General features: G+C 44.5%; 2 long non-coding RNA genes and 1 other non-coding gene across 3 annotated transcripts; 1 reads left to right on the top strand and 2 right to left on the bottom strand.

Annotated features, from left to right (window-relative positions):
• The first annotated feature begins 35,724 nt into the window (after positions 1–35,724).
• On the top strand, positions 35,725–41,976 carry LOC125156168 (uncharacterized). Its single transcript, XR_007148500.1, has 3 exons — positions 35,725–35,791; positions 37,431–37,589; positions 41,904–41,976. It is a non-coding gene; the product is annotated as an uncharacterized LOC125156168 (long non-coding RNA).
• Positions 41,977–47,728: 5,752 nt separating this feature from the next.
• On the bottom strand, positions 47,729–60,914 carry LOC125156067 (uncharacterized). The gene is made up of 4 exons (XR_007148461.1): positions 60,650–60,914; positions 55,500–55,741; positions 53,593–53,723; positions 47,729–48,729 (listed from the first exon to the last, which is right to left on the bottom strand). It is a non-coding gene; the product is annotated as an uncharacterized LOC125156067 (long non-coding RNA).
• A 2,329-nt stretch (positions 60,915–63,243) lies between these two features.
• On the bottom strand, positions 63,244–63,348 carry LOC125156811 (U6 spliceosomal RNA). Its single transcript, XR_007148789.1, has one exon. It is a non-coding gene; the product is annotated as a U6 spliceosomal RNA (small nuclear RNA).
• Positions 63,349–72,089: the final 8,741 nt, after the last annotated feature.

Here is a 72,089-nt window from a genome sequence, read left to right as displayed (position 1 = left end):
GCAAATGGCAAGATTTCATTCTTTTTGATTGCCGAGTAATACTCCAGAGTGTGTGTATATATATATATATATATATATATATATATATATATACCACATTTTCTTTATCCATTCATCCATCGATGGACATTTGGGCTCTTTCCATACTTTGGCTATTGTGGATAGTGGTGCCATAGACATGGGGGTGCATGCGCATGTGTCCCTTTGAAACAGCACACCTGTATCCCGTGGATAAATGCCTAGTAGTGCAATTGCTGGGTCGTAGGGTAGTTCTATTTTTAGTTTTTTGAGGGACCTCCATACTGTTTTCCAGAGTGGCTGCACCAGCTTGCATTCCCAGGTTTTATTCTTGAGTAGTATTCTTTGATATGAATGCGTTTCAGTTTATTTAACTATTTACATGTTGAAGGACATCTGGGTCTTTTCTAGTTTCTGGCTATTATGAATAAAGATGCTATAAACATTTGTATACAGGTTTTGGTATAAACCTAAGACTTCATTCATCTGGGATAAATGCCCAGGAGTGAGATTGGTGGGTCATATGATCAGTGCACTTTTAGTTTAGCTTTTTAAAGAATATTTAATTTATTTATTGTAATGTTTATTTATTTTTGAGAGGTGGGGGAGGGGCAGAGAGAGAGGGAGACACAGAATCCAAACCAGGCTCCAGGCTCCGAGCTGTCAGCACGCTTGAGGCAGGGCTTGAACTCAAAGAACCACGAGATCATGACCTGAACTGAAGTCGAATGCTTAACCCACTGAGCCACCCAGGCGCCCCAGTGCACTTTTGGTTTTGTAAGAAACTGCCAAACTGGTTTCTCGAGTGGCTATATCATGTTATAATTCGACCAGCAATGTATGAGTGACCCAGCGTTTCTGCATATTCACCCACATTTGGTGTTGCAAACATTTTTTATTTTAGCGTTTCTGATAGGCGTATAGTGGTATCTCATTGTGGCTTTAATTTGCATTTCCCTAATGGCTAATGATACTGAACATCTTTTGATGCACTTACTTGCCATCTGTGAATGTCAAATTCATTTCACTTCGGTGAAATGTCTCATTGTGTCTCTTGCCCGTTTCCTAATTGGATTGTATGTTTTTACACTGTTGAGTTTTGAGAAGTCTTTATATACCCTCAATAGCACTCCTTTGTTGGGTATATGGTTTGCAAATATTTTCTCCCACTCTCTAGCTTGTTTTTTTATACTTTGACATGGTCTTTCACAGAGCAAAAATTTTAATTTTGATGAAGTTCTATATTAAATTTTTTTTTTTTTTTTTAGTTTTTCTAGTATTTGGAAATTTTTCTGTTATCTCATTGTAATTGATTTCTAGTTTTTGTGGTTGGAATCTTCTGCTTCCCCTTCCCCGTGACAGGGTGATGCTGTTTTTAATTGAGGTATAGTTGACACACAATGTTACATTCATTTCAAGGTACAGCACAGTGATTGGATGACTCTATACCTTTTGGTATGCTTGCCACATTGACACAGTTACTTTTTAATGAAAGAGTAGGGTTCATCTCCTTTGGAGTCCTTGTGAAGAGAACTTCCCCACACCCCTCATGATAATTGCAGAGCTCCAGGGATTCAGCACAACTGGGGATAAAGCAGCCCGCCCTTCTCTGACCTGCTCCTGGGCTGTGACTTTGGTAAGTGCCAGGATGGGTGACTGCCCCTACAGCAGGCCAGACTTCCCGCCAACAGCTGGATGACTCCCGGGAGGGCTGGGCAGGCACGTCCCATCTGGAGGTCCAAGCATAAGACTCTGAATTCACTGCTGCATCTTCAAACACTTGGAATTGTGTCTGGATCTGGCATATAGACTTTCAATAAATGTTTGTTGAATGAATAAACTCCATAGTTGTATTAATTGAACTCTAAATTTTATGAGGCAGGGACCGTTTCTGTCATATTGGATCTCCAAGACTTACTACAGTACCGGGCACATAGTATGTGATCAGTAAATATCTAATGAACTGAGCTCCTTCTGGGATACTTCTGAACTCCTTGCTGTGGCCTTGGAGTTAGGAGCAGGGTTCAGAGTCAGGCAGTCCTGCGTGTAAATACTGACGCAGACACTTTCTGTCTGATGTTCATGTGGTAAGGACAACTTTGACGCTCTGTTTCCTTTGTGCACAATAGGGCTAACAATATCCACCAATTTACTTCAACCCACAGGTTGTTGAGAGGGTTAGATTGAAGGCACATTGCACTTAATAAATGGCAGTTAGAATTATTATTCTTGTTGGTGGTATGTCTAATTTCTGTTTCTTATGCAGATAATCATGCCCATACCACTCAGTTGGGTTTTAAGTGGTGATAGGTCAGGAAGAGCTGGACAGGGCCTGAGCTATGTATCCAGGCAGTGGTCCTTTGTCTAGAGCCCATAGGATGGTGACGTGGGTGCTTTGAGAGTTACCTGCACGTTCTAAAAAAGCCCACTGGAAATCCTAATCCATCCCTGATAAGACTGAAGTGTGTGTGTGTGTGTGTGTGTGTGTGTGCGTGTGTGTGTGCACGCGTGCACCTGCTCATTCACTCATGTGCATATTGGGGAGGGGGGAGGGTTGGCATTACATGCTGATAAGCAAGGATCAATGGCCACATATGACTTCAAGAAAACACTGAGGTGGTCATTACATAATAAATGCTATCTGGCAGACAAAATATTTTAATCCCTGGGAGTTGTGAGGGGAAGTAACAAAAGGGGCCTAAATGTTACTCCTAAATGACCCATAGTCTTCTCCTCTCCCTGACAGCTGGAAAAGAGAGGTAATGAGGCATAGTGGTTAAGTATGGGAGCTCTTGACCCAGATGTCTGGGAATGGAATCCTGACCCCTCCACTTACTAGTTTTGCCGCCTTGGGCAAGTTCCCCTTGCGTTTCTTTGTCCTCATCTGTGAAATGGCGGTAATGGTGGTAGTGACGATGTAATTCATGGTACTCATGAGGATTAAATGAGACGAGTCACGTGAAGAGCTTGCAGCCACACTGGGGCACGGTGGGTGCCTAATACGTGGTGCCTACCATTACTGGGTAATCCCAGTTGTTTTACCTTTTTCACAGGTGTTACCCAGCCAACGTTCTGGCTTCTCTCCCAACACCACTGTGTTCTCCTGCCTCAAGCTGGTTGTGGGCACAGACGTGAGCCCAGCACTTGCCTGGGGTCTGCCGTGACAGTGTAAGAGGGGGATGACTTCAGCCCCAGGAAGACTTCCTGATGACCACTGGCTTCTATTTATACAGCTCAATGCTGGGCTTGCCCAGAGGATGCCCACATTACATATCTGTGATGCCGTCAGCTTGTTGGTCAGCTGGAATCTGGAATCATCCTCTGCTGTTCTCAAGTGCCCTCTAATTACAACATGTCGGAGCTGATAACCAAACCTCAAAAGCTTCTCAAATCTTACAGATAGATGTAGTCACAACCGTGTCCAATGTAGCAAATACGGTAAAGCCCAATACTTGTGAGCCCTTGCTAGTTTCCAAAACTTGTCTACAGACTCTCTCTGTCTCTCCCTTTTCTCTGTTATCTCTTGCTCAGACTCTACAAGGGCCTCCTAACCAGTCCTGCTCTTTGTATCTTTGGGCATCTCTTATCTATTCTCTAGAGCAGGGGTTGGCAAATTTTTTCCATAGGGGGCCAGATAGCAAATACCTTAGGCTTTGCAGGCCACAAGTCTCTGTTTCAACTCCTGAATTATCCTATTACAGCATAGTAACAGCCTTTGATGATACATAAATGAATGTGAGTGGCTTTGTCTCAATAAAACTTTATTTATGGCTGCTGAAATGTAAATTTCATAAGATTTTCGCGCATCAGGAAATATTCTCCTTCTTCTTCTTCTTCTTCTTCTTTTTTTAAGCCAATGTTAAAATGTGAAAAGCATTTTTCAGTTCTGGACAGCACGAAAATAGGAGGCGGGCTGGATTTGGTCCAGGGGCCACTGTTTGCCCAGCGTCCCTCTAGAAGGATTTTTCAGAAATGCTCTGCAACGGCTGTTATGGCTGCTGCTGCTGCGAAGCCATCTGCTGAGTGTGTACAAGGCACCAGGCGCCGAGCTAAGAGCTCCCCTGGGATGCACTTGAACCTCACACACAGTACCAGAGGCACTGTTTGCCTCCTTATTGAGAAGCATGGGGCTGCCCCAGGGCACCCAGCCAGAAAGAGAGAGAGCCAGGACTTGAAGCTGGTTGTCTGAGCCTACACCCTTCCCTGCCATGCCACACTGCCTTGGGTAGGACCGCAGTGGTTTCCCGCTGCACCTGGAACATACCCATGGCCCTTGCCATGGTTTCTGGAAGCTCAGGATGTTTTCATTCCCCCATGCCTCCAGCCCTTCCCCCAGAGCTCGCTGCTCCCAGCCATTTGATTGTCTTTTGGTTCCTTGCACTCTCCAAGTGTATTTCTGGCTCAGACCTCTCACCTGCAATGCCCCTCCCTCCTCTGTTGGCTAAGCAGATGCCTGTGGGTCTGAGCTTAAGTGTCCCTGTCTCAGAAAGGCCTTCTGTAACCCCAGCGGGATTCTGTCTCGCAGAGCCGCTGCAGTATTTATGACAACAGGCGACTGCACAAGTCTGTATTGATTTCATGGCCTTCCCCCCCACTAGACTGTAACCCCATGATGCAGGAGGGGGGAAGCCAGCCTTGTTAATATATAGTATGAGCTCAGGGCCTGACCCAGAGTAGGTGCTCTACAAATATCTGGAGAGTGAATAATAACCAAATACACTTTGCCTCTTAATCTTTTTGATCATCCCTAGGAAGTAGTTATCACTCCCCCCCCCCCCCAGCCTTATAATTGAGGAAACCTGGATGCAGAAACATCAAGCAGCTTTTCCAAGGTGACAGAAACAATGATCACATTCAAGGTCTCTGATGTCATGTCCAGTGACTTTATTGATGTGCCGTGAACCTTCCCTTATGGTTATTCATGTTTTTACAGATAAATTAATTTTGGCAAAGGTGCCTAAATTCAGAAGGTACATAATGGTACAGAGCAAAAAGTCCTTGTCCCACCTCTGCCTCCGAGCCACCTAGAGCCCTTTCTGAAAGCAACTGATGGCTCCAGTTTGTTACATACCCATTTACAGGCCATCTATGCATATACAGGAAAACACCTGCAGTTACCCTTCTTCCTCCCCATGGTTCACATAGTGGCAACATAACATACATGCTGTTATTACTTTCCTTCCTTAGCAATGTGTTGTACATTCTCATCTCCTACGTATTCCTACAAATCACTTCCATATCCCTCCAGATAGAGCTTTACTCTTAAATTTATTTTAGGCAGCAGAGTATGTCATCATATGCACATTCCCCAATTTATTTAACCATTCCCCAATGACAGACATTTGGGCTACTTCCAGATTTGTGCTGTTACAAACAATGAATAACTTTGTAAATATGTCAATCCACACATGTGCAAGTATGTCTGAAGGATGAAATTCTAGAAGCGGAGCTGCTGAGATAAAGGGCATGCTACATTTATTTATTTATTTTTTAAGTCTGTCTTTTCAGAAAGCACGATGCATCATTTCTGAGACCGACACTGACCACGTCAATTGGACCATGGTAATGCCAGGTCAATGTCTAGAGAGAAGCTGGTTGAGGAGAGCTGCTTTCCTAGGGGGATCTGAGAGTCAGGCAAGTGCATTCTCCCAGCCCCGACACTCTCCCTCCATCCTGGCTCTTCAATTAACTCTCGCTCCTGTGGATTCAGTCTTTGAAAGACAGGCAGCATCATATGGAAGAATCAGCCTGGGATCCAAGATCGAACGTATGTCAAATAACGTACCCACTATGCAGTTTATGAGCTGTATGACCTAGGGAAAGTTACTTAGCCCTTTGAGCCTCAGTATCCTCACCTACAAAATGGGGCTAATAATTCTACCCAACTCACAGGGTAGTTGTGAGGACTGAATAAACTAACCCATGCAGCATAATAAACACAGTACATGCAAGCTATTTATGATTATTATGATCATTCACTTTGACGTCATAGAACCTCAAATGACAGATGTTGGCTAGACATAAAAGGGTTAAAGCAACGGTCTGGGAGTCTGTGGGTCTGGGAGGGGGAAGGAAATGGCGCAAGGCAATTGTGGTCCCAGCAGACAAGGAGTCAGGCTCAGGCCATGCGGTGCCAGGGCCAAGGTGAGAGGGTGACATAACATCTCCAGAGATAACCTTTGTCTGTTTCCTTGCTTGGCTGGAGCCAACGTGGTTAATAGTTAAGGAGTGGTGCCTGAGTTGTGGTGAGCGTAGATGGCCTCCCTGCATACTCGAGTCTAAACGTTGCCAGATTAAAAACATCCTCTCGAAGTGAAGTGAAGGCCCTTAAGGTTGTCTCTGCTGGAACAGCTGTGCAGAGTGTGATCAGGAGGTGACGCCCTCCCTGCCCGGGAGAACCTCTTGACATCTACTGGGAATTTCATTGTTCTTATTCTTATTCTTATTCTTATTCTTATTCTTATTCTCAAGTTCGTTAACATACCGTGTAGTCTTGGCTTCAGGAGTAGAACCCAATGATTTGTCTCTTACGTACAACACCCAGTGCTTATCCCGAAAAGTTCCCTCCTTAAGGCCCATCACCCATTTATCCCACCGTCCACCCCCCCATCAACCTTCTGTTCGTTCTCTGTATTTAAGAGTCTCTTATGGTTTGCCTCCCTCTCTGTTTTTATCTTATTTTTCCTTCCCTTCCCCTATGTTCATCTGTTAAGTTTCTCAAGTTCCACATATGAATGAAATCATAGATCTGTCTTTTTCTGACTTATTTCGCTTAGCATAATACCCTCCAGTTCCATCCATGTTGTTGCAAATGGCAAGATTTCGTTCTTTTTCATTGCTGCCTAGTATTCCACATCTTCTTTATCCATTCATCAGTCGATGGACATTTGGGCTCTTTCCATACTTCGGCTATTGCTGATAGCGCTGCTATAAACATTGGGGTGCACGTTCCCCTTCAAATCAGCAGTTTTGTATCCTTTGGATAAATACCTAGAAGCGCAATTGCTGGGTCGTAGGGTAGTCTTGCTTTTAATTTTTTGAGGAAACTCCACACCGTTTTCCAGAGGGGATGCACCAGTTTTCACTCTCACCAACAGTGCAAGAGAGTTTTCAGGGAACCCCATTTTTGCTATTTTTATTGCTGCTGTTGCCCCTCCCCACCCGTTACCCAACCCCCCCCCCCCCCCCCCCCAGGCCCGTGCCCTCTTCCGTAGCAGCCAGGGTGCAGCCAGTGTCAGGTACTGTACTGAGAAACTGACATGCACTTTTCTCAATAGCACCATGAGGGAAATATTATTCCCATTTCACAGATGAAGAAACTGAGACTCATTGGAGTTAATTGCCTAAGATCATACCATGAGTATGGAGCTGGAATTTGAACCCAGGTCCCTGTGAAACTCCAAATCTATATCTTTACCTGCCACACCGTAATGTGTATGCCATTACCACTATTAACAGCACCTCTCCATCAGCATCACCTCCATCAACACCACTGTTATTATTACTATAGTTATCATCCTTATCATCAATTTCACATGTGTCATCTTGATAATATTCCTAACATGTGATAAGTATCATGAGTACATTACCTCCATTTAGTAGATGTATTAAATGAGTTACTATATGTGTGTTCAGAGCAGTAACTAGCACATTCTAAGTTCCCAAAGAGTCTTATGATTAAACTCGATCACTATTATTACTACTTCTCCTACTATTATTATTATCTCAAAACTGCCCAGATCAGACCCCCTGCAGAGTCACTGAGCCTGGGTCAAAGCTCCTTCCCTAGACTCTAAGGCAAAAGGGGTAGGGTCTTTGTAAGGTGACCCATAGGGCCTCTGTCTCCCAGGCTACTGCCGAGGTGCCCAGGGTTTGGGCCCAATGGCACTGCACCCCTGAGACTCATGTTTGGGCTGAGCAACTTTCCTGTCTGCCTCAGAAGCCATTGCACAGGGTCCTACAATGGGACCATGAACCAAACCCCATGAAGGCCAGCTCCCAGCTGCCATCTTGGGCAGGCTTGGTGTTTGTGGCTGGCTCCCTTCTGGGTTGCTGTTCCTGGGGTGCCCCATTCCTCCTTCCTGCAGTGTGTGGCTTCCTCCCTCCTGGCACTTCTCCCCTGTCACTAGCTCTTTTCTTCAAGACCTGTCCCTTCTCCTTTATTTCATCTGTGTTATCTTCCACACCCCCTGCTCTTCTTGGAGCTTTATTTTTTTAATTTTATTTTTAACGTTTATTTGTTTTTAAGAGAGAGAGAGAGAGTCAGCGTGCAAGCAGGGGAGGGGCAGAGAGAGAGGGAGACACAGAATCCAAAGCAGGCTCCAGGTTCTGAGCTGTCAGCACGGAGCCCAACATGGGGCTTGAACTCAGGGACCACGAGATCATGCCCTGAGCCGAAGTCGGACGCTTAACCGACTGAGCCCCCCAGGCACCCCTAGAGTTTTATTTTTTTGCAAATAAAACCCAAGGTTTGTATTTCAGTGATGGTTTTTCCTCACTTGCTGTTCCAAGTCCAGGTCCCACAGAGCTTACCAGGCACCTGACTGGAAAAGCTGACCACTTACTGATTTTGAGTGTTGTGGTCATAACTTTCCCCATATCACACAGCCACAGAGAAGGAGGGGCTGGGGGAGGCCAGAGCAAGGCCCAGATCTAGCTGGGACTTAAACCCCTGCACAAACATGGGATCCGCTTCTGGGGGTGACCCCAGCCTTGGAATTTATGGGTTGCTACCTGGTTGCTCAGACAGGCTATGCGCTTCATCTGCCAAAGCAACTCTTCTGATGTACAGCCACGTGAAGGTAGCCCCGAGACCTTCCCTCCCTTCCCTCTGGGTTTTCCAAAATGCTGAGCTTGTAGTTCCAACGTAGCCACATTGTAAAGATACACACACAAGAGGCAGACATTCAAAGCAAGGATTCAGGGCAAGGTGTGTGAGATGGGGCGGGGCAAGGACTCACCTCCTGGCTGAACGCTTTTGTGCACACACATGTGTGGGCCACACCCAAGTGACCACACATATGGAATATTTTGAGTAGGGAAGAACAATAGAGCTGGGCAGCCCCGGGTTCTAGTTCTGTTCCTGCTCCTAGAACACCCCACTATCATCCACATGGGAGACAGAATAAGAGCCATTAAAAATGGCTCAGGAGTGAGTTTTCCTGGATTCAAATCCTGTCTGTATGCTGATTATCAGTGGGACCATAGACAAGTTGTTTGGTGTCTCTAAGCCTCAGTTTCCTCACCTGTAAAATGGGGATATCATTACAATGATCTGTATGGCTGTCGTGAGCTTGCAGTGAGATACATGCATATCAGGCACTATGCCAGGCCTGCAAGTAAATGTGGAGAAATTGTAGCTGCTAGTTTCTAAGTATCTTTTATTAGGCCACTATGCTTTTTTTAAATGTTTATTTATTTTTCTTTATTTTTAATGATTATTTTTGAGAGAGAGAGACAGAGTGTGAGAGGGGGTGGGGCAGAGAGAGGGAGACACAGAATCTGAAGCAGACTCCAGGCTCTGAGCTGTCAGCACAGGGCCTGAAGTGGGGCTCGAACTCATGAACTGTGAGATCATAACCTGAGTTGAAGTCGGTGCTTAACTGACTGAGCCACTCAGGTGCTCCTAATGTTTATTTATTTTTCAGAGAGAGAGAGAGAGAGAGAGAGAGAGAAAGAGCCAGGGAGACAAAGAATCTGAAGCGGGCTCTGCACTGACAGCAGGGAGCCTGATGCGGGGCTCGAACCCACAAACTGTGAGATCATGATCTGAGCTGAAGTAGGACACTCAACTGCCTGAGCCACCCAGGCGCCTGAAGCCACTAATTATTCTTAGTCCTTCTCTTTGTCTGTAACCATGTCTGAGGAAAAAGGCTGAGAGATCTTGGAGCTGCTTAACCTCATTCTGACCCTCTTCTGGTCTGACACTGAGACTTGATTTGCCCGCTGGAGTCACGTGGACTGGAGACAAAATCCTCGTTGGTGTTTGCAGAGCCAAGCGGTCAAGATGTCAGCCGTCTGGGCTGCTTTCTCTCCTTTCTCGGCTTCAGAATTTCCAATCCAATGACTTGGCCGGGTATCCTCAGATTTCTCTGTGAGAGATCTAGATTTTGCAGGCTTTCCCCAGTGGAGCCCTTGCTGGAGATGTTCTCAGGCCAGAAATATTCTATTCTCCTCCTCTACCCTTCCCTTCTTCCCTTCCCTTCCCTCCTCTCCCCGCCCCTGCCCTACCCTCCTCTCTTCTCTTTTCTCTTGAGGATGCCTTTTACCTGAAAGATGCAGTGAAAGAAACATGGTGTTTGGGTTTCCCAGATTCTATTATGTATTGAAGGTTACTGAGGACCTCTGGCCACCCCATAAGGTTCTCAGTAGCACCCAATGTACTGCAGTTCAGGGGTGGGGCAACAGAGTGAGTGGGTCTGCATGGAACCCATGGGTGCTCTGACATAAGAGCTTAGCACATGGCCCCTGCCATGGGTGGAGGGTTCTCTTCCTCACCCAGACTTCCAGGGAAAAAAAGCAAAGATAGGATGAATCAAAGGGCTCCTCACCAACCCCCCCCCCCCCCCCCCGCCAACCCCAACTCTGGGGGGATAGGGAGTAGAGGGAGCACAGTGCGGGCTCTGATGCTGTTCACCAAGGGGTGGCATTTCCACCATAGCAATGGGATCGTGACTGATGGCAGTTGGCTCTACCTAGCTCAGGGAACCCTGTAACTCTCCTTACCCCTGCCTCACTCATCCCAGGAGGGGCAGTGTAGCATAGTGGGGATGACACCGGTTTGGAGTTGAAGTGACCTGGTCTGGAATCCTGCCCTGCCCTTTATTATCCGTGTGATATTGGGTAAGATACTTAGCCTCTTGGGGTCTCAGCTTTCTCACATACAAAGTGGGGAATCGTAACATCCACTTGGTAAGTTTGTGGGAAGATTGAAATGTCATGTGAATGGTGTGGACATATGACATTGAATAAATGGAAATGGTTTAAAAATTAAAAAAAAAAACATTTCATGGGATTCCTTTAACTGTGGCACTGAAAAGCAAAACTGAGCAGTTGAGAACAACAAAAGTCAAGATATGGAGTAAACTAAAAACAGTTTACCAAACTATATACAGCTACCCTATCATGCGGGTCTGGGCTTAACTATTAATTCTCTGCTCTCCTAAACATTGGTGCAGCTCATGGCCAGGGAATATTGTTGTCCTGGTCCTTCCTGATCTCCTCTGCTGTCTGTGAGCTGGTTCTGGGTCATCCACTGATCCATTTCCACAGGGTATATCTATCTCTGCTGATTCATGCTGGGCCACTTACTTTCTTGTAACAGAGCTAATGGAAGAGTTACAGAGAATTCTTGGTCTCCCTGTCTTGTAATTCCCAACTTAAAAGAACAGAGTCTCCTCCAGCACCATGCCTATAACGGCTGCAATTTATGTTCCTATTAGCAACTGTACAGATCCAAGCAAATGCTGGCTGCACCAATCTCAGTTCTGCAAAGTGCCTGCTCTATCACAGTGGATGCTGCTAGAGCATTAAAAAACAAACAAACAAACAAACAAAAACAAAACCCTTTACTTCTAAAATGATTATGGACTCACGGGAAGTTGCAAAGATAATACAGAGAGGACCTTGGTCCCCTTTACCCGGTTTTCCCCCAAGATTACATCTTACATAACTATAGTGACCAGGAGTGCGACATTGATACAATGTGTGTGTATCATTCTATCTCCTTTATCGCATGTGTAGATTTGTGTAACCACCACCACCATCAAGATATAAATGCTCCCATCACCACACTGACCTTCCTCTTGCTTCCCCTTCATAGTCACGCCCACACCCTGTCCCCACCCTCCCTCACCCTTGCCACCACTCATCCGTCTTCCAAACTGGCACGCTCTGGGGAGTGAAGGGGGATGCCCTCAATTATTATGCTAAGACAGCAGGTGTAAACTGTGATGTTTGCTCCCCTAATGAAATGCTTTATTTCTGGGTGACGGCAGTGGTGGTGACGGTTGGTGGTGGTGGAGGTAGGTGTGTGTGGTTGGGAGCGTGACAGGGAGTGAAGCTCTTGTGAGGGTCTTTAACTGTCCCAGGGCAAATAAGCTTCCCAGAACTTCCTGAGAGACCCTCCCCTTTGGCCTGTGAGTGTCCTGCTCTGCAAGGTCTGCCCCCACACGAGCTCACGCTGTACCCATTCCCGCTTGCAGTAGGGCACAGCCTCCTGGAGGACAGGTTTAAGCACAATTTTGCATGGGGGCCCCTGGGTGGCTGCGGTTAAGCATCCGACTTCAGCTCAGATCATGATCTCACGATTTGTGGGTTCGGGCTCTGCGCTGACAGCTCAGAGGCTGGAGGAGCCTGCTTCAGATTCTGTGTCTCCCTCTCTCTCTGCCCTTCCTCTGCTCACACACACACTCTCTCTCTTTTTCAAAACTAAATAAACATAAAAGAAAAAAGAAGAACAATTTTACATCTACCCAAACCACAGAGCTGCCCTCTGCTCCCACCACGGCAGGAAACTGTAACCATCCAAGTCACTCCTGACTGTTCCGTGCCGTATCCTGCCCTTGACAGTTTTCCAGAGTCCTGGCCCAGTCTCCCTGCTCACCCCGCACTCACCCTCACGCCTGCTGGATCATCTCACCCCAACCCTGGGGCTTCAATAATTACTCAAGGTGATGGCGTCATGTTGGTTAATTTTACAGATTATTATTCTACCTGCTGGCCTGGCCCCCTGAGGCAGGGCTTAGTGTCACCACACTTACAGTGGCATTTCTTCCACGCCCCCCCCCCCCCGCCCCCATTTTGGAATCTAGTTCAAAATTGTTTTTCTTTGCATTTTTCCCCCTTAGCTGCTCTCCCTTGCCTTACCTCAAGCTAAGCAGGCCTCTAACCTATAGTTTATATACATGAGGTCGGTGCACCATATTCACGTTTAATGAACCTACAGAATTGTTTTTACTTTTTAGCATGATCATGATATTGAGCATGATCAGAATTGTTTTTACTTTTTAGCATGTTTTTACTTTTTAGCATATATTTACCCTTTGATTTGCTTTTTGCATTAAAATTTTTTTTTCCCAACGTTTATTTATTTTTGGGACAGAGAGAGACATGACATGAACGGGGGAGGGGCAGAGAGAGAGGGAGACACAGAATCGGAAACAGGCTCCAGGCTCTGAGCCATCAGTCCAGAGCCCAACACGGGGCTGGAACTCACGGACCGCGAGATCGCGAGATCCCACGAGATCGCGAGATCAGGACCTGAGCTGAAGTCGGACACTTAACCCACTGAGCCACCCAGGCGCCCCGCTTTTTGCATTTTAAATGGAAGCGATACATCAGCAGGTACTCCCTGTTTCCCCCCCACACCCCCACCCCCCCCACCCCGTCCCCTTCAGAAATGTGACTTCATGCTGCTCGTCCTGTCCCAGCCTGTGCTTCTCAGCTTCCCTTGTGCCGGCTTATTGGTATTGTTTTATGGTCTGGTATTTTGATGTTGTTTTCCAAAATGGATGCCTAAGACAGCAGGTGACATGGTAACTATACCAGCGTGGGTGCTACTGTCCTGGATCTTTCTGTCTTTGATATCCAGCTCAGATGCCACCTTCTTCATAAAACCTTTTCTAATTTCCCATTCAGAAATTCTTTTTAGTTCTTCCAGTATTCTTAAGCACTTTTTTTTTTAGTCTTGATTCACTGTGCCTTGTGTTATAGGACATTTAATGCCCCTCCATTAATCTGTCACCTCTTTGAGTGTGGAGACCATGCTTTATTCATCTTGGACCCACCTCAAGTGACAGAATGAAGGCTTGCATGTGAGAGATGCTTAGGAAGGGCTTGAAGAGTTTGTCGTCTTGGGAAAGTCACTTTCCCTCTCTGGTCATCCTCCATTTCCTTATCTGTAAAGTGACCTTTAAGATTCCTTCCACCTCAAGAACACTTCAAGGAAAACAGTTGCCTCCCCTGTCAGCTCTGCCACTTCTGGAACTGTCATCTAGAGGCAGTCTGTGTCCTCTCTAGCCTAACCCCAGAGAGCTGGGAGCAGCCTTCCGTAGAATAGACGGTCTCTTGGGGCGCCTGGGTGGCGCAGCGGTTAAGCGTCCGACTTCAGCCAGGTCACGATCTCACGGTCCGTGAGTTCGAGCCCCGCGTCGGGCTCTGGGCTGATGGCTCAGAGCCTGGAGCCTGTTTCCGATTCTGTGCTCCCTCTCTCTCTGCCCCTCGCCCGTTCATGCTCTGTCTCTCTCTGTCCCAAAAATAAATAAATAAATGTTAAGAATAGACGGTCTCTTAGATTTTAACACCACATGCATGTGTTATTCTATCAAAAATAAAGTAAAATACCCCCACCCCAGACAAACCAAACAAATAGGCAAAAACAACACATGCTGGCGAGGGTGTGGAGAAACGGGAACCCTCTTGCACTGCTGGTGGGAATGCAAACTGGTGCCGCCGCTCTGGAAAACAGTGTGGAGGTTCCTCAAAAATTATAAATAGAGCTGCCCTAGGACCCAGAAATTGCACTAGTAGGTATTTATCCAAAGGGTACAAAAATACAGATTTGAAGGGGCACACGCACCCCAATGTTTATAGCAGCACTGTTAACAATAGCCAGATTATGGAAAGAGCCCAAATGCCCATTGACGGATGAATGGATAAAGAAGATGTGGCCTCCATATACAATGGAATATTACACAGCGATCAAAAAGAATGAAATCTTGCCATTTGCAGCAACGTGGATGGAACTAGAGTGTATTATGCTAAGTGAAATAAGTTCAGCAGAGAAAGATAAATACTATATGATTTCACTCATATGTGGAATTTAAGAAACAAAACAGATGAACATAGGGGAAGGGAAGGAAAAATAAGGTAACCGAGAGGGAGGCAAACCATAAGAGACTCTTAAATATAGAGAAAAAACAGGGTTTCTGGAGGGGTATTGGGGGGGGATGGGCTAAGTGGGTGATGGGCATTAAGGAGGGCACTTCTTGGGATGAGCACTGGGTATTCTATGTAAGTGATGAATCACTAAATTCTACTCCTGAAATCATTATTACACTATATGTTAACTAACTTGAATTTAAATAAAATTTTTAAAATTAAAAAAAAGACTAGGAAAAAATACACCCACACAAACATTCAGACACACACACAGTGGGTGCACACATACACTGTGGGTGCACACACACACACACACACACACCTTGTTAGTTAAAAAGGAAAGATTTGGGGGGCGCCTGGGTGGCTCAGTCGGTTAAGCATCCGACTTCAGCTCAGGTCACGATCTCGCGGTCCGTGAGTTTGAGCCCCGCGTCGGGCTCTGGGCTGATGGCCCAGAGCCTGGAGCCTGCTTCCGATTCTGTGTCTCCCTCTCTCTCCACCCCTACCCCGTTCATGCTCTGTCTCTCTCTCTGTCTCAAAAATAAATAAACGTTAAAAAAAAATAAAAAAAAAAAAGAAAGATTTGGGGTGGGGGGCCTTGGTGGTTCAGTCAGTTGAGTGACTGACTTTGGTTCAGGTCATGATCACCAGTTTCTGGGTTCTGGCCCCGCGTCAGGCTCTGTGCTGACAGCTCAGAGCCTGGAGCCTGCTTCGGATTCTGTGTCTCACTCCTTCTCTCTACCCTTCTCCCTCTTGCACTCTGTCTCTCTGTCTCTCTCAAAAATAAACGTTAAATTTTTTTTTTAAAAAGGAAAGATTTGATTTATATGCTCTGCCTGCTTTGGATTCTCACCTAGTGAAATTCCAGTTGTAATTACGTGTTGTCCCTTCCTCACTCACCTTATTATTCCCCTAGGTTATTATTTACAGTTTAAACATACCTGTACTGTTCAGGTGCAAGATATTTCCAAGTCTGGTTTGTATGGAAAAACCTTAGCAAGATCATGGCATTTGCATATTATTTCTTCAAAGTTAGAAGGACAGAAAGGAAATGCCATCCCTCCAACAACATCCCACAGTCTTTCTGAAATAAACTTTACTTCTTAATTCTCCTGAATGGACAACGCGATCTGTTTCATATGAATGTAAAAGTGTGGATACTAATTAAGGAAAAAGAAAAGCACAAATAACTAGTAAGAACTTAGTTTGTATAGGGCTTTACAGTTAAAGAAGTATGCTTTTCCAGGTTTTATTTTATTTAGTGACTAAAACAACCCATTAGGGGAAGTATTATACAGTAGTCTTCTCATATCCACAGAGGTTGAGTTCCAAGTCGAAGTCAACTGAACCACCCAGGTGCCCCAACAGGTTTTTTTTTTAAAAGGAAAATTGCATGGGGCGCCTGGGTGGCTCAGTCAGTTAAGCGTCCACTTTGGCTCACGTCATGATCACACAGTTTGTGGGTTTGAGCCCCGTGTTGGGCTCTGTGCTGACAGCTCAGAGCCTGGAGCCTGCTTTGCATTCTGTGTCTCCCTCTCTCTCTGCCCCTCCCCTGCTTGTGCTCTGTCTCTCTCTTCCTCTCAAATAAATAAATAAATAAACATTAAAAAAACAAAATTAAAAAAAAAACTGTCAAGGAGGGTTTTAAGAGGGCTCATTGAGTGCCAGGTGCTGGGTGTAAGGAAGTGGATAACACAGACCTGGCCTTGCCCTCATGGAAATTACAGTCTAGTGGACAAGTGGGCATTGAACAAACATAAACAGATCTGGGATTACAGACTGGCGGCAGAGAGAAGGAATCCAGTGCTGCCCATCCGAGAGAATAATAGGGGGCTGAATTCAGAGTGGGAAGTCTGAGATCAGAGCACATATCAGGAAATCTATTTAGTGAAGTTGATCTGCATTAAAAAAAAAAAATGAAGTGAAATGAAAAATCTTACAGCATGATGGATGTAGTAAATAAAGGTAAACCGTATGTGTGTGTGTGTGTGTGTGTGTGTGTGTGTGTGTGTGTCTGTTTTGTTTTGGGTTTTTTCTTGGAAATTTTTGTTCTGATGACACCTGCACACATACATGCGTGTGGACTGCAGTGTTCGGTATGGATCCAGAGTAATTTAGAGGCAACTCTGCAATCCAGGATCATGGACCGTCCTCTGGCTGGAGCTTCCCTGTCTAGAACATTCAGCCTCTTTGTAGACATGCCAGGAGAAGAGGGTTCTGGAGGGGCTCCAAGGGGCAATTAAATGCTTGGGCATGGGAATGACGCACAGCATCTGCGATCACACTATTGGTCAGAACAGGTCACGTGGCTCCGCTCCAGTACGAGGGAACGGAGAATCAGAATCTGCTGTGCTTTTACTCCTGTGGACCACACACTTGGTTCTACTTCACCTCCTACGTCCCGCAGCAGGTGCCGTGTGGGCTCCCTACTGCAGAAAATACTTCAGGAAACCAGCCTTTTCAGCTCTTCTCAAAGCATCTCTCTGCTTATGGATTAGACAAGACTCCAAGGGTTAGATCTGGTCTTTTCTGTTCCTCTTCCCTGTCACGTGTGTGATGTGAAAACAAAGCCCCAACTTCTATTGTAGTCATGAAACCCCTCAGCCATTGGAAAAGAGTAAAAGCATATTATTGTTGAACACATGGAGAGCCCAGCTGGGGCTCGATGACCTGATTTGACTTGATAACATGACTTACGAGTTATGCCGAGTAGCTCAGAGGTAGAGACAGTGGGATAACAAATCTCTAAAGCTGGTGATAAGCAGAGTAGGATTGTGGACAAGACATATATTTTAAGGCTGCTGGGAGAACATTATTAATGACTGAACTTGGGGCTTTGGATAATAGGAAGCAGAGGGACTGGGACAAATTTGAGGGACTGTAGTCCACAGAATCTGACGCTTAAATAGGCAGGAGATCATCGGCCTTTCCCATGACCTTGTAAGATGGGTAATATTATTATCCCCAATTAACAGATAAGGAAATTGAGGCTTACAGTACTTTTATGATTTGCTCTAGCTCATGAAAAGGTAGCATGTAAGAAGTAGCAGGCCTAGGACCTAAGTTTGTTGAACACTAAGAACAACATCCTCTTCATAGAGACACAACAATGCAGTTATGAAAAGACACATATGTGGGGCGCCTGGGTGACTCAGCTGGTTAAGCATCAGCCTCTTGGTTTTGGCTCAGGTCATGATTTCATGGTTTGTGAGTTTGAGCTCCATGTTGGCCTTGGGATTCTCTCTCCCCTTCTGTCTCAAAATAAAGAAGTAAACTTAAAAAAAGAAAAGAACAGAAAATACCCACATATGCCAAAGAGGCCATGCATGCATCTAGGTAGCCATTGTGGCTCTCCTCCTTCCCAGCTTAGCCTAAGGGAGCCCAGAGCTCTCTGTCCACAGGCTGTGGAGAATGGCATCCAGAGGTATAATAACGTCTTCTTGTCTGTGGTCCTTTGTGCTAGCATGACAGGTAAAGGTCACGGCTGCAGTGAGGGATTTTCCATCTGTTGATACTCAAGTTCTTCAGCCAACCCCTCCAAAATTGAAATGCAGATTTAATAGCCGACTCTCTGCGAGAAAGCAATTTAACTCCCTGACAATTACGCAGGTCTACCTCTCACTCTCAGGATGCTAGCTTCGCTCACGGTGTCCTCGATTTGGCATATTGAAAACCCTTACATATGTCTTGGGCATTTAAATTCCCAGAGATGTGATCATTATTTTGGAAATGTCAAGAATTCAGAGTCCTGCAAAAGTACCACCTTTCCACCAGGGCTGGCAGGTAAAATACAGGATGCCCAGTTAAATTTGAATTTCAGACAGACCATGAAGCATAGTTTAGTTAAGTAGGTCCCAAATATCACATAGGACATACTAATTTTTTTGTTAAATATTCAAATTTTGTTGGGCACCTTACATTTTTATTTGCTAAATCTGACAACCCTGCTTTCCACACTGAATTAAAATTTTTAATTGTTCACAGATTTCAGCTGAATCTTTAGTTCTAAAACAAAAGGAATCTTTAGCATATGAAAGGAACTTGAATTTGGGGACTATAGTCTGGCTTGCAGTGACTCTTTTTTTTTTTTTAAGGTAAACTTTATACTCAGTGTGGGGCTCAAACTCAGGACCCTAAGATCAAGAGTCAAATGCTCTACCAATGGAGCTAGCCAGGCCATCAACATGGACTGTCTATTTTGAGGGTTACTCAAAGCAGCCATGTTTACCCCATGGGATCTGGACTCTCAGCAAGAGTTGATTGGCTGAAGTTTGATCATGTGAGACAAGCTGGACCAGTCAGATCTGTTTCTGAGAGTTGGGATTCAGAGAGATCCTGTCAGCTTTGTGATGAGGTGATAGCCTATGAGATGCCCAACTATCTATCTCTTCCATAAATTTTCCACTTTTCACTGAGCTACACTGACTTGATTTTTGTTACTTGGAACCAAAGAGGTCTTACCTGAGAAAGAGTGGTAACCCTGGCCTGAGTTTAGTAGCAGCATGACGGAATCCTCTCCTGGAATTTCTATGTCAATCTCTTTCCCATGTCTTAGTCCATTGGGGCTGCTGTAACAAAATATCACAGACCAGGTAGCTTATAAACAATGGAAATTTCTATCTCACACTCCTGGAGGCTGGAAGTCCAAGACCAGGGTGCCAGCATGGTTAAATAAGGGTCCTCCTTCAGATTGCACGCTTCCGTTGTATCCTTGCATGGTAGAAGGAGCTAAAAGGATCTTTCTGGAGCCCTTTTGATAAAGCACTAATCCCACCTATGAAGGCTGTACCCTCAGGATTTAGGCACTATCATCATTGCAACATATGAATTTGGAGGAAACACAAACATTCAGACCAGATCGTAGCACCCCCCTACCCGAATCTTACTCTTTCAGACCAGATTAAGTTCCAGCTTCCTCACGAAGCCCTTGTTAATGGTCCAGCACGTTGCACATTTTAAAAACCGACTCAGATTTCCTGGTTAGCAGGGCTTCCTCAACTGAAATGTGGGTACATGGAACTCCATGAGAAGACGAGGACTTCAGTGGAAGCTGTGAAGATATTTCTTTTCAATGTTCCCTCATTTTTCTTCTTAAAGCTCCAGAGACATCCTATCATTACCTGAGACCCTCCCGGGCTGCACCTTCTATGAGGTAGAATGCGGTGTATTAACCTTTTGGTTTGACTTGCACATTTACCATATACCGAAGTGTGACCTTGGACCGCTCACGTGGGATGCATTGTTCTTGCGTCTCTCCTTTGAGTCTGCATTGCTCTTAAGTAGACAAACAACTTCCTAACTAATGCTTTATCTTCAGCTTTTTCCCACGATAACTCCATACAGTATGACAGATTAAGTCTCTCACAACACTACTAGACAAGGGAATGTTAGCCTTACTTGAGAAAAAACTTATGCAGACTAATAAGAAAATCACTCTGACCCCAAAAGTCTATGACTTACCACACCTGGAAGTGACACCACTCTTTTTTTTTTTTTTGCACATACTGTTCCCTCTGCCCAGAATCTCCTTCCTTTGCTCTTCTCATTCTTCAAGGCACAGCTTAAATGTTGCTCTTCTGTGGAGACTTCAGTCTCTTTCTGATCCCCTCTATCACAATGGGATGTGCTGTCCCTTCTCTATGCTCACCGGCATGTTGTACATTCTTGCCTTATATTATTTATCACGTCAGATTGTACTTATTATTACACATATTTGCTTATATATCTGCCTCCTCCCACAGGCTGAGAGCCCTTCGGGGGCAACAGTGGGTACTTCCGTGTATATTCAGGACCTGGCACAATCCCTGGAACATATCAGGTGTTTATACTGCAGCTCGTAGGATGAGAGTAAATCCTCCCACTCATCCCTGCTGTCCCATAGGTTCTTGGCCAAATCATTATAAGGAACAGTAGTCAAATGGGGAACAAAGTACGAACTTGCTTAATGATCTGCAGGCACCATAAAGTCCCTCAAAGAAGGCCTCTTTTAATACAAGCTGGAGGAGGTCCGGGCCTCAGGGCAGAAGAAAAAACTGGGGCTTTCTTCTCCCTGTTCCCTGCTATCTATAACGGCTGGGTCTGTAGAGCCAGCTCTAGGCCCATTTACCCAGCCAGCTTGCACCCTAGCTCAGGAGTGGGCACGGAGCCAGGCACTGGGGCTGAGCTGGGTCCAGCAGGCTCTTCCCTGAGACACAGGAATTGTGAAGAGGGCTATGTTCATGGATGCGGGATGTCAAGGGCGTAGTAGGTCCATCTTCTAGTAACTCATGGTCCAATGATCACGCCAGGCTCTGATCGATGACAGGAGCTTGTCCCTCTCTTTGGGGAAAGCTGTTAAGGGACGGAGGAGGCTGAGGCACTAGAAGTGATAAAAGGGATGAAAATTCCTCTAATCCTATTGTGAGAGAGAAAAACCAGAGAAAGGCAGAAGGCTTTCCTCCTCTAAAAATCAGAAAATATATTTTGAGTTATTGTAAAGATTCTCCCTACAGTCTCCTCCTTTCCTTACTTAGATCCTGAATCCCATCTCAAAGGATAGTCAGAGAACACAAAATGATATCAAAATCAACTGAGGATCAGACATTAGAAAACCCAGGGTAAATACTGCATTTTTCCCCTCTGTTAAAATCTACTGGTAGCTTCATGGAATCAACATATTTTAATCAGTCCTCAAACAGCATAAACCAGCAGGTAGCCCCAGTTCAATGATTACAATTTGGAGGTGGAGAAATTTACAGGGAAAAGCATTTAATTTCCTTTTCTGGTCATGGACTGTATCTTCTCGTTGGAAAAGCCTGTGTGTTTTCAGGGATGGACATGTCTCAGATGGACTACTTAGGGACTGGAGGCAAGCCTGTCTCCCAAAGCGCCTGATCGCAGGACATTTCATATTAGAGAAAAATGCAAGCCTCCGTGGACAGGCAGCAAACTGAGTGGTGTTCTACCTTCTTGCAGACCTTCTGTATTGGCAGCCTGGTGCGTCAGAGCAGCCCCACAGCACATGCATGTGGTAGAACATTTTAAAAATACAGATAAGGAGGGGCGCCCGGGTGGCTCGGTCGGTTAAGCATCTGACTTCAGGTCAGGTCATGATCTCACGGTCCGTGAATTCAAGCACCTCGTGGTTGGTGAGTTCGAGCCCCACGTCAGGCTCTGTGCTGACAGCTCAGAGCCTGGAGCCTGCTTCCGATTCTGTGTCTCCCCCTCTCTCTGCCTGCCCCTGGCCCCCTCACCCCCTCACACTCTGTGTCTCTCTCTCTCAAAGATAAATAAACATTAAAAAAATTAAATAAAAAATACAGATAAGGGGAAAAAAAGGAAATTAAAATACAATTCAACCACTCAGCTATTATCACTGTCATCCTTTTTAGTCATTATCTTTCCAGGTCTGTGTGTGGATGTGTGTGCCTGTGTGTGCGCGTATGTGCCTGTGTGCATGCGTGTGTGTGTGCACGTGTGTGTGCTTATCCCATTACAGCTCTTATTAAGTCATATCATACATATTAGTTTATGTGTGTATGTATCTGCTTTTAAAAACGATTGAACAGGGGCGCCTGGGTGGTGCAGTCGGTTAAGCGTCCGACTTCAGCCAGGTCATGATCTCGCGGTCTGTGAGTTCGAGCCCCGCGTCAGGCTCTGGGCTGATGGCTCGGAGCCTGGAGCCTGTTTCGATTCTGTGTCTCCCTCTCTCTCTGCCCCTCCCCCGTTCATGCTCTGTCTCTCTCTGTCCCAAAAATAAATAAACGTTGAAAAAAAAATTAAAAAAAAAAAGATTGAACAATATCACGGTCGGTATTCTGCCACATTAAATATTTTCATATAAAATGATTTTCAGTGGCTGCTGGGGATTTCAGTGCGGGGACAAGCCATGGTTTAATAATCCACTCTCCTGTTGGATATTTGGATTGTGTCCAGTGTTTCACTGTCATAAACGACTCTGGAAATGAAAATGGTTTTAGTCATATTTTCGTGGACATCTATCATTATTCACCTAGGATAAATTCTTTGAAATGGAATTGCTGAGTCAAGGGTTGGAAAACTTTTGAGGTTCTTTGGACAGATCTTTCACATCACCTTGTACTCGTTCCCTGCAGCCACGGTCCAGCCTCTCAGAAACACTCCATGACCGGGTCGTGTCGGGTCTTCCGCACGTCATTGTCTAAATGATGGGCGTGGCTGTTAGGGCTCTCCCTCGAGGATGAGCTTCACTTCCCACCAGAGTGCATCTCGTTCATACACTCTCTATTGGCTCTTCTCTCTCGGTGCCTCATTTCCCCCTCTTCCTCCTTTGTCTTCCCCCTAGGATCGCTTCCCAGAGAAACTCCTCACATTGAAGCCCTTATCTCAGAGTCTGATTTTGAGAGAACCAGCACCAATTTTAGGGAACCCTAACTAAGGTGTGTAGGAACACACTGGAGGGGAGGGTCCGTTCTGCCCGACTTAGTCCTTTTGGGCTGCTGTAACAAATACTGCAAACTGGGTGGCTTATAAACAGCAGGAATTTATTGCTTCCAGTTCCAGGCTTGAAGTCCAAGAAAAAGGCATTGGCAGGTTTGGAGACTGGTGAGGGCTGATTTCCTCACAGATGGTGCTTTCCAGCTGTGTCCCAACATGATGGAAGGAACTAGGGAGTGTTCCAGGGTTCCTTTGGTAAGGGCGCTAATCCTATTCATGAGGGCTCCACCCCCATGACCTATGATTTCCCCAAGGCCCCACCTTCTAATACTATCCTGGTGGGCTTTAGGAGTTAATGTATGAATCTGAGGGGAACACAAATGTTCAGGCCACCACATTAGGGAGCACTGGTGGTAGCAGCAGTTGTTGATAAAATAACAATAATAAAAATCCTGAAAGGTGGTAACAGCGTCAGGGCTTACTGTGTGCTTAGTGTGTGCCAGGCTCTGCAACGAGCTCTTCATGGGCATTAGGACCCTCAATCCTCACAATTCCACAAGCATGTGCTATTTGTTATCATCCCACTTGATGGGGGAAACCAAAGCCTCGGATGATCAGGGAGCTTGCTCTAGACACCTGGTAGGAAGTGATGGAGCTGGGATTTGAAGCTTGACCCCAGGACACCTGTGTCCTCAGAGAAGGGGACACTTGAGCCGGTCCTTTAAGGAGGAGTGTGGGGGGGGGTCTGCCAGATGGACAAGGGAGGAGCAGGAGCGAAGGCATGCTGGGGGCACAGTGCCTCTTGCAGAAGGGCTCGAGGGGAGACTGGGGCGTGTTGGGAAGGGACGCTATAGACGAAAGATGTGGAAGCATCTGGCTGGGCCAGGCTGTTCTAGGCTTCACTCACCCTACTAAGATCTTTGGGCTTAGAGCGATTGCATGGGGCCCTTTTCAGCACAGTACGCCATGCTCAGACCGGTGTGGCAAAGAGGAGAAAGGATGGGGATGGGAAAGGTGGCAGGGAAACCAATTAGGGAGCGATTGTGATTTGATTTGCTTCGATCCTGCCATTCTCCCAACTCCCTTTGGGCTGGCAAAGGAGCCAAGCAGGTCCCCTGGGATGACCCTTTCAGCAACTGGCTGCTCTTTCTATAGATGAGCCAGCTTTGCAGAGCAGCCCACAGACTGTCCTGATCTATAAATAAGCCTTATCTGTCTCCATTCACCCCTCCCCCCATGCTCCCGGTAAAGCCTTTTCTAGGATTCAGACAACCAGAGAGATCTCCGAAGCCTCCTCTTGGTGGGTGAGGAGTGGGCGGGCAGTTCTGAGGGATGAAGTTGGTGGAGGTGTGCATGTTTGAGCTGGACAGGACCTCGAGAGAAGAGACCTAAAAGACATGGGGAAACTGAGGCCCAAAGAGGAGAGCCCGGGTCTCCTGACTCCCATTCAGTCACATGGCCCCACCTTAGTCCCTTTGCTTTAGCTATTTCTGTGCCTAAAAGTGTTCTTTCCCCAGAGAGTCCCTTAGAATACGCCCCTCCTCCTCCTTCAAGTTTTGGCTTAGAATCTCACCTTCCCAATGACCATTACATCCCCATATTCATTTTATAACTGGAAGTTTGTACCTATTGACCCCCTTCACTCATTTTGCCCATCGTCCTATCACCTCTCTTCTGACAACCATCCATCTTTCCTCTGTATTTATGAGTTTTTGTTTTGTTTATTCATTTGTTTGTTTAGATTCCATATATAAGTGAAATCATTCAGTATTTGTCTTTCTCTGTCTGACTTATTTTACCCAGAATAAAACACACAAGGTCCATCCATGTTGTCACAATGGCAAGATTTCATTCTTTTTCGTGGCTGAGTAATATTCTATTATATATACCACATCTTCTTTATTCATCCATCGATAGACATTTAGTTTGTTTCCATATCTTGACCATCATTAATAATGCTGAAACAAACATTTTGGTGCCTAAATCTTCAATTTAGTGTTTTGTCCTCTTTGGATAGATACCCAGAAGTGGAATTGCTGGATCGTATGATAGTTCTATTTTTAATTTTTTGAGGACCTTCATACTGTTTCCCACGGTGGCTGCACCAATTTACCATCCCACCAATAAGGCACAAAGGTTCCCTTTTCTCTACATTCTCATGAATATTTGTTATTTCTTGTCTTTTTGATTTTAGCCATTCTAACATGTGGTGATACCTCATTGTGGTTTTGCTTTGCATTTCCCTAATATTTAGTGATGTTGAACATCTTTTCATGTGCCTGCTGGCCATTGTATGTCTTCTTTGGAAAAATGTATATTCAGGTCCTGTACCCATTTGTTAAGCAACCCTTTTTTTTTTTTGCTATTAAAATTTTTTTATAAAATTTTTTTAACGTTTATTCATTTTTTGATAGACAGAGCGTGAATGGGGGAGGGGCAGAGAGAGAGGGAGACACAGAATCTGAAGCAGGCTCCAGGCTCTGAACTGACAGCACAGAGCACGACCTCAGTTTGAGTGGGGCTTGAACTCACAGACCATGAGATCATGACCTGAGCTGAAGTCGGATGCTTAACCAACTGAGCCACCCAGGGGCCCCTAAAAAAATTTTTTAATGTTTATATATATATATTTTTTCTTTTCTTTCTTTATTTTATTATTATTATTATTATTTTTTTTTTTGAGAGAGAGAATGGGCAGAGGAGGGGCAGAGAAAGAGGGAGACACAGAATCTGAAGCAAGCTCCAGGCTCTGAACTGTCAGCATAGAGCCCGACATGGGGCTCAAACTCATGAACCAAGAGATCATGACCTAAGCCAAAGTTAGAGGCCCAACTGACCGTGTCACCCAGGCACCCTGAGTTATATGGGTTCTTTTTATACTTCGGATATTAACCCCCTATCAGATACATAATTTGAAAATATTTTTTCCCATTCAGTAGGTTATCTTTTCATTTTGTTGATGGTTTCCTTTGCTGTGTAAAAGCTTTTTATTTTGATGTGGTGCCACTAATTTATTTATCTTTTATGGTCTTGGTTTTTAGAGTCAGATGCAAAAAAAAAATCATCACCAAGACTAATGTCAAGGAGCTTACTGCCTGTGTTTCCTTCTAGGAGTCTTATAGTTTCAGGTCTTACACTCAAGTCTTTAATCCATTTTGAGTTAATTTTTGTGTGTGGTGTCAGTAGGCTAGTTTCATTCTTTTGCATGTTGCTGTCCTGTTTTCCCAACACCATTTATTGAAGAGATTGTCTTTCCCCATTGTATATTCTTGCCTCCTTTATGATAAATTAATTGACTTATGTATGTGTGGATTTATTTCTGGACTTTCTATTCCATTCCATTGATTAATGTGTCTGTTTCTATACCAATACTATACAATTTTGATTACCATAGCTTTGCAATATAGTTTGAAATCAGGGAGCCTGATGCCTCCAGCTTTGTTATTCTTTCTTAGGATTGTTTTGGCTATTTAAGGTCTTTTGTAGTTCCATACAAATTTTAGGATTTTTAAAAAACTTCTGTGAAAAGTATTATCAGAATTTTGATAGGGATTGCATTGAATCTGTAGATTGCTTTGGGTAATATGTACTTTTAAGCAGGATTAATTCTTCCAATCCTTGAGCATGGAATATCTTTCCATTTCTTTGTGTCATTTTCAATTTCTTTCATTAATGTATAATTTTCAGTATACAGATCTTTTACCTCCGTGGTTAAATTTATTCGTAGGTATTTTTTTTTTTTTGGTGTAATTGTAAATGGGATTGTTTTCTTCTCTTTCTGATAATTTGTTATTAGTGTATAGAAATGCAGCTGATTTTTGTATATTGATTTTGTACTCTGTGACTTCACCGAATTCATGTAGCAGTTCTATAATGTGTGTGTGTGTGTGTGTGTGTGTGTGTGTGTGTGTGTGTCTGTGTGTGTGTGTGTCCCTGTGTAGTCTTTAGGGTTTCCTATATATAAAATCATGTCAAAAAAAAAAAAATCATGTCATCTGCAAATACGGCAGTTTTATTTCTCCTTTCCAATTTGGATATCTTTTCTTTCTTTTTCTTGCCAAAATGGTCTGACTAGGATTTCCAACACCATGTTGAATAAAAGTGGCGAGATTAGTCCTCCTTGTCTTGTTCCTGATTTTAGCAGAAAACCTTTTAGTTATTCACCGTTGAGCATGATGATAGCTGTGGGCTTGTCATGTATGGCTTTTATATGGTGAGGTACGTTCCGTTTATACCCACTTTGCTGGGAGCTTTTTAAATCATAGATGGATGTTGACTTTTGTCAAATGCTTTTTTTGTATCGATTGAGATGCTCATGATTTTTATCCTTCATTTTGTTAATGTGGTGTATCACATTGATTTGTGGATGTTGAGACATTCTTGCATCTTTGACATAAATCCCACTTGATCATAGTTATGATTCTCTTAAAGTATTAAATATGGCTTGCTAATATTTTGTTGAAGATTTTTACATCTGTTTATCAAGGATATTGGCCTGTATTCTTATTTATTTATTTGCTTGTTTGTTTGCTTATTTATTTACTGATTGGTTGATTGTTGTGTCCCTATCTGGTCTTGGTATCAGGGCAATGCTGGCTTCATAAAATGGATTTGGAAATATTTAAAGAATCTTTATTAGTAGTAAAATATTTGACAATGAAGGTAAATTAGAGGAAAATTCAAATAAAATATTTGGATAAAATTCTTTTTAATCTTTTGGCATTGGGTGTGTATCTCAGAGCTCCTGATGACAAGGAAACTACAGTCTGTAGGCACATCTGAGGCGTGTGGAGAGGAGAATAATGAATATTGGTCAGGTGATGACACCTTGGAGTGTGAGCTCCCCGGAGGCAGGTGTGGCATTCTCCACGCCTCAGCATCCTCCACACTGCCTGGTCCATAGGACGCTTTCAGGAGGATTACATTCGAGCCTTCTTGAAGATAGAGGGGCAGTAGGCAGGGGTAGTTTGTTTTACAGATGAGGAGCTGATACCTAGAAAAGGGTGAATTGCCCAAAGTTTTTAGCAATGAGTAGCCAAGTCAGGCCAGACCTCATACCTCCTGACCCCCTGACCACAAGGTTGCTCAGTCACCACCACTGATGGGAAGTGGACCAGCTCCTCTCTGCCTGTCTCTGGAACACCTTTAGGTATCATAGGCAGAACAATGACTCCTCTGGATGTCTACCTCCCGGGCCCCCAGAATTCGTGAATATGTAAGATCACGTGGTAAAGGGCACTTAAGGCCCATGGAATTAAGGTTGCTAATCTGTTTACCTTGAAATAGGATTATTATCCTGGATTATCCAGTAGGCCCAGTGCTGTCCCAAGTCCTTAACTGGAAAAGGGAGGCAGGGGAGAACTAGAGATGTCAGCACGAGAAAGATGAAGCCTGATGCTGCTGGTTTTGAAGACAGAAGAAGGACCACAAGCCAAGGAATGCTCTAGAAGCTGAAGAAGGCAAGGAAATAGATTCTCCCTCAGGGCCTCTAGAAAGAATGCAGCACTGCCAATACTCTGATTTTGAGTTCACTGAGACTCAATTTGGACTTTTGACTGCTAGAACTATAAGATAATAAACTTGTGTTGTTTTGAGCAACCAAGTTCATGGTAATATGTTAGAGCAGCAACGGCAAACTAATACAATGGATATTCCTGGATTCCTGGCAGGGCACCTTTGAAAAGAGAATATTGTGACCTCTCTCAGCGAGGGGAGAGGCGTTGGGCAAAGCCCACCTGTTTATAGTTAGCCATCATGCTTAGTTTAACTGTTTACTAATCCAATTAGCAATTTATCCATCAGCTGTGATTAAATCATTTTTAGGTTAAGATCAGGTGAAGTTCCTAATGAAGCATTGGAGGAAAAATGCCCTAAAGAAGGCCTAAGTGAACCCTTATGACAAGCTTCTGAAGTGGGTATTGTTATACCCACTTTATGGGTGAGGAAACTGAGGCTCCAGAGGGAATCAGTACACTGTCCAAAGTCCCATAGTGAATGGCAGAGTCAGGGCTCGAACCCAGGTTTGCCTGACCTCAAGTACTTTCCTGCTGAATACGTTATAGAGGAATTTCAGATTCCCTCTGTGGAGACCCGTACTCTGCCCACTACAGTGCTTACGTTAAGTTACCGCACATGCTCCCTGTGTTGCCTGGATTTTATCCGTCATTCCCCCCACGGAGTTCTTGCCCCTTTAATTAGATCATGCTCTTTAAGAGGTAGCAATGGCTCCTTCTGAGTTTTGCTCAGTACCTGGAGCCTGCTTTAGAGGCTCACCAAATTCCTCCTAGAGGAAACAATGAAATCTGCCAGGAGAGAAAGAGGAAACTCCTTCCTCTATTTTCAATCTGTGGGAAATTCCCACCTCATTTCCCTGAAATCCTAAACCGACTTTTGCAGTTAGCCACTACTGGATATCGCAGCAAAGGTGGGTGTATTAGCCTAGAAATTTTTTTAGTAAAAGTTTTAAAAACTCAACATTGAAGGTGGGAAATACTTGGTAGTCTTTGATGTGCATGAGGGAAGTTGGCTAGAGTTTTGGTAGGGGGTGTGACATTACACACGCACACACACATACACACACTCACACCTCTTTACCAAATATGAAAGATTCTCTCTGCTTCCTCAGTCCTCGGATAATGGTTGGTTTTAATTCCTGGGGGCCTCTCTATTGCTGTTCTGGGTGGATGGAGAGGTCTTTTGCTTTACTTTGCTCCGTAAAATCCTTTAGGATTCCTGCATCCCTTCATTGCAGGGTGCTACAAAACGGGCCAGGGAGTTTGGGCAGCAATGTGGGGCGGTGGAAAATACGCTGGCTCTGAAGCAAGAGCACTAGGCCTTCTCCAAGGTCAGGCACCTAAACCCGGGCCTTGAATATTCCTTCCCCTGTTTCAATGAAAGGTACACATGTGCGTACTCAAAATCTACTTAATTGACAAATTGATGTGTGTCTCTGGGATTGTTTGTGCAACCAACTGCATGCGAATCTGAGAGAGGCGAGGGCGTCAGAAGGGCGAGCTGGGATATTTTAATATTCAGTATTTCCAGACTCAGCAGGCAGCAGGCTAAATCTGTCCGCTGATGGGCAGACATGAATTATGAAACCACTCACGTAGGTTGAGAGGTTGCCCGGAGCTGGGCAAGTATCGCCACCAGTGTCTCTGCAGGCTGGCTGGGGGTGGGGTCGCTCCCGGTCAGCAGAGATGGTCTGTGGACAGGTGCCTGATCACAGTGCGGGTGTGGCCCCAATTCAATGGGCCCCCCAGCGGCCCAGAGACAAGGTGGGCGGTGCGTCGCAGAACCGGAAAGGAGCCACAGGCTGACCCCAGCTTTCTGTGTGGCTGGAGGGGGAGGCGGCCCCCTAGTGGCAAAGGTCCGCACAGGGCCGAAGTTCAACGAGTCCCAGAGACTAAAGGTGACCTTCCTGCCATGGGTTCTGATGCCGCCTCCCACGACTGGGGGGCCGTGCCGGCTGGGGGTGCCCCAAGGTGAGGCTGGGAGGCCAGGTCTAATCATCAAGGCGAGAAAACTGAAGCTAGGGGTAGGCGAGGGGATGGTGGTGGTAGACTGTGTCTAAGGGCCAGGGAAGAGAATGAACGAGTCAAGCCTGTGCAATAGTATGTTAACAAGTCAATAATAACCATTTACTGCTGATCTGTGTCTAAGACGGTGCTGAGCACATGACACGAATTTTCTCAATTCCTCACAGCAACCCTATTCATTAGATATTATTTCCCCATTTATAGACAAGAGGCAAAGAATCATTAATGTGTCTGTGGTAGTTAGCAGTTGGGTGATGTCACGTAGGCACTTTACAAGCACTATGTCACATAAATCTTCATGCTTATTTTAGGAGGTAGGTCTCATTACTCCTTATGTCAGTTATATCATCGAAGAAGCCAGGCCTAAAGAGAGTGTGTTATCAGTAAGCGTTTACAACATAGCAACCCACCCCCAAACGTAGTGCCTTGAGATGGCAAACCCTCACGTAGTTTTCAGTGCAGTGAGTTGACACTTTGGGCTGGGTTCCCCTGGACAGTCCTTCTAGTCTCAGTGGGGCCATGGAGAGCATCACGCATCTATGGTCAGATGCTGGTCAGCGAGGAGGTGCCCCCACTCAAGGGGACTGGTTGGTTGTAGGCTGGGGTGAGGGTGGAGACTGGCACACTTGTGTCTCATCATCTAGTCGGCCAGCCTGGGTTTGTGGCCGGGCAGGGGTCTGAGAGGGAGCTTGGAAACACGCCAGGTCTCTTGAGGCCCAGTCTCCAAACTGGTGAAGGTCACGTCTGCTGCATTCTATTAGCTAAAGCAAGCCTGGGACCAAGGGACAGGGAAGACAGACTCCGGATGGGAAGGGCTGTGAAATCACAGAGCATACAGTGAGTGCGGATACAGGGAGGGGTGGAGAACCAGGCCCATTTTGTTTGTTTTTTTGTTTTTTTGTTTTTTTGTTTTTTTTGCAATATATCACTAGGTGGGAATGGGGAGCATGTGAGGGAACCGGTCTGGGTGGGGTGAGATTCCCAGGTGGGAAGAAGAGTACACGTCTCTGAAAGGCAGGCTGGTGTGCCTGGAATATGGGAGGAGAAATGTGGAGGAGTTAGGGATGGGGTGCTATTCTGAGCACTCATCTGGGTTAACTCAGTCCTCATGACAACCCCCCGAGGTAAGTGCTGTGGTGTCTTCCCCTCTTTCCAGATGGGGAAACTGAGGTCTGGAGAGGTCAGACAATAGTCTAAGTCCCACAGTGAAGCGTCAGTGTCAGGTCTCCAACGCAGGGGGTCCAGCTCCAAAGCTCACACCCTGAACCACTTGCCACACTGCTGGCACCACAGCAGGGAGGAGAAGGGACAAGGCAAAGAAGAGTTTGGCGCATAGTATGAGGGCAGATGTTGAAACTACTGTCCTGAGAGGCCTAGAGACACTAGGGTAGAGATTCCCTGTCACTTCCTTTTCTTTAAAGAGTCTATTTATTTATTTTGAGAGAGAGGTGGGGGGAGGAGCAGAGAGACGGAGCCAGAATCCCCAGCAGGCTCTGAGCTGTCAGCACAGAGCCCAACGTGGGGCTCGAACCCACCAACTGCGAGATCATGACCTGAGCCAAGATCAAGAGTCGGACACTTAACTGACTGAGCCACCCAGGCACCCCCCCCCCCCAACCGTGTCACCTCCTGTCTGCTCAAGAGTAGCACTGGTTATTTCTGTTTGGATGTGGGAAGGAGCTAGTCTTTCTGATTCTGTGACCCTACAAATAAGTGCATAATAATGTCAAATGTATTCGTGAAGATACTTTTTCTTTAAGCAGCAGGAACTGATTCCATCTAGCTCAAGTTTAAAATGAAGTATTTCTTGGAAAAGTGCTGGGAGAGCTCACAGAATCAGCCCGTCCTAGGAAGGGCAAGAACTAGACAAGCCCCCGGGACCTGAGCTGCCGGCAGCATTCGGTGGGCTCACTTTCTCATTTGCTGACAGCCATGTGACTTGGGTGTAAAAACCTCCCATCACTATGACTTCTTGTTTATGTCTTGACTTCCCACGAGAGAGAATCTGGCCCAACATTGTTTTTACACTGGACAACCTGGATCTGTCCAGGGGAACAGGGACATGAGCACAGCCGAGGCCACTGGGGGAATCTCTATGAAGCCATCTTGCTTGGTGTCTAACTGCTTGGCGGCAGAATTAAGTTCTAAGCACCACTCCCTACATCCACCTGGATAGTTCCAAGGACATAGCTTGTCCCAGGGAAAGGAATAGGCTTCCGTCTCCCAGGGATCCTGAAGTTCCAGAGATTCTGACCAAACTCACACCCTGCAGGTTTATTGCAGATACAGATTCACAGCAAGAACATTTGAATATGATTTTATTAATTGCGTTTTTTCGAGTCCAGCAGTTTTCATTAAATTACAACAATCCAAGGCAGATGATATCCTTAAGCTCAAACAATTTTGCCATGCAAAGATTATATTTATATGAGAGTGCTTTTCAGTCCTGACTTCCTAAGTGATCGGCTTATAAAATATTTATTAGTGGTTCAAAAGCATTGCTTTTGCAAATTCAGTATCTTCTTTAGGATAGATTTCAGGGCAGACGGCTCTTTTGGGTTTGAGTTCACGGTGTGATGTGCAAAGGTACTTCCTTGTGTTTACTGAGGGATGAAGTCAGGCTCTGTAGGTGGTCAGCTCCTTGCGTGATTTGCCCCAAGACTGAAAGGCCACTTGCACAGATTAAATGAAATCCACGGTTTTTAAAAATAAATTTGGCTACTTAAATTTCTAGATAGGAGTTCATTTTTTTCTCTTTTTAAACTTTACTTATTTATTTTGAGAGAACAAGAGAGAGCGGGGGAGGGGCAGAGAGAGGGAGATACAGAACCCCAAGAATCCGACGTGGGGCTCGAACCCAGGAGCCGTGAGATCATACCTGAGCTGAGATCAACAGTCCGACGCTTAACCAACTGAGCCATCCAGGCTCTCTGATGGGAGTTTCTTATACATGGGCACAACTGGCTTCCATATAAATATTTTATAATTGCTCATTCTGATTCTCGCCATAAATATGATTTTCATGGGCATGTAGTCTATTAGGAGAATATTTGGAGTGGGAATTTAAGATACTCTAGATACTCATCAGGCCTGGATCTGCCATCAATCAATTCATGATATGACCTTAGGCAAACACTGTATTTTGTTTGTTTCAATATATCAAACTGAAATTGGTAAATATCAGTTAGGAATGTGTTTAGCTACAAATAATGGAAAACCTGATAAGAGTTTATTTTTCTAACATGACAAACCAAGAGGCAGGGAGTCAAGAATTGGGATGTTATTTAGGAGCCAGGCTCCTCTGTTTTTGCCATAAGCCTGTGGTTTTTTTTTTTTTCTTTTTAAAGTTTATTTATTTTGAGAGAGAGAGTGAGAGCATGAGCTGGGAGGGGCAGAGAGTGAGAGAGAGAGAGTGAGAGGGAGGGGGTGAGAGAGAATCCCAAGCAGGTCAGTGCAGAGCCCGACATGGGGCTCAATCTCACAGACTGTGAGATTATGACCTGAGTTGAAATCAAGAGTTGGAGACTTAACTGACTGAACCACCCAGGCCGTCAGCCTGTGGTTTTTGTCCTGATGGCAGAAAGTTGGCTGCTATACCTTCAGAAGGAAGGAGAGGGAAGGGTAGAGGGAAACCCTAGCTGAGTTTGTTCCCCCTGTTTTTTGGGAGGTAACTAATGTCCTGGAAGTCCTCTACCCACAAATAGTCTTCTCCTTACATCTCATTTGCCAGAACTGAAATATGGCCACTCCTACTCACAAAGGAACCTGGGAAGGCCATCCTATTATTTGGCCATATTGAAGCCCTGCATCAAATCAGGGGTCTGTTGGGAAAGAAAAATTAGGAGTATTGGGCAGGAATTTAACTGTGCCCTTTTATCCCAAAGGGGCAGAAGAAAACGGTCAATCATTGGTTCAGTTGGTCTTTTAGCGGCGGTGAGCGTTGTGTTAAGCCCTTTTACCAGCCAACTCAAGTTAATTAAGGCAGGTGTGGCAGGTGGGAACTCTAGGGTAGAGGTGAGGAAACTGAGGCTGGGAGGCATTAAGTAAATCGTTCCAGGTAGCAGAGAGCAATGAATTAAAATGTATTTCGCCTGGGTGGCTCAGTTGGTTGAACAACTGACTCTTGATTTCAGCTCAGGTCACGATCTCACAGTTCATGGGATCAAGGCCTGTGTGCTGACAGCGTGGATTTCTCTCTCCCTCTCTCTGCTCCTCCCCTGATTGCTCTCATGCACATGGGTGCTCTCTCTCTTTCTCAAATAAATAAACTTAAAAAAAAAAAAGAATTTCTTCCTTAAAAAGAAAAAGAAGTATCTCCTCTCTCCTTACTGGCTTCAGAAGTGGAGGAGGTCCCAAGTTACTCAGAATTGTTACTCCGTTGGGCCTCCAAGGGAGGAGCTAAAGCACTTTCTTCCTTCTTTTCACTCCTCACCCTGAAGAAGGTTGGGTCTGGGGATAAGGGAGGATTTCCAGAGGCTCCCATGTCGATATTTGGGGATGCTGAGACTCTTGTCCAGACCTGTGCTTCCCTGCTCCAACATCCTCTTTCCTTCCCAGATCTCCTGGAGCAGGATCGCTTCCTCACTGTGGCCCCTCTGCAAACTTCACGCTCCTTACCTGCACTGACGCGAGAGCAACAGAGGAGTCAATTGCCCCCAGCTCCTGATAGCAAGTAACATTGATTAGCTGGCTCCTGCAAAGGGCAATGTGATAAATAATCAAAGACACGGCGTTGGCAGCCTTTGAATCACGCCTGGCCACTTCCTGGCTATGTGATTTGCAAGTTGATAGCTGTACCCCTCAGTGCCCCCCATCTGTAAAATGGGTGATAATAATAGTAACCGTGTCATACGGTTGTTGGGAGACTCAATGTACACAAAGCACTGAGAAAAATGCCTACCACAGCCAACACCTGTGTGTGCTTAAGTCCGTTCCTTCTGGATGTCCTTTCAGGCATCTTGGTGATTAACTTGCTTTTATAGATTCGTTCTTTTGTATCTCGAAAGCCAAGTCTCCCGGGGTTGTTCTTAAGTTACTATTTGTTTTTAATGAATCCTGTAGTTATCAATTAATGCCTCGGTTCCTGCTGTTAATGCAGAGCGAGAAAAATAACAGCTAATATTTCAGCTCTTCTCTTCTGCCTTTCTAAAACACAGATTAACGGTACAGAGTGCGGTATGCCCCCTGGAGTCGTGTCGTATGGTGGCCCCCTCCGATCAGTCAACTTGGGAGGGATGGGTTGGTAAATAGTGAGGATCACTTTGTTTGCTTCACACTTGGGGCTGAGCCTGCATGTTTTCCATTCGCTGTTTTTCTGGGCACCGGCTGTACTTTCTACACACGCATTTCAGCCATGAGTGTATGTGCCCCCATGTTGGTGAAATATATTCCTCAACATGGATCGTGGTGGCCCAAGGGAGACCACCTTCAGTCTGCTGCTCTTCGGTGTTTCCTCAGTTGCTGCCAGTAACACGCCATCTGGAGACAGGAGGTCAAAGCCCCAGGTTCTGGACCCTCGCCCTCGTCTGCTGTCACCTCTGGCCATGATATCGGGCAGGTTGCTCTCCCATGTGGGCCTTCAGCCTCCCCTTCCACGACATGATCCCCTTCCAGCCCTACAGTTTTCCAGGATTTTCTGAAAGACGCTCTTGGACTTGGGAAGCACAGCGTGCTGGGGAGACCTTGGTTTTGAAGTTTTCCCTTTGAAGATTGCCTTAATTTATTGGGCATCTTGTTGCTGAAACATACAATCAAGAAAGAATAGACTGAAGTTCCTTTTCCTTCCCCAAATGTGATGCTTAAATAAAATTCTGTTTCATGGAGCAGACACAGAGGAGTAGAGACGGATAGGGTTTCCCTTGTCTTTGAGCAGTCCCAGAGGAGGCTGGAAACAGCAGGACGTCCCTTCAACCAGATGGGCCTCTGAGCCTGGAGAGCCAGGCAGTCACAGAGAATAGAGAAATCAAGGGCGGAAATGGGGAAAGGCTGGCCGCTGGATGTCGGCTTATTCTCGCAGCTGAATGTAGTCAGCCTGGAGGCCGGGGACAAGAGGGGGAAGGTTCACATGAGCTGGCGGGTTGGGGCGCTCCGTGTCATGGTTCAGGTCTGATGAGAAATTGGCCCATTGAGCTAACTGTGAAAGCAAGACTTCCTTGAGAGCAGGGCCAGCCTCAGGGGACACTGGGACAGGGCAGGGTAGCTGGTACTCAGCCTCCCCTTTGGTGGCTTTGCCTCATTTCTCCTGAAGCAGGTATCTAGGGCTTGCCCTGCCTCCAGAGCCCTTCCCACATGCCTCCCCTGGCCCAGTCTTGATTTATCCAGTGACACTCTTGTCCTCGAATGTTTTCCTGCTCCCTTCCTTTCATCATTAATCTTCCTAAAATCTTACTCGGGGGATAGCACGGCGGGGTAGACGGAGTCGTGGCCTTCGGACTCCATCTTGCATGGTGATGGTGGTCTTTTCGCTCATAACAATGGGGACCTGGGTGAGTTACTTGGTTTCCCTCAGCCTCAGTCTTCTCACCTTTGAGATGGGTACAGTAATCCATAATGTAAACAGTCCTTCCCCCTTATCCTTGGTTTTGCTTTCTGCCGTTTCAGTTACCTGCAGTCAACAGCGGTTTGGAAACGAGGGGTCCCCCTTCTGACGGATAATCAGAAAGTCACAAGTAGCCTAACACTACGTCGAAATGCCCACGTTGCTCCCTCACTTCATCTCCTCACACAGGCATTTTATCATCTCACATCGTCACAAGAAAGGTGAGTATAGGACAATAAGATATTTTGAAAGAGAGAGAGATCGGTCACATTCATATAACTTTTATTATAGTATATCGCTATAGTTGTTCTATTAGATTATTGTTCTTAATCTCTTACTGTGCCTAATTTATAAATTGAACTTCATCATGGCTATGTAGGCACAGAAAAAACATAGTATATATAGAATTTGGTACTAACTGTGGTTTCAGGCATCTGCCAAGCATCTTGGAACATATCCCTTGCAGATAAGGGAGGCTACTGTAGCATTATTGAGATAATTCGATGAGATACAAAGGTTAGCTCAAAAAGAAAACCACCCCAAGGAAAATTATTTCCTCCTTCTTGTCCCATTTGTACTTCCTGTGTATTACAATCTGGGGGATTGGAAACACTTACGGATCCCCGGGATCCACCCCATCTCCCAGTGGGAATCAGTATGCTCTAAAAGCTCCTCAGGTGACTGGTGCAGCCTGGGTGAAAACCCACTGCCCTCAGACATTGCTGATTCAGACTTTGCTCTCCGAACCCAGTGCTGCTTCGATTCCCATCCCATTGGACCCGACTCCAAAAGTCAGTTTGTCTTCTGTGTTTTAATCTGACAAATGGCAGATGATTAATCAAGGTTTGTGTGCCGGATCCCTCCCTGAGCCCAGGATATTTGTTTTCACTGGCATCTTGACAGGAGCAGGGACATATTCTCTTCTGGCACTAAGGGGAGGGGAAGGGTGGGTAAAGATTTACTGAAATGTTGTGGCAGAGATGATTGGCTGAAATCGAGACATTCTCTGGGACAGTGACTGAGAATCAGTGGGGCCAGGTAGGGCTGGCGAACCAGATGGGCAGATTTCCTGTCTACATCCAGCAGTGCTGAAGCAGGGAACCGGGCAGCCAGGCCAGGGTGAACATGGTGAATTTAGAAATCGGGGGATCGGGGCAGGATGTGCCTGACTGTGACGTGTGGCTCGGGAAGGGAAGTAGGTGTTTGTGGCTGAAAATGGCTTTCCGAGTTAGTCCTTCTTCCTCCCAGTTACATCTTGCAGGACACTGTCAAACTATACTCTTGATCCACCCAGAGGTCTTCTAAAGATAATTCCCATACAGTCTGAAGCTTCCTGCACCTCTCTGCTTGGGGGTGTTCTCTGGCCTTGGGAGCTTGGCCCTCACTTGATGGAGGGCTGGAAGTATTGGGAAATTAATGGCTTGGGTGCCACCTTCATATGGAGGAATGTCAGCGGATGAACACCCCAGCTTCCCTGCCCTTTGGTGGAACAGTCCTCAGGCATGTTCTGCACAGTTTCTTAGAAAGTCTCCCGTGTGACTGAGCCCCACATGCCACAGTGACAAGCCCCTCATCATGAACCCTTTGCTGGCTTTCCTTCCTTCCCTGTCTCACTTCCCTTCTGGGGTCTTCATGGACGGAGAGGGGAAGGAAAGCACGGTAAGTACAATGCTTCACAATCTGTAGGTTGTGACCCATGAGGGAGTTACAACGTCCATTTTTATTCACTGATTTTGAGAAAGAGAGGGAGAGAGAGAGAGTGAGTGTGTGAGTGGGGGAGGGGCAGAGAGGGAGAGAGAGAACCCCAAGCACACTCCATGCTGTCAGCACAGAGCCTGATATGGGGCCCGGTCCCATGAACCGTGAGATCATGATCTGATCTAAAATCAAGAGTCGGACTCTCAGCCAGCTAAACCACCTCGGTGCCCTGCAACATCCATTCTTAAAAAATGAAAGGAAACGAATGTGCCATAGTAAAGTATGCTACTCGTTGTAAGGGTACATACCGTTATATGAAAACTTCATTTCAGTCATGTGTGAATATGCTCACGTGCTGGTGAAATATATTTCTCAACATGGATCATGCTCAAAAATTTTTAAATTTTTTTTTTCAACGTTTTTATTTATTTTTGGGACAGAGAGAGACAGAGCATGAACGGGGGAGGGGCAGAGAGAGAGGGAGACACAGAATCGGAAACAGGCTCCAGGCTCCGAGCCATCAGCCCAGAGCCTGATGCGGGGCTCGAACTCACGGACCGCGAGATCGTGACCTGGCTGAAGTCGGACGCTTAACCGACTGCGCCACCCAGGCGCCCCCATGCTCAAAAATTTTGAAGGCACTGCCATTGTGGGCCTCTGTGGTTTTTGTGTTCTCAGGATCCATTCTTCCCTTTTTCTGCAGTAATAGTACCTGAGTTTTCATCTCAACAAGGAAAGGGGACTAGGCTCCTAATTGGACATAGTTGTGATGCGACCATCAAACCAGGTGTTGTTGCATCATTTCTTGGTCAAAAGATGGTCTCGTGACCCATGACAGGTCAGTCAGATGATTGTTCCAGGGAACTTCAATCTAGAGAGGACACATGAAAAGGCTGAAACTAGTTGAAGATGCTTCATTCAAAGAGGATGTCTGAACATTAACATATATGTTTTCTGCTAGCTAGATCTTTGAAGTTCCTTATTTTTTCCCCCTTTCAAGATTTGGTTCTTGAGGGGCGCCTGGGTGGCGCAGTCGGTTAAGCGTCCGACTTCAGCCAGGTCACGATCTCGCGGTCCAGGAGTTCGAGCCCCGCGTCAGGCTCTGGGCTGATGGCTCGGAGCCTGGAGCCTGTTTCCGATTCTGTGTCTCCCTCTCTCTCTCTGCCCTTCCCCCGTTCATGCTCTGTCTCTCTCTGTCCCAAAAATAAATAAACGTTGAAAAAAAAATTAAAAAAAAAAAAAGATTTGGTTCTTGAACCATTGGATTGGTTCTATGAAATACCTGTGGATTACTTCTTTATTATTATTATTATTATTATTAATTATTGTTATTATTTACCCCTTCTGTTGCTAGAAACCAAAGAACCCTCCCATACCTGAGGGCTTTGGAATCAGCCGATCCTAACTCTATTGCCACTGGCCTGTGTTACTGGAAAATTACTTTTCTAAGCTTCAGGTTCTTCTCTTATAAAATGAGGATAGTAACACCAGATTGGAGGGTGCAGAGGATATTGACATGGCCATTGGCCCTAGATCTTCAATTAATGGCAGCCACTATCTTGAGCCAAATTTTAATCATCTCTGCTTTACTAGTGATGACTTTGCACTTACTAAATACCTGCGGAGTGGATGAATGAATCCACATGACAAGGTAGATTTTCACAACTAAAGCCCACAGCTGAACTTCTTTAAGGAGTTTCAACCCCTTGCATATGAAACATGTGATTTGTTGTTCAGAGACTGAATATGAGAACATCTCCATGACCTGGGGTTGGGCAAAAGAGTGCTTGATAACAAAAGCAAAGTCCATAAAAGAAAAAATTGTTAAGTTGAACATTATCAAAATTGAAAACTTCTGCTCGGTGAAACACAGTGTTAAGAGAATAAAATGGCAACCTAGGGACTGGGAGAAAATATTATACAAATCACATATTCGACAAAGGTCTTGTATTTAGAATATATAAAATCTTAAAAACACACAACCTAATTTAAAAATGGGTAAAAGATGTAAACAGACATATTACCATAGAGGACGTATGGAGGGGCACAGAGGCACATTAAAAGACGTTGACACTATCAGGCATTAAGGAAAAGCAAATTAAAGCCATAACGAGACACAACTACATACCTATCATAATGGCTAAGATAAAAATACGGACAACATCAAGTGCAGAAAAGGATGCCGAGCAGCTGGAACTCTCCCACATTGCTGATGGGAATAAGACATAGTTCAACTACTCTGGAAGACAATTTGGTGGTATCTTATGAAGTTAAACATACACTTACCACGTGGCTCAGCAATTCCATTTCTGAGATATGAAATGAAAACTTATGTTTACATAAATCCTGTGCACATATTTACAGCAGCTCTGATCATAATTATCCCAAACTGGAAACAATTCCAACATCCGTCAGCAGCTGAATGGATATGCAAGATTGTGGTGTATATATATATATACATTGTGCTAAAACTCAGTAGTAAAAAGGAACGAAGCATCGAGGCACACAACAAACTTGGATGAATCTCGGAGGGATCATGCTGAGTGAACGAAGCCAGTCTCAAAAGGTTACCTACCGTGTGATTCCATGTGTACCAGGACTGGGGGAGGATGGAAAGTTTGGCATGGAAAAGCCATTGGCATGGGTGGAGGATGGAATTCTTTGGTGGGGATGGAACTGCTCTGTATCCTGATTATGGTGATGGTTACATGAATCCATACGTGTGTTAAAATTCATAGAACTGTAAATAAAAAAAGTCAACCTCCCTGTATGACACTTAAAAAACCCTTCTCATCATGGAGCGTGGTTATTCGTTTAAGTATTTTCCTGTCCTGTAGGTCTACACCATCCAATATGGCAGCCACGACTCATGTGTGCTAGTCCCAGTTGAGCAAGTATCACGAGCACATCGGCTTCTGAAGACTTAATACAAAAAAAAAAAAAAAAGGACATGCAGTATCTCAATAATATTTTATGTTGATTATGTCTTGAAATAGTACTATTTTGGATAGATTTGATTAAATAAAACATACTGTTAATTAACTTCACCTCTTTTTCCTTTTAAAGATCTGGCAACTAAAAAGTCATAATACATAGCTTGGATGATATTTTGATTGGACGGTGCTGCTCAGGATGACACAATCAGGGAGGAATGGGGAGGTCTGGCTTTTTCTCTCTTCATCTGGATCAACAGGTGTAGGATGGCCCTACTCAGAGCTGAGCAAAACCCACCTAGGCCCCTGCTTTTGGGGTCCACTCCCTCCCTCCCAGTCTGTGCGAGAGGTGAATGCCATTCTCCACATTTGTCGCGTCTGTCTGGCTCTTGCTAAGCTTTGGAGGAGAAGCAGACGAGCGCAGGGTGAGACGGGGCGTATCAGAGGTAGGGCCAAGTGATGGGTCAGATGTGGGAGAATGGCAGGCTTTGGTTAGACTGGAGTGTGGATTCCATTTTAGCCACTAGTTAGCTGTGCAGCCCTTGGTCTTTCTTAGCCCTGGTTTCCTCCTGAGCAGGAGAGAATAAGAGAGTTCCCCCAGGGGATTCCTCGCTGCCTAGGGCTGTGGTAGGACAAACAGGACAGAGCCTGGAATGCACCCACCTGGGACGCCAGGGATGGTCATTTTGCTGTTGCGACTACCACCCTCCCGCCTCACGCCCTGGTCTCTCCCTCCCTCCCCTTCCCTGCTCCCCAGTCCGTTGAACCTCGCAGGCACCCTGCCCACTTTTCTCCCTGATTCAGCACTGAGAAATGCCAAGGCAAGCGTTCCCATGAAGCTGCTTGTCAGCAAACACCCACTCCTGCCTCTGCTCTCCCGCATGTGTCAGAGATGGGTCTGGACTCCACGCGAGGCCCTGGGGCCGCGCCAGCTCCAGGGCTGACTCATGCGCACCCTGCTGCACAGGGACTCCGGGGCTGTGCTTCCAACCTGTGAGATTCGACAGACATCGGAGACTCCCCAGCGGTGCAACAATCCAGGGGAGAAAAGCCCTCCAACTGTCTGCAGGCGTTGCTGCCTTTTCCCTGGATTCCGTTTCAAAGGCATAAAAGCCTTGGTTTCAAACATTCAGTTGGTGCCTGGTCTGTCTTTTTCACTTTTTTTCCTTTGCCCTTAGTTTCTATTGAGATTCTCCTAGGTTTTTCTTGTTGGATGCTTCCTACTGTTCAGCATCAGCATCAAATATCAGGCAGGTGCTGTATAGCCTTATCAGCTACTAGATTTGTATCAAAGGAGCTCATCGAGTACCCGTTTGGGCGTGGCACTGTATGAGCCTCTCTGGAAGGGAAGTCAGACAGAGGGGAGATCTCTTGGGGCAGGCGCACTTGGCGGTCGTGGTCACTACCTAGCAGGGCTACCTTGATCCCCGCCAGGACTTTGATTGCTACAAAGGTTCTGTTGGGTCCTAAGTTCGGAGGGCTGTGTGGTTTGAGGACCTCAGAATTAGGCCTGGAGTGTGACATCGGCCATCAAGACAGGCCCCGCTCTGTGATAGAGGCAGTGGGGGATGGTGGTCTAGCACATGGGTTTTGGCATCTGACAGGCAGCCGTAGATGTGCATCTGGACTCTCCCACTTAGGGGGCCCCTGGCTGCGGAGCCTGATCTTCTGAGGCCTGAGTTTCTCATCTGACACCTGGGTCACAGTACCAGTCTCAGAGCTTGTGGTGAGAATGTAACACCTGCCATTTATTGAGCTGCTGCTATGTCCCAAGTACTGTGCTATGTTCCAGGGGTTTTCAGATTTAGTTCTTCTAGTAACCCCATGGAGCAGGTATTGGTTTTTTGTTCATTTTACAGATGAAGAAATTGAGGCTTAGAGAGGTTAGATAATATGCCCGGCTGTGGATTCTAGTACTTTGCCCCACACGCTGCCTGGCCCAGCCGTCTCCATGTGGGTACTCACTCAGGTGAGGATAGGGAAGGGGCTTCTGGAGCACGTGGGGTGGGGCGTGGGCAGCTGAGAGTCCTCCCCAGGGAAGCTACGAGGTGGCAGGAGCTGGGACTGGGTGTGAGCTAAGGCTCCAGGCCTCTGAAGCATGCTCCATCGTCCCATCCAACTTCACTTGCAAAACACATACTCAGGGGTGGAATTTGAGAACTTCAAGATGGTGACTGCAGAGCATTAAACACCAGGCACGGGGCCTCTGCGGGCTGGGCCTGTGTGACCACACCAGGCAGACGTTCACAAAGCTGGCACTATTTTAAATGCTTTTTATGGCATAAATATTTCTAAAGTGAGAAGCACGCTTCTGTGTGTGTGTGTGTGTGTGTGTGTGTGTGTGTGTGTGTGTGTCTTGTATGTATTGAGTTTCCTAAACTGGGGGTGGACTCATTTACATGGATGTATTTTTTTAAATTTTTATTTATTTATTTATTTATTTTATTATTTTATTTTATTTTCAATATATGAAGTTTATTGTCAAATTGGTTTCCATACAACACCCAGTGCTCATCCCAAAAGGTGCCCTCCTCAATACCCATCACCCACCCTCCCCTCCCTCCTGGATGTGTCTATTTTATTTTATTTTATTTTATTTTATTTTATTTTATTTTATTTTTTAACGTTTATTTATTTTTGAGACAGAGAGAGACAAAGCATGAACGGGGGAGGGTCAGAGAGAGAGACACACAGAATCTGAAACAGGCTCCAGGCTCTGAGCTGTTAGCACAGAGCCCGACGTGGGGCTCGAATTCACGGACCGCGAGATCGTGACCTGAGCCGAAGTCGGACGCTCAACCGACTGAGCCACCCAGGCGCCCCTGGATGCGTGTATTTTAAAGCACAGCAGCAGCTCAGCCCGTGTGACTCGGGGGAAGCGAGTGGAGTGTCTGGCAGTCTGCATACACAGAGTCTCCACTGTCTGTTCGGTGGCCACACCAGGGACTCCTGAGCACGGAGTGCTCCTTCCTGCCCGGTTTGAAGAATGTTTGGTTCATACCTTCCTTGGGAGAAAGAATAGTGCTGTGGCTAATAGCTTCCATTCCAAGGGCTCCAAATACTTGGGGTTATTGACCAAGCTCATGACTCTGCAGCTTTCTTGCCACTTGACCTCAGGCCAGATACTTAACTCTTTTGAACCTCAGTTTTGCCATCTGTAAAATAGGCATATGGTGTCCATCTCCTAGGACTCTTTGAGGATTATAGAGACAAGGGCATGAAAAGAACCCAGCACAGTGCGTGGCATATATTGACCATTCAATAGGTGTTGACCACTGTTATCATTCCTGAGTTAAGAACAGTTACAGAACTTAAAAAGTGACATGTGTGTAGGTAGTTAATGATCAAAATGGAACGGTACCAAGTATAAGATGAATGGATGAATTCCGAGAGTGTTTCTCAGTAGTTTATTATCTAATAGTAATGCTTGAGATGAGTTCATCATTTTATAGTTCACAAAGCATTGTCTTACACATAATTCCATTCTAGGAACACAACAGCCCTGCAAAGTAAGAAGAGCAAGAAATTCATTATCCTGTTTTACAGATTGAAAAACTAGAGGCCCAGAGATTAAACCCAACTTATGTTAATGGGTAACATACTGTGTGACAGTATGTTAGATTTGGGGATAAAAATGGGTAAGAGTTTTTTTTTTCCTGCCCTTTTGAAGAAATTGTGGGTCAGGGGAGCCTAGAGCAGGCTTGTAGGAGGGCGCTGGCCTTAAGGTAATGTATCTGTCAGGATAGATCAGGTGATGGTGGCAGAAATAGTAATGATGAATTTCCGTGGCTTAAAAAAAATGAAGATTTATTTCTCATTCATGCTATTGGTCCATCATGGGTCAGCTGGTGGCTCTGCTCCCCTAATTTCACTCCAGACCGGACAGATAGAGCAGCCTCAGGTTGGATCTTTGCTTCTTGTTGTGGCAGAGGAAACGGATCTGGGATTGGGAGGGTCTCACACCAGCAATCAAATTCTCCACTCATGGGCCAACCTTTTAATATGGTTGCACCCCACCACAGGGGCCAGCGCAGGAAGTAAAATTCCACTACGAGCCCAGACAGCAGGGAGCTGGAAATATTTGGTGAACGGATGAATAAGGACTCCAGGTGGGTAGGCTCTGAAGGATGGCTAGAGATCAGGTGAATATTGGCGGGGTGGGTTTGGTGGGGAGAGTCGAGGGATGAAGATGAAGGGGAGCCCTAAAGACATGGAGGCTGGTGGGGGGATGGGAAGCAGTGGGGGAGGCGAGAAGCTGTGAAAGAGACGGAAGCAGAAATGCACAAGGTGCAAGGGTGGAAATAGTGAGTCTGCCGGTCTGGCTGGAAGAGTCTGATTCAGCTCCTATTGTGTATTAAACGCTGGGGATGCAAAGAAGAAAAAGCATGTTGCTTACCTTTGAACAACCTACGGTCCGATAGAAGAGCTAGATTTTGTACATGGAACAAAGGGAATCAAAATATAAGAACAGCCAGTGCCATTGCCAGGTACTCTTCCAGGATCTGTATGTATTTGAACTCATGTCATCGACATTGTAGCTTTGTGAGGTAGATGCTGTTATTATCCCCATTTTATGGCTGACATAACTGAGGCTTGGAATGGCTAATGGATAGCAGAGACGGGCTTCCAATCCAGACACTCTTAGTCCAGTTTCTGTGTTCTTAATCTTAAAGCTTCACTCTACTGGTTTTGTTTGTTTGTTTGTTTGTTTGTTTGCTAACTTGTGAGTTGGGGCTGTGCCGATAATCTTGGACGGCAAGTAGTTTTGCCTGGAGATCCAACATGATAGATTGTTATTGGCTGCTTGGAGCTCCATGTTGGGAAGGTTCCCAAGACCAAGCTGGGACTCAGGGAGGAAGGAATGATGTGATTAATTAGTAATGCCTGCCATGGCAGGAGAGGTGGTATTGTCAGCATAATATCTTTGGTAACCCTGGTCTATTTAATGCCTAGAGCAAAGTGGATTGACTCAATTTACTAACAAATAAAGTCAAAGCCAGACAACTGTTTCATTGACTGTTTTCCTCACTTTTCAACCTCTTTTCTTACTTCAAGGCTCTATCATATTTATGGCAGCATAGGTATTCCTTGTTTGAACAGTTAGCTTTCTTTTTTTTTTTATTTTTTTTTCAACGTTTATTTATTTTTGGGACAGAGAGAGGCAGAGCATGAACGGGGGAGGGGCAGAGAGAGAGGGAGACAGAATCGGAAACAGGCTCCAGGCTCTGAGCCATCAGCCCAGAGCCTGACGTGGGGCTCGAACTCCCGGACCGCGAGATTGTGACCTGGCTGAAGTCGGACGCTTAACCGACTGCGCCACCCAGGCGCCCCTGAACAGTTAGCTTTCTTTTCTGGAGATTAATGTTTAAAATATCAAAACTATAATCCTTCAGGCAAACACAACACCTTAATTGTCAAAACAACAAAAATATCAGCCATGGCAAATGTTCAGTCCATTGCTCCCCTGGTGTAGTCATCAGCTGGGGTGGCATGGCAGTGATAATAATTTAAAAAAGGATTTGAATTGTTGAATCCAATTTCTGTGCAAGGAAGAATCCATCAGCTAACTTAGGGAATTCAGCCATGAGAGAACCCAGCTGTAGCATGCGTCATTAGTGGAATTTCCTGCCTGGAAATGTTGTAGGGCTTTCCTCTGCAGGGAAAGTTCTAGGAATGTTGCCCCCACCCACCCACCCACCCCCAGCTCCCTTTTCTTTTCTTGACTTTTCTTTCCTGGGTACCACTCTATCTATGCCCAGCCTTTCATTGCTTTCCTATTATTTCCTGCACATTCCTAGGGATAGATCCCAAATTCAGCTGCACGGAGACATGAAGAGAACTAAGAGCTGAGAGCTCAGATGATAAATAGGTTTCCTCTCTTGGGCCAGCTCTGATCAATTGCTCGTGGCTACCAAAATGCTGAGTTGAGAAGGTTTGCAATGGACTCAGCCTGAGAGCATACAGGGATTTATCAGTGATGTGTCTGCCGTGAGTGTGGGTGAGGGACAGTAATGTCTGGGCCTGCTGGGATGGAAAGCCCGCACTGTTCCTACAGATGTGAGAGAGTGAGCTTGGGGTCTGGTCTGAGGAAATGCTCATTCAAGTCCTGTCTCTTCTCTTTCTGTGTGAATCTTGGATTCACTCGAGGAAAACTCGAGTAAAAATGATCCTCCTTATGGAGTGCTTATAAGTGTTGTAGGGATGATGCACATCCAGTCAATAAATATTTGTGAAGCACGCTGTAGGTTGCTGGAGGTACGATGAGGGGTACGCCATGGACGTGGTTCCTGCCCGCACAGAGCTTATAGTCTAGTGGGGGATATATTTGTTTTCTATTGCTGTAACAAATTATCAGAAATTTAGAGGCTTTGAAAGTATACATTTTTATATCACATTTCCTGTGGGTTAAGGGTCTGGACACAGCTTAGCTGGCTCCTCTGCTCAGGGTCTTGTAAGGTTGCACTCAAGTTGTCCACTGGGTTCGTTCTGATCTGGAAGCTTGATTGGAGGAAAGTCTGCTTCCAAGCTTCTTTAGCTTGCTGGAGGAGTTGACTTTCTTATCACGGTAAGACTGTGGGCCTCGGTTTTGGCTGGCCATCAGCTGCATTCCATCTGCAGGCCATAGAGGCCGCCCATGATAACGGGGGTCTACTTGCAGCTCCTTGCCACGGCGGCTTCTTCAACACGGCTTGACTTCATCAAGCCAGCCAGCAGAGTCTCCTGCTCCAGTCTGCCGAGATGGAGTGTTATGTAAGCTCATACAGCCTTGGGGGTGATATCCCTTGACCTTGTCTATTCTACTGATTAGAAGCAAGTCACAGGTCCTGGATATATAGTCAAGGGGCAAGGGATTATACCAAGGCATAGAAAACCGGAAGTGGGAGTCATTGGGGTCTCTCTACCACAGAGATGTGCAAACAAGAGTTCATTTATAAGAGAGAGTGTGTATATAAGGGAGACGTATACACAAGAATAACAATAGTGTCGTAATTGCTTAGAGTATAGGAAAGTACATATTGGGGGCACTCAAAGAGTGTCAGGGTTGTTAGGACTTTGTGGAGGAGGTGATTAAAATTTTTTTTTATTATGTTTATTTATTTCAGAAAGAGAGAGAGAGAGAGAGAGAGAGAGAGAGAGAGAGAGAGAGAGAGAGAGAAAACGAGCAGTGGGGAGGAAGAGAGAGGGAGACACCGAATCCGAAGCAGGCTCCAGGCTCTGAGCTGTCAGCACAGAGCCTGATGTGGGGCTCAAACTCACTCACCGTGAGATCATGACCTGAAACAAAGTCTGACACTTTACTGACTGAGCCACCCAGGCACCCCATGGGAAGTGACTTTTTAAGCTGACAACCAAAGGATGACTGAAGTTAGCCATATCCTAATATACTATCCAGATGTTACTTCTTTTCATTACCATGTACCACCCAGAATTGTATCAAGTCTTCAGAGAAGGTCTTTCCAGCACTTACAGCGAGACCCTTTTCAGACTTGCTCTGGGATCTTTTGTTAATGCACTCCAAAGAGCATCAACTCCTGGGCCCAAGTGTCACCAGATGGTAAGGAGTACCAGGAGCACCAGGCTGAGTGGGTGATGGTGGGTCAGGAATGGGGTTCTAGGGATTCTCTGTGCAGCTAGCGTCAGTTCCCACTGATCATCTCTCGGAAGGAAGGGAAGCTGATGAGGGGCTCTAGGACAGAATGAGGAAACCCCTCTCAGTTTCAGATTGGGCCTATGGTTGAAGAATCGATGGCCGAACCAAAGCTTTTCCCATTCTGTGTAGATCTCTTTAGAAATAATGAGAGCATTGACAGTTGTCATCCAAAGTCTTGTTCCAATTTGTTAAGCTTTTAGTAGACCTTACTGGCTATTATTGAGAATAATGCATCATCGTTTTGAATACTTGCTGTGTGACAGGTAACAGCTAAGCCCTAAGTGCTTGAGCTGGATTATCTATCTCAAGAAGAAGCTTTCTCCGTGGCTTCTAACTCATGAAATGCTGCTGGCCAGATTGTCTTCCCTTTTCCTTGCTGCCTATTAAAATTCTCCTCATCCTACATGCTGCATCTGAAGTCCCACCCCTTCTCAGAAACTGGCCATGAGCACTCCAGTGCATATGATCCCTACTGATAAGTTTATCACCCCCTTACCCTCTGTCTTCCATCACCTGTAACGAGAATCATAGCATTCGGGAGCTCTGTCTCACCTGTCGCTTTCTAGATATACTTCTACCTTATGATCTGTCCCCGCCAGACAGTCTGACCACAATCAACCTGGTCTCTGTCTACAATTCCTGCATCCCTCTGCTCCATCCCGGGCAGTGCAGACAGACTGGATTTTCTAAAGTTCCACCTTGGTTGTGTCACTTTATTATCACTCAAAAACTTCTAGTATCTAATCTGTAATCCACACCAATTTCCCTTTGTTTCCCCCCAACTGTGGAGCTTGAACTCACGATCCCAAGATCAAGAGTCACGTGTTCTACCAACCAAGCCAGCCCGGTGTCCTTAGCCCACACCAGCTTCACTTCTTGGAATTTACCCCAGACATATCTGCCCATGTGTGAAATCACAACTGCTGTTCATACTGAGTGCTGTATCACTGGCAGGAGCAGCACATCTGAAGCAACCAGCATATTCATCAATAGGGGCTTGGCTAATAAGGGCTGGAACATTTTATCTGTGGTTTTTAAGCCTGGTTGCACTTTCAGGTCACCTGGGTGTGGTATATTAGGATGATCTGAAAGTCTCTGCCGCTTCTCCCATTGAGAGGTAGAGTCTAATTCCCCCTCTCTTAAACAGGGATAGTCTCTTGTTTAGGGACTTGCTCAACCAATAGAAGGGGATCAAATAGGTCGTCTGAGATCTCAAAGGCTAAGTTTTAAGAAGCTTTGTAGCTTTTGCATTGACTCTTGGAACTTAAGCTCTGGGGTGAGCCAGCTGCCATTGTAAGATGTCTGACTAGCCTGAGACCGCCATACTTTGAGGAAGCCCAAACCAGCTGCATGAAGACAGGCGGTGGGTGGAGAGGGAGAGGGAGAGGGAGAGGGAGAGAGAGAGAGAGAGAGAGAGAGAGAGAGAAGGAAAGAAGAGAGAGACAGAGACAGAGACAGAGAGAGAGGTCCATTCAGCCCTAGCTGTTACAGACATCCTAGCCCAGGCACTAGGCATGTGAGTCAGGAATCATTTTTAGATATTTCAGCCTCTGAAGATATGATGTGGATAGTAACCAAGCATTCCAACTGATGTCAAAATCAAAGCCCCAGATACACGGCTCCAATCAAACCATTCCTGCCATCTCCCAGCCATCCAAGTCACCCCACCAAAGCCCCCCATCACTGTGGAGCAGAGACAAGCTGTCCCCACTGTGCCCTACAAGAATTCTTGCCCCCCCCCAAAGTGTGAGCATAACAAAATGGTCATTGTTTTATGCTTCTAACCTTTGAGGTGATTTATTGCAGAGAAAAGATAACTGGAACTCCTGGGGAATCTTTCAAAATCTCCCTAGGCCATTCTAATGAACAACCATGAGAAGAATCACCAGTCCATAAAATTAAATGCTATTGTATCCATTTGAAATGAATAAAGAAGCTCTCTTTGGAGATGCCTGGCTGGCTCAGTTGGTAAAGCATAGGACTCTTGGTCTTGGGGTTGCGAGTTCGAGTCCCACATTGGGTGTAGAGATTACTAAAAAATATAAATAAACTTTTTAAAAAGCTCTCATTGTCTTGCTCTGGTGTGATATCCAACTTATATTGCTGAGTGGTAGTTAGAAAGTCACCAAGACAATTTTTATACTATGTTACCATGTGTGTAAAGGAATTATGTAGGCATGGATTATGTCTGAAATAATATATAAGAAAGTGGTAAGTAACATTTGTTGGTCCCATAAAGGGGAACTGGATGGCTGGTGATCCGAGGAAAAACTCTTTATACCCGATGATAGCTTTCATACTTTAAAACATGTAAATGTACCAATTTAAGGTTAAAGAAATTCTGCCTGTCGCTCACCAAATTCTTTAGCCTGATCTGACCTCAACCTCCTCAACCTTCATTTCTGGGCTTATTACTCACTCCTCTTATTTTACACTAAAAACTGGTTATGTTAAGCAGAATAATGCCTCAGTCTCCCGAGTTGTCCTAATTCCTGGAAACTGGGAGTGTTATACAACAAAAAAGACTTTGCAGATGTGATCCAATTAAGTAGCTTGAGATGAGGACGTAATCCTGGATGATGTGAGTGGGTGCAGGGTAATCGCAAGGGTTCTAGTGAGTGAGAGAAGGAAGTAGAAGTCAGAGAAGGAGATCTGGGGAAGGAAGTAGAGGTCACAGGGATGTGATTGCTGACTTTGAAGATGAAGGAACGGGGACCCTCTGAGGCAGGGGATGTGGGTGGCCTCTGGGAGATGGAAAAGGCAAGAAGACAGATCCTTTCCTCCCCTAGGGCCTCCAGAACAAACACAGTGCCTTGAGTTTAGCCTAGTGAGACCCATTTCAGACGTGTGACCTCTAGAACTGTAAGATAATAAATTTATGATGTTTTAAACCACTAAATTTGTGGTAATTTGTAACAGCAGCCATAGGAAATGGACACACTGGTGTTTCTCCAGATGGTGTTCAGAGAAATAGGCCTTTTGAGGGAATATTAATGAAAATAATAAAAAGGTTCTCCAAAGCAAAAAAAAAAAAAAAAAAGACAACGAGTTATAATAGTTTTTAGACACTTTTTTTTTAGAGAGAGCATGCGAATGGGGGCAGGACATAGAGGGAGAGAGAGAGAGAAAGAGAGAGAGAGAGAGAGGGAGAGGGAGACGGAGAGAGAGGGAGAGAGAGAGAATCTTAAGCAGGCTCCATGCTCAGCCCAACATAGGGTTCCATCCCACCTCCCTGGGATCATGACCTGAGCCAAAATCAAGAGCCAGATGCCCAACCAACAGAGACACCCAGGCCCCCCAACAAATTGTTATAGTTTTTAATCAAGTTAAATGAGGTATAATTTACACATAAAATGTATAGCAAAATGTTTACATTCTGTGTACAGGTCAATGAATTTGACGCATACGTACATCCATGTAACCTACCATCCCAATCAAGATATAGAACATGTACATTACCCCAAAATGTTTTCTTGTGCCCCTCCCTATCCCCACCACCTGTCTCAAGTAACCACCAACTTGCTTTTTTCACTAGACAAATTATTTTTTCTTAAGTTTATTTATTTTGAAAGAGAGAGAGAGAGAGAGCATGCGTGCATGAGCAGAGAAGGGCAGAGAGAGGGAGAGAGAGAATCCCAAGCAGGCTCCCTGCTGTCAGTGTGGAGCCTGATATGGGGCTCGATCCCACAGACTGTGACATCATGACCTGAGCCAAAATCAAGAGTCAGATGCTTAACCGACTGAACCACCCAGGCTCCCCTAGACAAATTATTTTTAACTGCAGGGCTTCTCAGGATCTTTAATATGTCAAGAGAATTGTGAGACATGCTGTGAAAGGGGGTTGAATCTCCAGACTTTTCTGATCATGGATCCTTTCGTTCTGGAACAGCTCACAGGATGATGGGCTGTCACAACACACCTGAAAAATGCTTTCCTGCTCACCTGCTCAGCTCAGGCATTTCCTCCCTCGTTCAGTGCCCATCTCTATCTTTCAAAAATGTTCTCATGGTTGAGTGCCTCCATGGAGTAGACGTTTCTCTCTGCTAAGTCTTGTATTCTTTGTTCCATATTTCCTGTAGCACGCACATGGCATAATGGTTAATATTATCGCAATATTATATTTGCATTATAGATACATGGTCATATAGTCTTTTCTGAGGGCAATGGGTGCTATTTGCTTTACTATTACATGATTACCAGGAAATGCTCAAGTGTTCATCAGGGAGTCAAAGAAGATATGCTCCAAGGTAACTCTCAAGCTGCCCTAGATTTGGAGCCTTCACTTGCTAAAACATTTTTAAACTCCGCTTCACTAACCCATCACTATGTGAGTTTAATAGGCTATGGTGAATGACTCCCTCATCTTCTTACCCCACATCCAGCCCCAACACATTCCTGAGTACTGTGGATTTCACTTCTGAACGGTCTCTCCCATCCTTAGCTTCCTTTCTATGCCCTCTGCCACTGCCCTTGTCCAAGTTCTTATCATGTCACACCTGCATTATTACAATGGCCTCCTGGCCGTTTCCCATCCTCAGCCTTGTTCCTCCTCTCGTCTATGTTCCATTGTAATGCCAGGATCCTGATCTTGTTCTTCTGCCTAAAAACCTGAACACAGTTGCCCATGGTTTATAAGATCACGTGGGAAGGGTTAGCGTGGCAAACGTAGCCCTCCCCACGTGGGACCTTTGCCTCTTAAGCTTCATCTGCTGTTCTGCTTTTCCATGTACCCTCCATTCCAGTGACTATGGCTCCGCACAGCTTCATGGATACACTATGCCCTTTCAAGATGCCACGTTGTTCCTTCAATGTGGGATGCCCTTCCCCTTCTCCATCTGGCAAGTGTCTCGTCATTGGAAGACCATTCCAAATATCACCCCAGAAAGACTTCTCATCTTCCCAAGGTGCAGTGAAAACTTCTGCTTCATTACCCGTCAGTGGTAACTGTATACACGTCTTTGGCAGAGCTCGTGTCTAATTGCATCACAATTATAATGTATTGGTTTAGATACTGTCTCCCTCACTATAATATGAATTGTGTGAAACACAAATGACCCCCTTTATCCTTGCATCCCCAGCTCTTAGCACAGTGCCTTGCAAAACATATCTGTGACTAATAACGGCTAACACTTAATGAGCTTTTACTATGTGCCTGGGCACCGCACTAAGTATCTTTGTGGGTGAGCTTGATTATTTCACTTATTTCTCACACAGCCCTGTGAGGAACATTGTGTTAATGTTTCTGTTTTGCAGCAGAGAAAAATGAGCCTTGGCGTAGTTAGAAACTTTCTGGTACAGCTATTTCTGTGTGTTTCATAAAACTGGTAACTGGTAGAACTTCTATTGGAACCTGGATTTATCCACTTGTTGTCCTTTTTTGTTTAAAAACTATTTGTTTATTTATTTATTTTGAGAGACAGAGAGAGAGAGAGAGAGAGAGAGAGAGAGAGAGAGAGAGAAGGGGAGGGACAGAGACAGAGAGGGAGAGAATCCCAAGAAGGCTCTGCACTGTCAGTGCAGAGCCCAGGGCGGGGCTTGATCCCACCAACTGTGAGATCATGATGCCAGGCAAAATCAAGAGTCAGATGCTTAACAACTGAGCCACCCAGATGCCCCTATCCATTTTTTTCTCCTACTATGAGCTATTAGTATTCCCTGAATGAATGATTAAATAAATGAATGAATACATGAACACAGTTATTTGAATATTTAAAATGTGTATCTTCAAGCAGCAGACCAGGACCATTTCCTTGGCTTGGTAAAGGGAGAGGAAGCCTCTGGGCAGAGGCGTTAACACGAGCAGAGCCTGAAGAGAAGGGGTGCAGACTCAGAGAAGTGAGAACACGTACCCCAGGATGCAGAGTAGTAAGTGGCCGAGTCAGGATTTGAACTCATGTAGGTTTCCAGTATGGGGTCCCTGAAGCTTGGCTTCTGCTTCCAGCAGCCCCCATCTCCAGGGAAATTCCAGCACTAAGCATTTCTGGTTGTAGGTTCAAGCAGTCAAGAAGGAGCCTCCTGTTCCCTGGGGAAGGCCGCTCCTATCTTCACTGCCAACCCCCAACTCTCTCCTCGTCTCCACTTGATGCTGAACCTGGATGGAGAAAGACAGCTGCTGTGTCACCAGGAAGAATCGGTGCTACTTAACAAGCACACGCTTCCCTGGTCTGTTCACTCTTCCAACCGTTTCAAACCTTACCCTCTCTGCTATACCTCTAGTATTCTCTCTCTCTTTCAACTCATGAACTTGACTCGTATTACAAGGAGAAATCTTAAATCCTACAGGAAACCTCTGGGAGCTTTGCTGCTTTATTTACCAGCTTACCCACATTGGGCACATGTGTTCTACCTTCCCTCATATTAGTGGTCAGACTCTATACTCCCCTACTGGACTGGCCTCTGTTGTGTCCTCTGTCTCATCCTCTTCCACTGATGAGAACATACATCATCAGCAATTCTTCCCTCTCCCTCGATCAATCATCAATGGGTCACTCTCGTCCACATACACACATGCTGTAATTTCTGCTCCCTGGGGCTTTGCATGTGCCGTTCCCTTTCCTTGCCATGCTGTTCCAGGAAATATTTGCAAAGCTTGTCTCTGTTTCCTTTGGATCTTTGCACAAGTATCCTCTCCTGACCATGATGTTGAAGAGTGCAAAAACTGCAGAGCTACGATCTCCTTTACTTTTGGAAGTAAAAAGAAGGAAAAATGTGAAAACAAAGGAAAGATTTAAATTTTTTTTAAAAAAAGTGCAAAAATGTCACCCTCCCTATCCTGTTTTAATTTTTCTTCATAGTATTTACCACCACCTGACGTGCTATAGACTATCCATTTGATCTTCCAGGGCAGGGTTTTTCTTTTTCTTTTTCTTTTCCATTGCTGTATCTCAGCATCTAGAACAATGTCTGGCATACAACAGACCCTAATGAATGTTTGTGTAGAAAGACGGCTTCAGTGACTTCCCTTCTCTGACATCCCTGCTGGTTGGTAGCAATGGTGTGATTTTTCCTTACAAAGAGGGACAGCTATTCAGAAGGATATTACCACCCACCGCTTTCACTCAGAAGTTCTTAGAGCAGAGCTTCTTAAACTTTGATGTGCATTTGAATTGCCTGGGAATCTTGTTAAAATTCAGCTTCGGATCCAGCAGGTCTGGGGGGCCTGAGACTCTGAATTTCTAACCAGCAGCCAGGTAGGTCATGTAGATGCTGGCGATCCAGACCACACATTGAGTGGCAAGGCTGCTCTGCTCATCTTAAGCATGGTTCTGTTTTCTTTTTTTAAGAAATGGAGCGAGCGTACATATTTACATAGCATATTTACATATTTACAGTGTAAACATGACCCTGAGTTCAAGCAGTTCTGGGGTCAGTGCAGCCATAGCTGCAGGATACTACATTTGTGCTGAGTTTCATCCATCATTATACATGCCACGGGAAGAACTGTTTGTAGTCTGTTGAATGATGACTGTCTGTTGTTCTGGGCAGATTTAGTTTTGTTTGGTTTTGGGGTGTGCTGTGTGTGTGTGTGTGTGTGTGTGTGCGCGCAAGAATATTGTTATTGATGCTAATAAGTTTCCTGGCAATTGTCTGTTGCAATTTGCCATGTTTTGGCATGAAATCAGTACAAAGACAAGTCCTGTCTTTCTGCTCAGGTTATTATTACATCACTTTCCTTCTGTCCAGAGAACAATGTGGAGTGCTTCCTATGATAATCACCAGCATCAATTAGTTTTAAAATCACAGTCAGGGACTCCCCATGCGGAGTGTACAGTTTGTGTGTGCCACAAAGGGACCCGGCTGGGGAAGGGCAAGTGGAGACTGAAAACCAGTCAGCACCCCTTTGCCAGGTCAGGTGCTCTGGCTGGAGTTGCAATGCCTTCTTCACCGAGAGGGGGCACCTTTTTGCAATGTGAATGAAACTACCTGATGTTTGCTAACTGGTCCTAAAGCTAGAGAGAGCTACAAAGGCAAATAGAGGGCGCTAAGCACAGCACTCTGGTTTTAGGCAAGTGGAGGTACAGGGGGCCACAGTACTTGTCTGAGTTCTTATCGGCATCAGCATGTAACATTTATTGAGGTCTTATGATGCACAAGGCGCTGAACCAATTGTTGTACATACATTGTGTCATTTGTCCCCTACAATGACAACCCCCCAAATTAAGTATTATTATTATTTATGTCATCCTTGCTTATAGAGATGTAAAACTTGGAGAGGTTAAGTGACTTGCCTAGGGTCACAAAGCTACGTTAAGTGTATTTTTACAAAATGTGCATCATGATTCTCAGGTGAGTATTAAATGATCACATGTCAAAGATTTTTAGTCTTTAATTTGTGTGAGAACCAGTAGGATATTAAAGCTTACGCAAAGAGCATTAGAGAATTTAGGTATATGCAGATGATTTAACAAAGAAATACAAGGAAAGCCTGGTAGCCTAGATAATGCCTCCCCACCCTCCAAAGATGTCCACATCCCGATGCTAGAACTTGTGAATATGTCCCCTTAAAGGTAAAAAGAACTTCACAGATGTAATTAAGTTGTAGATTTTGAGATGGGGAGATTATTCTGGATTATCTGGTAGTGCAGTGTCATCACAAGCATCCTTATACAAGGAGGCAGGGGTGTCTGAGTGAGAGACAGAAGAGTGAAAGCAGAGGCTGGAGTGATGCGCTTTGAGGATGGAGGAAGGGGCCACAAGCTACAGAATGTAGGTGACCCTGGAGGCTGAAAAAGGCAAGGAAACACATCCTCTTGTAGAGCCCCCAGAAGAAACCAACCCTGCTGGCACTTGATTTTAGCCCATGAACCTGATTTTGGACTTCTGACTTCTAGAACTAAGATAAGTTTATGTTGTTTTAAGCCCTAAGATGTGGTAAATTATCATAGCAGCAGCAGGAAATCAATACAGAAATATTACTGGATTAGATGGAAAGCTGGTTAATGTCCAACAGGGCCATAAACCATAACCCTTGGAACCAATTCTACCACCAGAGTTAAATTATTTGCATCTTAACTGGACCAAAATTTACAAGTTAACCTCTGCCCCTACAGAAACAAAAATTGCCTACTCAGTAGAAAGTCAAGTCCAAAAACTGCACCAAAAGAACACCCAGGAACCTCTTCTGCATATTCCCAAATTTAGGATGCTGTTCTAGAGAGCTACGAAGTGTAGCAGCTAGGATTTGAACCAGGTTCTTCCAAGTGCAGGGCTTATGCTCTTAATTATTAATGGGCATACCTTCTCACTAGCATTAGTTGGTAGAGTAGCAAGGCAGTCTGGGACAAAGAAAATTGTGCACAGAAACTGAGAACACAGCTCAAAGATTGCCAAGGTGAATTTACCAACCCATTCATGGTGCTTTGCCTGAACCAAGGACTCATTCCCTTCCTTGTGCTGGTGGTGGGAATTCCTGCTCTAGGGCTGTCTGGCTGGCTCAGTCTGTAGGGCATGCAATTCTTGATCTCAGGGTTGTGAGTTTAAGCTCCATATTGCATGTAGAGATTTGATTAAAAACAAAATCTTAAATAAATTCCTGCTCTAGCTCCCTGAGAACTTAGCATCAAATTTTTAACAGGTGGTTTAGATAGGTTCCCGGTTGGCATAACTTGAGAGATGCAGTGCAAAGCTTGAATCCGCAACCCCCACCCCCCCCCACCTTGCTCAGGAGAAAAGGTCCCTGAAAGTCCCTTCTTTAAAAATATATTATGTGGTTAGGCATCATGGCACCTTGCCTAGTAAATGCTTGATAAAAGCTTGACTTGCATGTGGTTTGGGGGAAGGGAGAGGTGAAAACTTTGGGGTTGGGGAAGAGCTAGCAGGAGCAAATGAGTTCTTGGCACTGGCATGGTACTTCTAAGAGATGGTGCAGTGAAGGTCCTAACTGAGGTTAGGAACTTTCATAGGGAAGTTGGACCTGTGGTTGGACAGGTGAAGTGTGGCCAGTGTCTTGAAAGAGGGCTGGAAAATGTAAGTTTACCTTTTAAGGCAATTATTCTAGACACTGATTGAGTCTTAGAACAAACTGGGGGGAATTAAGAAATACTAGTTCACTGACCCTACATGAGTTTTCTAGGGTTGCCATGACAAAGTACCACAAAGTAGGTAAGCAAAAACTTACTTTCTCATAGTTTTGAAGGCTAGAAGTTCAAGATCAGTTGTTTTTTTTTTTTAATTTTTAAAGTTTATTTACTTATTTTGAGAGAGAGCAAGAGAGCATGCACGAGCAGGGGAGGGAAAGAGAGAGAGGGGGAGAGAGAGAATCCCAAGCAGGTTCCATGCTCAGCACAATGCGGGGCTCATATTAGACACTTTCTTGAGGTTTCTTTCAGTTCTAAGATTTCTTATTCTGGAGGCAGTTGTAAGGTTAGTTTACGGTGGTGCTGAGTGTTGGAGGAGACAGGAGGAGAGTCACTTGGTGCTAATGGCCACCACTGCAGCCATCCCAGCCCCCACCACCATTATCACCATTAGCAGTATCACCAACACCACTGGGTCCGCCACCATGTTAAATGTTTATTTATTTTGAGAGAGAGGAAGAGCCTGCACACGAGTAGGGAAGGGGCAGACAAAGAAGAAGGACAGAGAGAATCCCAAGCAGGCTCCATGCTGTTTACACAAAGCCTGCTGCGGGGCTCAATCCCACACACTGTGAGATCATGACCTGAGCCAAAACCAAGAGTTGCAGTCTTCAGCGACTGAGCCACCCACGTGCCCCTTCACCACCATTATTACAAGCATCATCACCATTGCCAGTGCTGTCTCTATGCCTGCTGCCATCGCCCCTCTGCCACAGGCATCAGCACATCGTCATGGAAAGCACCTCCGTCAAACTCCCATCCCACGTGCCTGTGCTCCATATTTCCCCTTCCAAGGGACTGAAATGCTCTAGTTTAAGGGTGGGGCATGACCCTTCTTTTAATTTTTTCATTTAGGACTCGGCAGTAAACAGTGACATAACATAAACCTAACTAAACACGGATTAAGCAAAACAGAAACTTACTGGCTCATGGCAGTGAGAAGACCAAGGGCAGCTCTGGCTTCAGGCATGGCAAGATTCAGGGCTCCCAGATATAATCACGTGTCTCTACCTGCCGCATGCTTTGTGCTCTGTTGGCTCAGTCTCAGGCTCCCTGAGGGGGTAAGATGGCAGGTCTAGCCTCTTGTGTCCTCTCAGATTTCTGGTATAATAAGAAAGAAAGGCATAGCATTCAATAATTCAAAAAATACTTATTGAGGGGCCACTACATGTCAAGGGCTCCTTTATGTGCTGGGGATGTAGAGAGAAAGAGGTAGAAGAGCTTTGAGTCATCCTGGGGCTCTCACACGAGAGCCCTTGGGGGCTCTGATTGGACTGTCTTTGGACACGTGCTGTCTGTGGACGAATCACTGTAGCCAGGAGTATGTGATACGCTAATTGGCTTGGGCTGGGTCACGTGCCCCACTTACCAAATCCCAGTTACTTTTTGAGTGTCGGGCACTCAGTCATAGTGATATTTGTGGTGTGCTCCCAGGGCACAACCCAGGGACTTGCATAATAATAAGCAAATGAGAAATGACATGAAACCAGTGAACAACTGAGTAAGCAAAAGAGAGAAAGCGTGATAGGCAAATGTATAAAAACACATTAAAAGCGGACAGATCTGAACAAGTCAAACCATACAATGATGGCCATCAGTTGCCAGAGAACAGATATAGTATTCACTGTAGATTATTTGCCAAAAATACTTGCGCTGTGTTTTTCTTATCAGGATAAGAAAATCCTGCTCATTATTCTGGGCAGCATTAGAAACAAAAGGAAACTTACTTGTAGTTACTTTCAGAGTTGCCCTTGGGGCCAATAAAACCCAGGGGTCACTCTGGGTCTAGCACTTTGAGGAGCTCGTGAAAGAAGAATTGGAGACAGCTCACAATTGGAGGCAGCTAAAATATGTTGATGTCATTATGTAAATGTCTGCTACCTTCACTTTTCCTCTTTCACTGTCTCTGCCTGCTATGGGCGCCTGGGAAACATTTCTCCCCAGTGCCTGGTGTTCTCCGGCAAAGCTTTCAATTCCTTTGATAGAGGCTGCCCTCTGTGTTCCTTTTATGCATATTTCAATTGGAAAAAAAAAAAAAGTACAAGTGAAGAAAAAAGTCTAGAAGAAAAATTTACACCTCTAAAACTTAGCATGTAAAAGAGCCTTTCACCGGTCCTGGATTCTAAAAGTTTGGTTCCACCTATCTTGTATAACACCTAGATGGGTCAGCACTTGAAGGAATGTGTGTGATTTTAGTCATTCCGCCACTCAAGGAAGGACATGTAGAGGACACATCAGAAGGGGCAAACTAAATTATTAAGAGGAATCTACATCTGAGCAAGAGCTCAAAAGGTATGGATTCAAGTATGGAAAGACCAAAGCTTTGAAGAAATAAGCAAATGCTATGAATTCACGAAAGACATAGAAAATATGTCTGTAAATAAACTTGTTGACCAAATTTCAATGGGCCCAAATAAGAGGGGCATCCATGAAGTTTCAAAGGGCTAAAAGAATTACAAATATTGAGTGTGTTTTAAACAATGGAGATAAACACATGAAATTCAGTGACTTTAGAAGGAACAGTGTTTGAAAAGATAAAGTCCTTAAGAATTTGCGTAAATTCATGGACGACAGACCAAGAGTGAATCTCCCGACCCTGGAGGACGGTCTAGATGAAGCCCTGCCAACAAAGGACAATCGCGTCCACCCTCAATGCTTCTGTCAGAGATGGAGCATAAGACAAGTGCGCAGAAAGATCACGGGCAGGCTCGGGACAGCTCCCAGCAATGCTTTGAGAATAAACAAGGAGATCTGCTGATTATTTGAGGGTTTGGGTTTTTTGTTTTGTTTATGTTTTGACACGGAGGGTTATCATTAGAGTTAACACCATGAGTAAATGATTAAGCAAATGATAAATGAAAATGACATATAGAGGGCTTTTTGTAACTTTTAATTTTGAAATAACTATAGACTCATAGGAAGTTGCAAAAAATAGCACACATATGTCCTTCACCCAGCTTCCCCTAATGGTGATAACAAGCTGTAGTATGATATCAAAACCAGGACATTGACATTAGTATATTACCGTTAACTAGACTACAGACCTCATTTTGTTTTTATAATTTTTTTGATTTTATATATAGTTTATTATGAAGATGACATTGCCACAAATGTGTTTTTTTTTTTTTTTTTAATTTTTGGGACAGAGAGAGACAGAGCATGAACGGGGGAGGGGCAGAGAGAGAGGGACACACAGAATCGGAAACAGGCTCCAGGCTCTGAGCCATCAGCCCAGAGCCTGACGCGGGGCTCGAACCCACGGACCGCGAGATCGTGACCTGGCTGAAGTCGGACGCTTAACCGACTGTGCCACCCAGGCGCCCCACCACAAATGTGTTTTATAAATTATAATGAGTATGTCAAAGTCTGCTATAAATTTTTTATTCCTCACCACCAAAGAACAAAAACCCTATGAGCTGTGGCTAAGAAAGTAATCATTGTTATAATCCATTCTGGATTCTTATTCCTCCAAATTTTATTAACCCTCCTTGATACGCTTTACACCACTTGCGTACTAAAACATATGGAACGCTTCACGAATTTGCGTGTCATCCTTGCACAGGGGCCATGCTAATCTTCTCTGTATCGTTCCAATTTTAGTACATGTGCGGCTGAAGCGAGCATATTTTATAATTTTTTTTAAACTAGGCTTCATGCCCAGGGTGGAGCCCACCATGGGGCTTGAACTCACAACCCTGAGATCAAGACCTAGGCTGAGATCAAGAGTCAGACACTTAACCAACCTAGCCACCCAGGTGCCCTTGTTTTTATCATTTTTGAAGACTGCATTCATTTGTGTGTGTCCGTGTCTATGTAATTGTATTTCGTGAATAGATTCATATAACTACTATCACAATCAAGACACAGAGCCACTTTGTCACCATGGAAGAACTCCTTCATGCTACCTCTTGTATTCCCACTTTCCTATCCTTTCCCTCCCCTGGCAACCATCAATCTACTCTCCATTTCCATGTGGGGGTTTTGGGTCATTTTTTTATAATGTTACAGAAGTAGAGTCATACTTCAAAAGGTATGCAACTTTTACAGACTGACTTATTTCATTAAGCATAATGCCCTCGAGGATCATTCAGGTTGTTGCACGTACCAATACTTCATTTTTCTTGTTGAGCAGTATTCCATCCTTATGCATGTCTCAGAGTTTGCTCTACCACTCACCCAGAAAAGAACATTGCAATTGTTTTCAGTATTTTGCTAGTTTAAATAAAGCTGCTGTGAACATTTGTGTACATGTTTCTGCATGAATATAAGTTTTCGTTTCTCTGGGATACATGCCCAAGGAGTGTGATTACTGGGTTATACGGTAAGCGCATGTTTGGTTTTATAAGAAACTGCCAAACTGTTTCCCATAGTGGTTGTACCATTTTACGTTGCCATTAGCGATGCCTCAGAGATCCAGTTTCTCTGTGTCCTCACCAGCTTTTGATACTATCACTATTTTTTTTATTTTAGCTATTTGAATAGGTGTGTAGGGATATATAATTGTGGTTTTAATTTGCGTTTTCTTAATGGCTACTGATGTTCAATAGCTTTTCTTGTGCTTACTTGCCATCTGTAACTCCTCTCTTTTGAAATATTTGTTCATGTGTTTGGGCCATTTTCTTATTTGATTCTTTGCTTTTATAGTGTTGAGTTTTGAGAGGCCTTTATATAGTTTTCATACAAGGCATTCATCAGATATGTGACTTGCAAATATTTTCTCCCACGCTGTAGTTTATTTGTTTATCCTCTAAACAGGGTCCTTCACAGCACAAAACGAGTGGAGGTTTTAAATTCCCATTTAGAAAAGCCTGACCTCTACTTGAAAGTGCTGGACACGGTCACTCCATTGGTTGCTGCTCCTGAGGGCAGATCATGGGTCTCATTCCCATTTAGGTGTGCTCATTCAGCTTTAAAATGGCTGACCCTCCACCCCCCATGCCCCCGCCCCCCAGGGGTTAACTCTATTCAGTGGCCACAAATCAGTGTTTTTCAGAACATCACAAAAAGATGAGCTGTGAAAGAGTGGTCCACCACTGAGAGAACGGTTCAAAGGGCATGCCCTCACTGATCCAGGAAGTGAGTCTGGAGCATCATCCCTTCTTAGAAAACTGGAAAATGCACCATCACCAGTATGGAGTGATGAAAGCCAGCATTCCTAATGTCAGGAGAGTTCTCAGGCCATTTCACCACAACATCAAGTAACAAACAGACTTGAATTCATTCAGTGGATTTAGCCAAAGAAGAGGGCCAAAATACACATGGAATTCAAAACCCGAAATAATCTCCAGTTTGAGTCATCCAATGCACTTGTCTACATTGATTGCATTCACCAGATAAAAGCCAGCTCTACTCCATGAGGCAAACGCAGCCTCAGCTCAGGTTAAGGGTTGCTGCCACGGGGACTACAAGAGTAGAGATTTTCTGACACACTGCTGGCATGAAAGGAACGGATTACAACTCCATCTTATGTAAATTTCCACTGGGGAAAAAAAGATTAAAAGGAAAATAATCATGCTTTAGTCATTTTCATTTAGGGTAATAAGATCCTTTAATTCCTTCTTGGAAAAAGAGGCAACAGCTGTCCTGTCATAAATGGTAGGACACTTTACTTGACGTTTTGCAGGAAACCAATCTTTAGCTGAATTTTTGACCTAATGTTTGCACCAAGTTATGTTTTTAAGAGAAAGATAGATTTTCTTTAAATATATGACATAAGCCAATTGGCCCCAGAATGAAGAATTAAGTACACATTGTACCAACCTCGATGTCTGAAGCAGACAAAGAAATCTTATTCTTCCTGCTTCTCCTGTCCAGGCTGAGCTGTTTGGAAGGAGGGTGAGCTATTAGGTAAATACTGTTTCACAGCGTTGGATGTTTGCTTTTGTGACATTCGTTGTCTTTCTGTTTTGGCTGCAGCCCCCAACTTTGATGTGACAGTGCACCGCACCCCGCCCTCAGCCCCTGTGGTCAATTGAGTGAATGACTGCATCTCCTGTGCATGGCTCTTTGATATAGGTGCCATCATTACTGTTACTGCCATTTGCAAATGGGTGGGCTTCTCCTCAGGCAGGGTAACTTGCTCAAGGTGTCAAAGCTGCTAAGTGGGAATACCAGGATTGGAACTCTGAAGTTCATATTCTCCGCCCACTCTTGGCCCCCGTTAAGCTGAATGTCCATCTTTAATTTCCACCTGTAGCCCAGAATAATAGCTACTCATTATTGTTTTTCTCAGGGGCACAGAAGTCTGGACTGTTTTTTAGGTGAGTCCCCTGGAGAAGTTTATCTTATTTTGGGAATACTACTGGCAGCTGAGGATGGGGGAAGTTTTATTTTTCCCTGACCTCCTCTGGGTTCTACAAGGAAGAGAAAAAAGTTTGTGAAGGGATAATACAGAAATTATCTCTCTCTTTGCTTAGCTAATGGGTAAGTGATTTGCCAGCTATTAGGTTTAGGGGACTAACCTCTCAACTTCCAGAGATGGGGCCCAGTGTCCAGGAACACCTGGCCTGAGGGCCCAGAAGGAGCTGGGAGTCAAGTGCACAGCTCAGATTCCCTAGGAGAGCCCAAACTCATGTATCAGGGGCACCTAATACCCATGATTTTGTTTTTCAGTTTTGTTCACTGCTGGATCACTGGAACCTAGACTGGTGTCTGGCCAGGTAGTGGCTTCATAACATTTGTTGAATGAATAAATGAATGCAGGAAAGAATAAATGTATCATATGCTAGAAGAACTTCCTATTTCTTTCAGTCTCCATGAAAATGAAGGAGATAGGGAGTCCTGCCAGCATCTGATACATTTAAAGACTTTCCTGGGAATTTTAGAATTATGGAGAAAGCAAGTTCTTTTTGGAGACAGTTGGCTTTAAGTATCACATTAGTCTGGAGCTGTGAGAGACTACCTTCTCTAGGAGGAGAGCCTGCTTGAGAATAAAGTCAGAACATGGAAAAGCAGAGTGGAGAGACATGTTGTTATCATGGTACCCCTGGATCTAGCCATATCTGAGGCTTAAATTAATCCTGACTCTAAAGTTGTATGAGCTGGTAATTTCATGTCTGTGTGGATTCCCTGTACGAATGCCAATTAAATTTGATTTTTTCCTTTTCTTTCTTCTTCTTTTTTTTAATCTAAGTAAGCTCCACACCCAGTGTGGGGTTTGAACTCATAACTCTAAGATCAAGAGTTGCATGCTTTACTGACTGAGCCAGTCAAACCCTGATTTTTGCCTGTTAATCTGTATCATGTCAACCTGATTCTAAGTCTAGCTAGAAGGACCATAGGACAGAGGAAGTTCTGCCTCCCAGACAGTCGGTGGAGTTGGCAGGATGATGTTAACTTGCTGGACACCACTTACCCTGGACTCTGCTGGAGCTGAGAGATCCTTGGGACATCTGACAAGTAGCTGGCAGAAGGTGAGATTTCGTACCATATCACCATGTTAGCTTTCAAGAATCTCCATCTGCAGAATCCAAAGGAGCAAGAATGGTGAGAGTCCTTTTCTCTCTTTCAAAATTTAGGTTAGCAATAGAAAATATTTGTGGAACTAGTTCCTTGGGTCTAGTGACTCTTTGGCTAAATTTGGTAGAGTACTTTTTGGTTACTGATCCATTTCCTCCCAGATATGGTCTTTGTATTTTTTTGTCTGTGTCATGTGATGTGCACATGAGGTAAAGGTTATTGCAAAGGGCCATCCTGGAAGCCAAAGCTGCAAAATTGGTGGGCACAGGTCAAGCACTTAAAAGCTGTTAGAGTGCTCACCACTTTAAGAAGACTCCCGTCATAGGATAAATTGGTCATGGAATGGATTAGGTTGATACTCGGTCACCTACCAACCTCAAGAAAACTTCTGTGGGGGAACATGACTGGCTCATTCAGTAGAGCATGCAACTCTTGATCTTAGGGTCATGAATTTGAGCCCCATGTTGGGGGTTAGATTATGTTTAAAATAAAAAAAGTATTTAAAACTTATTTTAAAATTCCCAAAATATCATTAAAAAAAGAGAAAAATAAGAAAACTTCCATGCATCAAGGTACACTGTAAAACATCACACAGTCTCCGACCCCCTGTCACATCCCTTTTAGGTAGTAGCATGGTTCCAAGAGACTCAGGCTTGACCAAGACTGTTGATATGCATATATTTTCCTTTTGTCTCATTCTATATCCTCAGAGCTTGGCTTTGTGACCAATGAGAATATTCTCTTTGTTTTCCACCATTGTAGGGTGCACTTACTGGGGTGCACTTTGGTGGCCAAACAGACTGGGGAACCAACTCTGACTCTCTCTCTCTCTCTTTCTCTCTCTCTCTCTCTTTCTGTCCAACTGTGCCAGCTCTCAGGGGTGTTTGTCATGAGAGGTTCCAGCCCATAGGAACCTTTGTTGTCTAAACTTTTGTTGGTTGTTAGTGCTGGAAAGTCCCATTCCAGTATTGCTTACCTGGTGTTACAGGTTAGCAAGTCTGTGACCGGAGGCATCTCACAATTTTGTGAGACCTGAGACACCATTTTCACCACATCATTCTTACCATCTGTGCAATGAAGATATTTGCTCTCTTAGGCTAATTTTGGGAATGAACTTTTGGATTGTGGAACTGTGTCACCTATGCCCTCTTTGGATGCATCTTACATCTTTGGTAAACCCTTTAAGCCTTATTGGTTTGAGTTGCTGTTAGATCCTACTTGCCAATGGCCAGATGATGGATCCTTTAAATTGGCTGTATTTAAAAGAAAATATTCTTTATAGAAAGCTTTCAGTTTTCTTAGTAGTATAATGGCTAGCGTTAGGGACTCCCTTGACAAGATAAAATGACAGAAATTAGGCTTAAGACTCAGAAATAAATGCCCATATCCAATGTAAATTTCCCTTAAAATCTGGCCTCATTTGCCTACAGGGCCTCATCTGCCCTATGAGATTTACAGGGAGCACTCAGCTCTAATCTCTAGGTTCAAAGTGTACAGGTTGCTCATATAAATGCTGAAAGCCAGAAAATAAATTTAACAAAAGTATCTGAGACTGGCTCCTACCTTCCAGGGATTGAGAATTGGGCTCTGCCAGCTTTGGGCATTCATATGCGATGCCCTTTGCAGGTGCATCCTAGACACCCTTCCACCCCCCAGTGCCAAGGAATTTGTGTCTCCTGGATAGTGGCGATATCTTTTTAAATTATAAGCCCTTTTACTTCCACCTTTAAAATGTCCTACAAAATTCAGAGAGAAATTTAAAAGGTTAATGACTTATTCACTACTTTCCCTTCAGAGGAAAAGGGGACCAACATTTCTCCTCGTCCCTCCTACAAATGATCTGTGAAAAGACCAGTGTTACGGACTAATAGAAGCCAAGGTTGAATTAGAAAGCTCTTACTGAAATGCTTTATACAGACAAAAATCTCTTGATTCCAATTTTAGTTAAAAATCTCTCTAATATAGGGAAGCAGGTTTTGTTAAAAAGACAGGCCAATCGCTTAATACTCAGGCTGTAATCTAGTTCCTTGGGCAATTAAAAACAACTCATTGTCTTGCAAATCTATATGAGACCCTAAATGGAACTACAGAAACGAGTCAAGTCCCACCTATTTACCAATCCCCAAACTTGCCTATTCCTTTTAAATGTTTGTGGATATTGTAAAAAAGATCAAGATTGGAACAAAATTGTCCTGTACGTAGGAGAAAGGAAGGTGAATTTTAAATCGCAATTACCCTGAAACTCTGGGGAAAAACCAAACAAACCCAAAACCTGTTTTGCACTCTTTCTGTGCCATGAAACTATAAATCTTACATCTTTAAAAAGAAAACTACCTGAAACTGAAGAAATAAAAGGGGGAAAGAGTTAAAAAAAATACTAACTCGGGGCGCCTGGGTGGCTCAGTCGGTTGAGCCTCCGACTTCGGCTCAGGTCATGATCTCACAGTCCGTGAGTTGGAGCCCCACGTTGGGCTCTGTGCTGACAGCTCAGAGCCCAGAGCCTGCTTCAGATTCTGTGTCTCCCTCTCTCTGTCCCTCCCCTGCTCGTGCCTTTTCTCTTTCTCTCTCAAAGAATAAACATTAAAAAAAAAATACTAATTTCTAGAATGGCTTTTGTGCCAGACACTAGCATCTCTTAGACAGATATGCTCCAAATCTTTACCTTGGACAAAGTGTAGATGCTTTCTCTCTGCCTTGGTGATGTAAATTTTCTGCCCCCATCTTTTAGAGGGCCTAAGAGCAATTCTTTGAAATAGAAAGGATTAGGAACTTTGGTGAAACATTTTTCATTAAAGAGAGAGAGAGAGAGAGAGAGAGAGAGAGAGAGAGAGAAAGGGAGATACTTGGAAATTGAGCTTTTAATGTCTTTCCCACAAATAGTAGCAAAAACAAAATCTAGAAGATTATTTGCATCTCGTCTGTGTTTCCATCCATCTCGTCTGTATGTGTATCTATCTGTGTTATATTTTTTCTACCTCTGGATGCTATTGCTAAAATTCATTTGTATAAGAGCTCTATTTAGTTGGTTTGAAGGCAAGACCTTGTAAGAATCGGGCATTCCAAAAGTCAAACTAACCCAAATGTTTTTTCAAGTTCACATGAATCTGGGATAGTATTTGGTACCAAAGCCAATTTAAGGCTGTTGGTTTAATTAAAATAAAATTGTCTTTAGAGTTATGCATTAAAATGTAAGGCTTTTATTTTACCCATGTTTAACAAAGGTCAAATGGGTTCTTATTGTCTCTGTTGCAAATTTGTCAAAAAAAATTAGGATAATGGTTGACTTTGTCTAATGCCTCATGAAATTTTGTGGGTAATCTAAACATAATTGTTAAGAACAAGTAGATTAAATAGACGTAAATAAGATTAAAATGTTTATAGGTAAACTTTTGGGTGGTAACCTGAAATTTTGGCATTTTGCTGAGTTAAATGATGAGCTGAGTGTGAATAGCTAGATCATTTCTAAATAAGATAAAATAATGAAATATTAAGTACTAAACATAGGTTTGTCTGTTTTTTGCCTTATTGCAGACAAACTAAAGATGAATACAGTTCTATTAGTAAACTTTGTGCTTTATTAAAAAATTATATTATGGAAAATATATACTTTTAGAAATTATAAAATATACTCATAAATTTGCTAACCAAAAATACTGGTGTAAGAAACGATTCACAACTATTCACTATTTAGTTTACACTAGAAATGAAGGTTCCTTAAGCGTGACAAATTCTAATAAATGAAATTGAGACCACTGGAAATAAGAGAACTCTGCATACAGGCAAAGTAAGATATGTGTTTTGGGGAAAAATATGTGGAATGGGAATATGTTTTTGTTGAGGGAAAAGAAAGTGAAATGAGACTAGTTATTTAAAGAAGAAAAGCTTAGGACAAACTGAGTATAAACAGGAAAGTTGCAGAAGTTTTCTGGGAAAGGAATCTTTAAAAGGGAATTCTGTGTGTGGTCTACACTGGTGAAAATTAGAATACATTTAAGTAAGTAAATTAATTTTAATACAAAAAATACACTGGTGCAAAAATTAAAATTTTTGTTTTCTCTTTGTTAAAAGAAAAAAGTTTTTTTTTTTAAAAAAAATTTTTTTTTTTTCAACGTTTATTTATTTTTGGGACAGAGAGAGACAGAGCATGAACGGGGGAGGGGCAGAGAGAGAGGGAGACACAGAATCGGAAACAGGCTCCAGGCTCTGAGGCATCAGCCCAGAGCCCGACGCGGGGCTCGAACTCACGGACCGCGAGATCGCGACCTGGCTGAAGTCGGACGCTTAACCGACTGCGCCACCCAGGCGCCCCAGAAAAAAGTTTTTTTAAAAAAAACTATTGATCTGTTCTTAATAATAAATTGTAAATATTGTTTTCTTTAACGTTATCTGCCTAAAAAGCAAGGAATCTGATTTGCCAAAATAATTTCCTGTGTTTAATCAGGACTTTGATTCACTTAAAAAACAACACAGAACAATAACAACAAAAAAACCCCAACTATATTTTGTTCATAAGTATGTAACTTTATGTGTTTGTTTTTGATATCTTTTGTTGTCACTTTGGTGAAATGCATAATTACATGTTGTTTTATAATCTGTGATCCTATTTAATCAAAAGTTTTGATTTTTTGGACATACTTCTCAAAATCAAATTCTAAAATAAAATGTTAAAAAAATTTTTTTAATTAAAAAAATTAAAAATAGTTTTTTTAATGTTTACTTATTTTTGAGAGAGAGAGAGAGAGAGAGAGAGAGAGAGAGTACATGAGTAGAGGAGGGGCAGAGAGAGAAGGAGAGAGAGAATCCAAAGCAGGCTCCACATTGTCAGCAGAGAGCCTATCATGGGGCTCAGTTCTACAAACCTTGAGATCATATCCTGAGCCAAGATCAAGAGTAGGCCACTTAACT

This window comes from Prionailurus viverrinus, chromosome F2, assembly GCF_022837055.1.
Source record: "Prionailurus viverrinus isolate Anna chromosome F2, UM_Priviv_1.0, whole genome shotgun sequence".
Lineage (NCBI taxonomy): Eukaryota > Metazoa > Chordata > Mammalia > Carnivora > Felidae > Prionailurus > Prionailurus viverrinus.
The sequence above is the reverse complement of the archived record's forward strand: the minus strand, read 5'-3'. Positions and strand labels throughout refer to the sequence as shown.